Consider the following 72,089-nt stretch of genomic DNA (forward strand, 5'->3'; position numbering starts at 1 on the left):
ATATTATGAGAAATATTGATGTATTCTGTTTCCTGGCTTATGTTCCTCCAATGCTATGGAGTCTTGCTCAATGTTAACACCAGATGGATCAACTTGTCTTGAACTTGCTTAGGTCTAGATGGTCCTGACACTGCACCTGGCTAATCCTCCCTTCAGATTCAAGAAGGATTCAGGATAAATCTGTTGTTCAGATTTACCACCACTCCTGGCCTGGACATGGTCTAGCAGCAAGAAGAGACTCCTATTTCATTCATCTATAATGAAGGGTCTGACCAGAAGTCCAAATCCACATGCTCCAGTCATTGTAGATATCTGCGTTTTGATCCTACACTACAGAAGTTTTGCTAATAACTATATACACAAATTCCCTACTGGCTGAAGAAACATTTTATATGAGCAACGGAGACCTGTTGCTGATACAGTTAAACCATCTCCCTGAAAAATTCAAGCTATCTAGCCAAAAGGCTCTTTTGCCTTGTATGTGTTGTGTCTGCTTGGCTGTGGGTTCCAGGAGACGTGCCGGCAAATCTTTGTCAGTGAGAATATTGTTTTTCCTACTCCTGAGCTGGTGAGGCTGTGCCAGGAAAACTTGGTATCCAGGACCTGCCTAGCTTGATTCTAGTCCACTTCCACCTCTCTCTGAGCAGACTTTACAATGAATGATGTACAATATCTCACTTTGGGCAACTCACCAAGTTTCCCTCCCCATATCACTGTAGCCACTAGGAAAACCAGTATCTCTCAAATTAGACACCTACTTTAAAGAACAGTGTGCCTCACAGTAACAGACATGATAAATGCTATCAGTAATGATAGATCCATGTGTTAACAGTACTCTCTATCAGCCACCTACTGGCTCATTTCTCCTTTTGATAAAGGCTTTTCTCCTCTGGTTATGTATGAAATGCATACTTCTCGTGTGAAGGTGGAACTCTCTGCAGAAGCAGTGGGAGCAGAAGGCAGAAGTTCTTGAGTCCTGACTGCGGCTATGAAACAGACTCAGTGCTGATCAAACAACTGGCACTCTTCACCTCAGTTTCCTCACTGGTAATATGAATAATGTCTATGTTGTAATCACACTGCAAGGCGTAGTTAATATTTGCACAGTGGTGCTTTGGAGATGCCAAGCATCAGATAATCCCAGGAGATACCAGTATCGTCAGTAAACCAATTGCATCTACACACTGAACAAAAGCAGGCACAGATGCTAGCATAATGTTATATATTTTGGTATAAAATGAAATAAAAATCTTGCCTTCTGTCCTCAGATTTCTTGTCAAACATTCATTGCTTTACATGCTGAAGCAGTTAGTAATACAAAGCATATTTCTATCCTACTTTATTTTACATAAAAAAGTGAGGAACCGTGATTGAATCTTAATACAAAAAAAAAGGGCTTAAGTTACATTCTCCTGGGATCATCTGTAGCAAAGCATAATAAGTTTCTCAATATCTGACCTAATTATATCTGTCCTTCTAAGTTTTGTTTCCCATAAGAGCTAAATGTCTATGGTTAAAAATAAAACTGAAACTCCTCCAAGTTCCAGCAGAACTTTTTCAGCCTTTCTCAAATTTAATATCTATTTTTAATTTGTTTTAATTTTTCACCCAACTTTAAAAGTTATGATTCTGAGGCTGGCATTCTGCTCTATTATCCAGCTCCTAAAAATGTTTGGGTCAGGTAAACTCAAGAGCTGGAGGAAAAAAAAATATGTGTCTTTATTTCATGTTGGAAGCTATTGAAACGAGTAGCAGAGAGGCATGGGGAAGGAAGGATGCCTTTGTGGTTGAAAAGGAATAGGCTCTGTTAGAAATGTATCTCCTGGGTCATGTCAAGGTCTCTTGACAGACAACACCAGGCAATTCTGCAATGGCTGTTTGTATTGTTTGTCCCTACCTGAGCACCCATCTCTGCCAGCAGTCACTCCTGCAGAGCAATGGTGATGGAAGGTGATACAGGCCCCAGAACCTGCAACCCATTAGTCCTGTTTAGAGCTCCCCATATCTGTGAAAAACTGGCAAATTGTGCTACTGTCGGGATGGCAGAATCACAGAATCATCTAGATTGGAAAAGACCTTGAAGATCATCCAGTCCAACCATTGACCTAACACTGACAGTTCCCAACTACACCATATCCCTCAGCGCTATGTCAGTCCGACTCTTAAACACCTCCAGGGATGGGGACTCCACCACCTCCCTGGGCAGCCCATTCCAACGCCTAACAACCCGTTCTGGAAAGAAATGCTTCCTAATATCCAGTCTAAACCTTCCCTGGTGCAACTTGAGGCCATTCCCTCTTGTCCTATCGCTTGTTACTTGGTTAAAGAGACTCATCCCCAGCTCTCTGCACCCTCCTTTCAGGCAGCTGTAGAGGGCGATGAGGTCTCCCCTCAGCCTCCTCTTCTCCAGACTAAACACACCCAGTTCCCTCAGCCGCTCCCCGTACGACCTGTGCTCCAGACCCTGCACCAGCTCCGTTGCCCTTCTCTGGACACGCTCGAGTCATTCAATGTCCTTTTTGTAGTGAGGGGCCCAAAACTGAACACAGGAATCGAGGTGCGGCCTCACCAGTGCCGAGTACAGGGGTCAGATCCCTTCCCTGTCCCTGCTGGCCACGCTATTGCTGACACAAGCCAGGATGCCATTGGCCTTCTTGGCCACCTGGGCACACTGCTGGCTCCTGTTCAGCCGGCTGTCAGTCAACACCTCCAGGTCCCTCTCTGACTGGCAGCTCTCCAGCCACTCCTCCCCAAGCCTGTAGCGCTGCTGGGGGTTGTTGTGGCCCAAGGGCAGCCCCCGGCATTTGACCTTAGTGAAACTCCTCCAGTTGGCCTCAGCCCATGGCTCCAGCCTGTCCAGGTCTCTCTGCAGAGCCTCCCTGCCCTCGAGCAGATCAACACTCCCACCCAACTTGGTGTCATCTGCAAACTCACTGAGGGTGCACTTGATCCCCTCGTCTAGATCAAAAAATACTTCGTACTTATCTCTTCTTTCTGGCTCTGTTATTAGAGGGTTGCCACAGACCTGCAGCTCAGGTGCCTCACATCTGGATCCACTTCACACAGCAGTCAGAGATCCAAGTGGCCATTGAAAACCTTTGTGGCTCAGCTTTCCACCCATAACCCATGGATAAGAGTGCTGACCTTCCCGACCAGACAATGCAAGGGTGAATTCCTAGTGTTTGCCAAGTGATAGGAAATCAGGTATAAGATGTTTAAGAAATATAAAGTAGTATTAAACCAGTCACACTCCATTCCCAGGGAGGTTGATAATAACATTTATACAGTGCCCTCCATTGTGAAGAGGCCAAGAAGAAAGGGATTCTGTAAACAGAGGTCCAAGCAGGATTTTTGGATAGGAAATTCAGCTCAGCCTTTCTCTGTCGAGGAGCCTTTTTGGCCTTGTGGAAGGAAGACTCTAGAGATGAGATTGACTGTTTGAATATCAAGTCTTGTGCACCTGTAGGAGTTCTGCATCCATCACTGTGGACAGGCCATAAAGCCTCATCCTGGAGCTTTATAAATGGTGCTGCCTGGTCACAAGTGCAGAGCCGGCATGAGCTCCATTTTCACGGTTCAATTCACAGGAGGGGGGCGCAAGCTGAACAACAAATGCAGTTTATGATTGCCCAGCCGTTCTGCTTCAAGGGTCTGGGAGACTTAAATGTCACAGTATACAAATGGGAATTGTTGGGAGAAGTAGAGAAATGCAAGGCTCAAAGTGATTTCAAAGGCATCCAAGTCCAGCACTTTCTCTAGTTCATATTACAGGTTCAAGGCTGGAGCAGATTGTCTAAATTCCCTCAGAAAGATGCAGTAAAGGGCCAGGAGGACAAGGCTGCAGCTCCTCAGCGGGTCCTGCAGTGAAGAGGTCTGGTTTTATTAGATGGGTGGCAGTGCAGTTTGGTGGTTAAGATATTCGCAGAGGATGTGTGCATTCAGATCCCTGCAGGCTGAGAGGGGCTGAGCTCTCCGGTTTCACTGACCTTGCCTTAACCATGAGGTTTTTCTGCTGGTGCAAAACCTGACTGCAAGCTCTGGATCCTAATTTAGCTGAAACATCTGACTTTTCTGTAAGAACTCACGAGAGACACGTTCATACCTTTCCTGTGGACTGCCTTAGGACCACGGGCTACTATGAGTCCCCAGCTTCACATGTAGCCCTCTGGAGAATTCTAGGCAGAGCCAGCCAAAGGCTCCTCAGAAGAACTAGTGGCACTGAACACTGCCATCCTGAGAACAAGGGGCCAGGGCGGGGTTGCTCCTGCCACAGGAAAGGGGAAGGAAGGGCAGCACTGTGACGGAAAACCAGGCTTGTTACCACTGCCTCTACTGCAGAGATAGGAAGGGTGAAGACAGAAGTGCTGTTGCAGGATGGGGACCTCCCTTTAGCCCTAACAGCAACTGCTGCCCTGGCTATCTGTATTCCTCTGGTGGGCACTGCAGCTATGAATCTGCTTTCCCAGGGCTGATGCATCATGTTGCTGTGACAGCCTGACTTTCTTTGCCTGTGCTTCCTGTGCCCAGCACTCACCCTGTGTACATGCCCCTGGGGAGCTGTGGGTCTGCATCTGCAGCATGTCTGCATTCGATGGCAAAACATCGTCTGGTCCCTGCAGAATATCTAATATCTAGTTGGACGAGATGATAATTGTAGGTTCCTTCCAACTGAAGGGATTCTATTCTATTCTATTCTATTCTATTCTATTCTATTCTATTCACAGAGCCATCTTACTCTTCCCAGTGCTGGGGTCTCATACCACGGGCATTTTGCAAGATGTCTGGAGTTAAGGCCTCTCCTCCAGAGAGAGAAACCATCATGGGGTGGCTGGGGTTGGCAGAGAGCAGAGCATCCCACGTTCATCCCCAGAACAACAGAACCAGCAGGCAAAGGAGGAAAGAAGACAAGACAGCAGAGCTGGTCTTTACTTACATGGAATTCCAGACACTTTAGTTGGGGACTGGAACACAGCAGTGGTGCCCTAGCTCACTTGTAACACAAGGGGGGATTTTACATGTAAATTAAATGCAATGTGCTTCTGTTCTCCATTTTCTAGCTATTCTCCCCTGCATAAGGTGTTCAACTTAGTTTTTTTCCTTTTACCCATCTTTTTTTGAAGAGTAATGTAGAAATTAAAGATTCTAGACAGTTCTGAAAGTTTAAATAGCCCAAATATTGGATAAATGGTTCTTTTTTCACTAAGATGTTTTCTAATAAAAATATGGTTTGGGAGCACATGACATTCTTTGATGATATATCACAGCTCTACCACAACCACTTTGGGAAGTAGTAGATGGGAAAACTGCTATTACAGAAAAGCCAGTGTGGATCTATCTTGAAGGAAAAGGTCTACAATTTTACCCACATTAGGCATCGTATTTTTGAGAACAAAATGAGGACTTTTTTTTTTCCCCCAAAAATATTGACATTTCCAAAAGCAAGATATTCATAGGTGATGAGACTGATTTACAGCAAGAGGTACACACAAACATTCACTTGCTCCTAGACTATGAGCAGGAATGTCAGAGACTCATTGCTAAATTGGGCACTTGCACCTGCATGTGTAAGATTCCAAACATAGTAGGTGCTTCTGACTTTTTTCTTATGTCTCATTTTGAAAAATCTGTTCCTTGCTAGATTGAACTCATTACTCTTCAAATATCTTCTTAAATATGAGTTTGCATCTAATATTCATCCTGGAGTTCTCTGCAGGGTCAATTCCAATGTTATGTTTTTGGATGTTATTTGTTTTCATTGTTCCATAACATTTTTCCGTCCTCCCTTTGATTTCTATCTGATCTCCCAGTAAACCTTTATAATCCTGATACGCTGTTTTCATAGTTTCACTAATAATCTCTTAGAAGAGACTGGACTAGCTAGACCATCCCTCAAATAATGTAAAAACATTTCCCTAATGTGGACATTATGTGTGCCAAGAAATTTCTGAATTAGTTTGAGTGTTTCCACACTGCATTCATGTATGTCAGCAGCAGTCACAGAATTAGTCTGTCCTCGCTGGAGACTGCTCATTCCTAGAGAGGCTGTTTTGCACCTCTAGGTCACCACATCTGCCTCTTCCAGCTCCAGTAAAGGGCTCCCCATCTCTCACCAGGAAATATCCACCCCCAGCGATCACCTGCCCAAAGGCCATCATGACAGATTCTTTTCAGCATCCCAAGAATCAATTCAGATAGCCAATGTTGGTTTATTTTTATGGCTAAATACTGCTCAGATGCCTCGTTTTAAAGAATGACCTTTTTTGCTTCTTCTTCTTTTTTGGTGTCTAGAGCAAGTTCTGATCACCCAAGCAAGGCCAAAGCAAAGAGACACAGAATTAAGATCCCCACCCATGGCAATTTTGTATTTCCAGCAGAGCCGCTCTTCAGCTGTTGCAACAGCCTTTACACCATCGCTGCTCCTTTGCACCCCTCTGTAGGGAGATTTCAACCAACCGAGCTCAGCATCCTGCCTCCCTTAAACATGAAGGCTGTGCACAGACTGACGGGCTGGTGCGACATGCAGCCACGGTGCAAAGGCAGACCCGGGGGCCTTGCAGCTCAGTTGTGTGGCTCACTGGGAGGTCAGAGCTTGCCCGCGGTACCCCTTTGCAATCTGCTGACCCCTGCATAGAAGAACAGAGGTCCTCTTGTTTATATCTGCTTGCTAAAGGGAATGAGGGTTTGTTCTTCTATCTCTATTTGTGAGAGTGTTCAAATACCGAAGTTAAATCCAGGCTTATCCTCTCTTTTCTTTACATAAAAGCTCCCACTCAAAGCAGACATGTTCTCAAATCTATTATCCTCTATATTGTTCATAGTGGTTCTAATTTTTCCCACATTGCTTAAAGCTCTATCCTCAGGTGACTGTTCTCTGAGCTTTCACAGCTCAGCTTTACCTTTCAGATAAGATTTATCCATTAAAAAACAATTCCACTGCTTTTTTCAGCTATCATTTTGTCACATATGGATTTATTCAATAAATGCTTTTAATAGCAACATTTCTAGGCTTTGTTTGTCAAGAGCTGCCAGGCTTTTACAAGCCAGGGTTGGCACAGACACCGAATTGACTCTTTGTACCCAGGGGAGAGTTCCCTGCTGGTCATGACAGAGGTCCTGCACACACAACTAAATGAAAAGAAATGAAAAATATGAGTATCTACATAATTCACAGCCAGTAAATGGTGGAGAGCATCAGGCTTCCAGCAACTTCTGGACCTCAGCAAAGCTTCTAACAAAAGCAGGTATATGTGATTTTAATCTGCAGTTCCAAGATCTACCCAAAGACCTAAAAGCCCAGCTTCAACACAAGTACCAGGGCAGGGAACTGTATAAAGGCCATCAGCAAGAGCAAATTCAGCCAGCCCGAGGGCACTGAGAAGTGGCAGCTGACAGGACAGAAGAGAGAGGTCAAGATCAGTATGCCAAAAATCTTTCATTCCTGGGTCAGCCTGAAATTAAGCAGCATTGCTGTTTTCTGTCTGCTGCCTGCTGTGGAGTAATGGGTGTCTAGCACCGGCATCTCGGTGTGCGTGGCATCCACCCATGCAGGACTTCACACGTGTCTCCTGAAGAACTATAAAGGGTGGTGGTTGTTGACAAATAGAGTGAGTCTTTTCTTTTGTGCTGTTTCCCCAGTCCCTTCCTTTTTCTGAGGTTTTCAGATGTCTGCTGCCAAATCCTTGGCCCAAATTCTCCTCCTTGAAAGTGATGCAGTACTAAGTTTGTCTAAAGCAAAACTGAAAGACAAAAGAGAATACATCGCCTAATACTCTTTTTTAGGTTTTCCAAGAATTATGAACTCCTTTTGGTGCCTCTTTTGATTTCTTTCAATGAAATATTTAATACATTCAGACATTAGGAGCATTTCATTTTGCTCATCTTCCTCCATTCTTTCCATAGTTACTCACTGTCCCACAAGGATTTATTAATTAAATTCTCTCGGTACAGTGTTATCTCTCTCTGACTAACTATTTTCTGTACTGCAGCTTGTGTACATTGTTGAGAGGATTCAGAGAGAGGAAAGAACCAAATAAAAAGATCCCTCCAGGAATACAGTGTTCGATTATACAAAGAAAACCCGCAGTTTAGATTGCTCATCCTTATTTCCCAGAGGAGGCCTCAAATGTCTCTGTTCTTTGGCTTTTTTAAAAAGAATTTCCGTTTCTGGTAAAATCATTTTACCTGTGAACTGCAGGCCAGGATTTTGGTCACATTAATCTGCTTTTCCATTATCAGCTGTTACATATTTTTCTTCCCCATGCTCTGCCTCCAACAAACAGCTTCAGGGTGTTTTGCAGCATGCACTCCCCACGGCACCAGGACCTTCCACCAGCTCTGGGTTTCCTGGGGGGAGCCTGGCTTCATGCGAACAACACAGTGAGTTCTCTCACAAATGACAAAGTGTCATAAATGCATTATTGTTGATAACAGTGATGATGAGATCCCTGGAGCGGCCAGGAAAGGAATGCGTCTGAGGCTCAAAGCCCCCCTCTCGTCTCCTGAAGTGCTGTAACCTGTTTTATGGACAAAGAACTTCTGCTCCCAGAGTTGTCAGTCAAAGCCGGATTCCTCAGTGCTAAAGTTACTATAAATAACAGAATAACTCTTAAAAACATAAATGGGAAGTACAGTAGTATATATAATTCACCAAGTCTTTCCAGCTGTGAGTTCCCTGCCTCCTTGAAGTCCACAAGTTTGTATGACTCATAGCCATCACACCTATGTTATATGTGCACGTATATACATGTTTTGATATGTTCAGTATTTTGCTCTTGTCTAAAAATAAAGCTGTAAAATGGAAGGGGAAAATCCATTTACTCACTTTATGCTGGGAACCTGATATTTACCTCCAGTTTGCCATCTTCCCAGCTGGCTAGATATTGTATCGTTTATGTTGGATCTCTTCCAAGATTAATGGCTTCATCTGTACAGTTTTAACAGTCTAATCTTGCTAAATCTCTTTGTTTTGAAATTTGATTGTGCCTGATCTTCATTATTTTAATTGTTTAATGTATTATAATTAAGACTCAATTAGATCTAACAGATTCCAATTCAGCCCAACGTATTCACATCCGTTTGCAAGCTGTGGGAAGCACAAGGCAAACCAGGCTGATTTTATACCATTTTTTTTGTCCAGAGACCCGGTACTATTTTTGCCACTGACTTATGTTTGACTGCAGGCAAGTCATCTATCTTTCTGTTTCTCCAAGGGTTTCCAGCTTGCTGTGTTTATAGCCTAGCTGGGTCTCAGGACAGGTTGACATCTTTGCACACAAATGTTACTGAAACAACAATAACACCCCACAGCCCATCCCATACGCAGATGCCTTCTAACCGGGACTGACTCCTGTTTATATGGAGCACAGGAACAAAGACCGCAAACACAGAGGCTTGTAAATATGCATGATGTTTTGGCATAAATCATGGAAACCTCTCTTTCCTCCCCACCCACTTCATATCAAGTTCTGGCAAGATTTTGGTACTTCCCAGAGGCCAGACTCTCTGCCTACATAGAGGGAAACCTTTTACTGCAGTGCACAACACAGCCCCATCGGAGCCATGCCAGTCATCTCCTGAAAACACTGTTGCTGCAGTGTGCACAGGCTTGACGTCCAGATCCCCTGACCTCCTCTCCACTGGAGCATCTTCATTCTGCCTGAATCCAGGTTGCAGGGAATGGTCTCTCTTTGCCAAGGTTAAAAGCCAGTTGCTTCTTCTGAAGATGGAGGTGCGAGAAGAGCAAGCAGGTACCGTGTTTTCCTTTCAAACAGCGAATGAAGTTGCCTACTTTCTCTTCCCCATCACCTTAACCCAGCACTTCAGTGGGAAGAGCATTCACCGAGGACATCGGGTCCCAGATTCAATTTACTCCTCCACCTGAGAGAAGACAAACCCACTTCAGGGCACACTCTTGCTCTCAGGATCCACAAGGAGACCTTTAGCTCCTGCTAAAATGTTTTCATATTTGTAAAAAAAAAATTGATCCTGACAGCAATTGCAGCCTGATGGTCTGCTGGCCAGAGTTCCCAGCCAAGGGGAAGGAGATCTGGTTCTGCTCCGTGCCCTAAGGACTACTTTTGTGTCTTATCTGGTGACTATTGCTGTGTAAAATAAACAAACTCAGATTACCTCTCCGACGAGTATCGGGGTTCCCTAGCACCTTCCTTGCAGCAGTAAGCAGTATGGTGAAAGACTGAAGACACCCTATAGGTAACAAATCAGACCTTGACTTACTTTATCATGAAAAAAAAAAAAGATGGGAAGAAACAAACACGTGCAGAAACCTGTCATTTTCATCTCCACAAGGAAGCCACTTGTTAATGCCCCCCAACCTGATAAAAGACATTCCCTTCGGCATTGCTGGCAGCCAACTGTGCGGGGTTGCTAACTTGACAGTGAGGAACATATGGTCAAAGGAAGACGCAACAGGTGTGACACGAAAACAGCCTATGCACTTGGTCCGGCAAAGATGCCCCCCACTAGGTCACAGAACAAGCCCCCACTGGTAGTGCACGTCTCACAAACACTGGCTTTGCAGTATCAATGGTTTTGTCGGCTCAGCAGCCAGCCTTCTCCCAAAGTGTTTCATTCAGATTAATTAAGACGCTCCTCAAAAAAAAACCCAAAGAAAAAACATATCTTCCTTAGGAAGCTTGGTATAAAAGAAGGAGAGAAAAGGATCTCTAGCAAACATGGAGACAGAATTTAGATTTTAAAGCCCTAGGAGAAAAAAAGAAAAAAAAAAAAAAAGTGCCTCCTTTATTTTTAAATCCCTTTGAACATTTTCAGATCTGTAAAAATATTCAGTTAGAACAACTGTAATCAAAATAAAATACTGTGTATTTTTGTAATCTAGTTTGGGAATTCTTTTCCATTCCCAAAACATAACACAGGATCGTTTTTTGGTAGAGAAACATTTTGCAATTTATTTTTTCTCTGAAGAAAATGCACTTTTAAATTATGTGCAGGATGGATTCATAAATTTGAAGCAGTTTGCAGACTGTTAGAGCTGAAAAAATAATTTGAGAGTTTTCAGCGTTCAGTCCAGGTATTCTCGCATCCAGGCCTTTCCGCTGAGACAGTCCTGACGGCTGGGTACAATTCAGCTGATGACTTGCTCTTTGTTACGCTGTCAGCAGAGCTGCAGAGCATTTCTGACTCAGGTGGGCAGAACACTTCACACCCCAGTAGCCATGACCACAGACTGGGAGGAACCCAGCAGGAGCTATTGTTGCCAAGGGAGAATTTGTCAGAGCAAGAAGCTCGCTGGGGAGTGCTGGAGAAGGGAAGAACAGGCCAAAAACACCAGCAAGGCTGGTCTGTGGGAGGAAGATCATGGCAGGGTGGGATTTTTGGTTGGTGGCAAAGCACCAAGGCATAGAAAAGGAGCACTTTAGTGCTGCGTATATCTAAATGAATGTGTTGAAGAGCCCTCTGAACATCCTTTGAGCTGCTATGCCTTATTTACTTGGAGAGGTGATATGCTGGAGATATAAATTGTTCTGTGAATGTCAGAGCCATGCTAGGGACCGTGTGAGCCAGAGGCGGGACATGCCTAGTAAACTCCCAAACCTTCATAGGAGGGGCATGCTGCACAAGTGCCAGGAGAGGCTTCATTTACAGCTGAGGCACAGGTATGTCAGCCTAGCTTATTGCCCAAAAACCTGCAAGAAAAGTCTTCCCCAAGTTTGCGTCCAGCTGTTTGAGGGGTAGGTTTGGTATTGCAGATCAAGTGCCCATGTACCAAGAGCTTAAAACTTTCATAAGAAAGAGAACTCCTAACCGTGTTTTCCTCATCACCAGCTACTTGTAGGAGTTGGAGAAAAGAAATAGTTCGGAGAGCTTCTTGGTCAGTGCTGAGTAGCTGTAGTATTACCACACTGACTCATGGATTTAAGCATGTTCTGTGGAGTTCAGGGCATTTTGAGAACTTCCTGCCTGAACATCAACCATAGTTCTAGTTGGACACTTCCAAATCTCCACCTTGTTTTATAATTTGCTTACTAACATCCCCCCACAACATGTGCTTTCCAACAGTTGCAGGATGCAGCACAGATCTTTCTATCCTTTAAGACCATCTATGGATTTCATTTGCAGTAGTGATTTTTACTGCTTCTTTTTCTTCAGCCAAATTCTGAAACTAGATATACTTCATACTTCTTTTATTACCATTCTTCCTTTTTGTTTTCACAGCAGGTGGAACATTTTCTATATTCTATTTTCAGGTTTTTTGAGTTTAGTTTTTGTCCCCAAATCTTGTCCCTCCACCTATTCTATCCTTGGGTAAACCATCTTCTCTGAAAATTGGCACTGGAACACATCTTAATCCATGGCCTAGCAAGTCTTCTGTGCACTGTTGTCTCCATACAACTTTTACATTTGCAGGCATGAGCTGTAACCAGCTCTGGTGACAGTTTTTCTGTTAAAGAAGAAGAAAAAAAATGACATTGTAAAATCTGGAGCTGATCAACAAATCTGTTGGTGAAGCGCAGAGGAACTCACAGCATTCTGAAGTTAGTCGCTGCTATTATTGCTGCTCGCATGCTGCTTACCATACCATAGAGATCATTTGGTTACAGCCTAGTTGCACTCTTAATTAGCCGAGCCAGAAGCCTGCCAAGTTTGAAAAAAAAGAAGTTTAACTGACAAGTGAGACATTAACTATTGGAGAGATAATAACATCCTTAAACTTGTTAGTTTCCTTCAGCAGCTTCACTTTCTTCTCATCAAACCCCCATTTTCAAGTTCTGTAATAAGAAAAAGAGAATCCAGAAGTTGGGGGGGGGGGGGGAAAGTACCTGCGCTGTGAGACCTTAGGCCTGGAGGTTTTGCTTCAAAAATCTTTCCTGGAGGCTTAGGTTTCAAAGTCTGCTCTAGATAAATGGTGAGAAAGATTGGCTTGGTAACTCTGGCCCTGGCTTGCAAGTGACAGGGTGGGATCTCAACCCCTTCTTCAGCTAAGGCTTTCTGTATGGCCACAGGCAAATCACGTGGACATTGCCTGAGAGCTTTGTCCCTACAAAGTCTTATCCCACATGACTGGGTGTAGGTGTCTATTTGCTGTTGACCTTTAAACAACTGTAAAACTGTAACTTGGCCACACTGCAAGCACTCCCACTAATTTTATACTTCCTGGGGCTTATCTATTATGCAAAATCAGACAGGTTTCACAAGCTGGGAAGTTGTGCAGAAGAGCAGCTTTTATCACAGCCCGGTACTATGCATGTGTCTATTCTTTGTTTTGACATCCGTTCTATTGTATTCTGTTTAGATAATTGACTAGAGAAGAACTACAAAAACTTTCCATGCTAGATAAGGTATCCATCTTGAGGAAGAACCTGACAGAAAAGACAAAAAGGATACAAGACATTTTTCTCTGTTTCTCAGGCTAAGCCAATTTGTAAAATAAACAACTCTCACACAATTTTTTAGAGTAATACACACCCTGTGGGACAGTTGTAAGCCTGCACACCTTAGAGGAATATTCTAAAATTATCCATTGGGTTGGATATAATATTTGAAATGTATGTCTAGATTAAAAAATAATAATTTGCTTAATTCTAGTTAGCTTCTTTTAAACTAGATTCATGAGTCTCACCACATAACAGCAGGGAGCTGGCAGGGGGGCGCAATAAGAATACACAAATGTTTGATGAGTATAAATATCAAAGCAGGAGATACTCCAGTCAGGACGGAAAAGGGTCAGTACCAATTAGTTTTGTTAAAGCTATTGACATGAGCACATCCTAACAGCCTGGTTGAATTCTTTGGATGAAGAAACAGCCATTAACTGGCTCCCACCAGGGTATATCTGAGACCTCATTACTAAATCAGACAGAATTCTTTAGGCTGGTTAAGTTACAGGAACTGATGCTGAGCCAGAAGAGCAAGGGGAATACAAAGATAGTAACAGGCTCCAGAGATTCTTGGGAGGAAAAAAGGTGTTCAGGGTGGGAAGGAGGAAGAAGAGGCAGGGCAAGAGAATCAAGCTGCTCTGCAAAAAATAAAACAAACAAGGTGGGGTCTGATTGATTGTTCTCATGGAGTTGTGTTCTTTGTCTCCTAAAGTCTTCTCTCCTGTAACAACCTCAGGTTCTCTTCCAAAATCCACTCTCCATATAGGGCACATGCTATGCTCAATCAAAAATCTCTGAGCGTACTCAGGCAGGCTGGCAGCTCTCAACCGCTATATAAAGTCTGGCTTCCACCTGCCTTTTCCACAGCGCAGGCATTTAATTACGTGCTTTGTCCTCTGTACAGCTGCAGTTTTTCACAGACCTTATTTATCTTGAGATTTCAGCTCATCTTTCAAATTTGGTTGAAACTGGGTTCCAAAGTTTTTAAGGGGAATTGCTGAATGTACAGAGAGATAAACAACACAATCTCATAAACCTCATTTCATAGGCAACCAGGCTAAAAAATGCCAGTTTTTAATTTCTGATCCTGTTCATGCCAAATGTTGTCTAACATTTCAGCAGCAATCTGTGGCCCTGAGAGCCTCTTTCAATATCCTATCAAGAATATAAAGTAAATTGTGATAAATGTAGTCAGTATAAAATAAAATTAGTTGAAATTGGTTGCTGGGATGCAAAACTGAACTTGACAGGCAGTTGTGAGGAAACTTGCAAGAAATTGCTTATGTATTTCTTTGGAGCTTAGCAGCCTGGAGCTGTCAAGATGGTTTTGCACATGCTCAGCAACAAAAACAAGGGAACTGAGCGATTCTACCAGTGGAAAACATAAGTTCCTACTGTATTAAGCAAACCTTCAAGATTAGAAATGCTATTAATGCCTGTAACTTGACTAAAGTTACTTGAATATGTATTTGGGGGCCGAAGTTGCCCTTGTAAATCTACATCTTGAATTTCTTTAGTAGCCTGTTGTGATCATTTTACCAAGGACTTGTGAAAATCTAAATAAAATATATTAGTAAGTTCTCCTTCATCCATACCTCTATTGAACCATTCAGATACCAGTAAGAGATTAATGAGATTTTTCTACTCTAGAAATTGTCGTTTCTTAGAACACCTCATAAAATGACCTTTGAGGTGCTGTGTAATTCCATTTTTAACTCCAAATTATCATCTACACAATTCACTGTACTAATAATTCCTTGGATTACCTTATAAAAATGCATTCAATACATTACTCATTGATCCTTCTAATGACAAATGTTTGTAGTGAGAGATTACATGTATCCTATAGCAGCTATGCTGTTTTGGTTTTGAGGTCCAGAAATCCTCAGGGCATATCCTATGAGACTGGAAACTTGCACCTTAGCATTTTTTCTCATGCCTTCAACTCTAACAGTATGGTATATTTCTAAATAATGTAAAGAAAATAAATAATTTATCATTTAAAAAATAAGCAACAAACTCAGGATAAACGTATACAAGACGAGAAGCTCTGAAACTAAGTGCAAAACTGATTTGAAACATGACATTATGGAGCCTTTTTCCTGACAATCAGCATTAAAATAACATTAGCTAGTAAGTGCAAATAAATAAAAAATAAGTCCAAAAATAAATCAAAGTAGGTATAATAGAATGATGTTAGTCTCAAGTTTGCTTCAAGACATCCTGTCTCTTCTGGTAACACTTTTTAAGTATTATTTTGCTCACTCAAGAGCAGTTACACATAACGGAAATTAATACAAGCTAAAAAGAGTTCCAAGTTCCCAAATCCCAACGGCTATTGTTTGCAAAAAGAAAAGAACTGTTTTCATCTATAAACCAACAGAATTACTCTGGATTCAGTAATTCAGGGTGTAATTCAGTCCTGTGTGGAGGCTCAGGATAAGACAGATGCAGAGGTAATTTATCATCACCATATTAAATTTGCTCGAAGTCATACTTTCAGCCCTGGAGGACCCACGTTCAGTCAGTGCTCCCAGTGGAGCAGGTGCCCAACTGCCTTCACCCATCCCAGGGCAAAGCACCCCCATTCTGGCACCTTCCATCTTGCTTCCTGTAGGGATAAATGGAGAAGAAAACATATGCGATACGCTCTTTTAGTATATCTTTGGAAGACACACAAATACCTCAGCATTGGGCAATCAGTTAGGAATGAGAATATAATAAAATCATCATATATAAACCATATATATTCCACTTCCAGGCCTCTGTCTACCCAACTGTTTTCAAACACTCATGTTAAATTTCCTTTTTGCTGCTGATGTTGGGCATATTTAATTTGATTTTTTCACAGTTCTGATGACTGCAGCAGCATCCCTAAAACACTCCTTAGCTGCATCTCAAAATAGTCTGATTAATCAACCTTATTCAAGAGTGATGAACTTTGTTCTTCTGTGCAGCTTTTGATTTTGCATCTAATATTGTAAAATCAACTCAGGTACAGAAACAAACTTCCCTGAGAAAGTGGATACACCCAAAGCAATGCCAAGGTGCCTGTTTTCAAAATGAACTCCCAGCAATTCAAGAATTTTTACAGTCAATATGTCACTAATGCACTTGAATGCTACAATGAAAGGAACCAAATTAGATCCATATATGGACCTATACATACATGACAGCCTCACCACCCAGAACTCTCAAACCCTCCTTCCAGCTAACTGGTTTCTGAAACTTATTGCAGCCCCTCAAGTGTGGCCAGGTCCTGATGTTCTCCCCCATCTCATAAACTAAATGTCAGAAATTTAATTCTTTAGACTAAATTCAGCTGTCAGTGACCCCTGTGCAAACTTAAAGTCCTTCATACATTTCAGGAGCTTTTTCTAAACAAGGAAGAACAGCATCTAGTTTCCTTTCTCAGAAAGGTCAGTAGGAAGTAAAGAGCAGTGCTGATTTATTTCCATCATTTGGTGACAAGTTCTGTGAAAGAAGTTACCATTTTACATTACTTTTTTTCAGAATCTGGTATTGTGATAACCTACGGTTCATTACTTCTATGCGATTTATTTGGTGGGTATCCTGACATTTTTCCTGGATAATTGCCACTTCGGTGACAAGATCCTTGCAAACATTTAAAATTATTTTGGTGAAAATGACCTTTGCATTTTACTGACAGTTGAATCTGAGGAATCATCCCTGAGGACACTTCCAACCATGCACTAACTGTCTATTTTATATACTTAAACCAGTCCATACACAAAATCATTTGAGGATTTTAATCCAAGGTACAGGATTACTTATGCAGGACTCATTGGTACTTTGATTCCTCAGTGAAATGTGTAATTTTTTATAAAACAGACCATGGAAAGACAGGTGAGGAGGTTAGAGAAGGTTCTGAGGACAAGGCAGAGAGAAAGGCCATGTGAGATCCAGCAGCCCTAAATACTTTCCACCCACTGATGGAAAGTATCAGCCTTATCCACAATATATATGTTTTATCACTGGCACCTGACAGAGAGTCAGAGTCTGAGTCACTTTAGACCACTGGGCTAAAAAAAAAAGGAATAAAAAGAAAAGTCAAGTCTAAAATGCGTCCATCCTTCACTAAGGTCACTCAGTTGGGTCAATCTACAAGAGTGTCCTGAGGAGGAACGGTGTCACTTGATCCAAAACCACAATCAGACTACAAAGGAGAAGAATGAAAGATCTAATTTCCTTGTGCAAATCTTGAAGTTTGGCTTGTAAATCACAGGTTGTGACCAAGAAAAGAAATAAAGATAGCTAGGACATATTCATAAAAATGTTAATAATGTTTTATTCCAGAAAGGTGGTAATACTCCAGTGATCTCGCTCTTGCTAAGTGGGGGGCAAGAAGCTCAAAGCCCTGCAGCAGCACACAAAGGCTGCATAAGAATACACCTGTATACAGTATAATCATGTAGCCCAAAAATCAGCACAGAAAGGTAGGTAACAAAGTCACAAGTCAGGATTTTGAGCAAACAGCTTTTGGAAAAGTAGCTCCTGACAGCAGGAGAGCACAGGACAGAGCTGCCAACTCTTCTTTTTTTGGCCCTGCAGGCCACAGATTTGCAGAATCATCTCCTGGTCTCCAGAGGAATGCCCTTTGCTAGGCTGCCGTTTCTCATTTTCCTGTTCCCAGGAAAACAAACAAACAAACAAACAAACAAACAACCCAGCAGAAAACCAGTCAATCAGAACATCTCCATTTTCTAGCAGCAGTCTGGTTAGCACCAAGACTAACCACTGCTGCACCTTCCAGTCCTGACAGCATTCAACGTCTTTTAAGAGCTATTCCTATGGACTTCCTGGACTGCCTTCCCTGGCCTGTGTGAGGGTAACCCCCAAAAAAAACTGCCATCCCCTGCTAGTGTGTGGATAATCCTGCCTTGCTACCCATCCACTTTTAATTAAACATGGTTAAGCACAGGGAAGAATAACTAAGGATTTATGGGAGAAAGGATTGGAGGGAAGAACAACGAACTAAATGCTGTGTGAGAGGGAGACTAAAAGATACGTGGGGTCATTTTCTCCCCCTCCATTTCTTCCTCTCATATAAGAAAGTAAAGTAAGAATGACTGTAAATAAATACACATGTATGTACTTTTGAATGCAAATGTGTCTAACTCTACAAATAAGTTTTTGCTCCTAGCTGCCGACAAGTACTCCTGACAGTCTGAGATAGTGAAAGTGCAAGTCATCGAACAAAAAGCTGTGTGGAGAGCAGCAGAGAAAATGCATTTGAAGAAAAGGGAAACTGCTTAAAGCCTATCTTTTTAAGAGACAAAGTTCCCTGGTCAAAATTGCAATAAGCAGGACAAAATAAAACATTTCACACTGAGAGAAAAGTGCAGGAAATATAAGAATAGAAGACAGCAGGAGAGTATCTGCTCAAGAGACAGCATACGCAAAGGTGAATAATGTCTAATTCCTTGGATCTGTTTCAAATGGCAGCGTTCATGAAATCCAGAGGAGTGGAACTGGTATTTGGCAAAAATAGCCCACTTAAAGGGGAACGAGTGCAGCATCTATTGACATATGGGGCTGTTAGCAAACAAAAACTATGGTTAGTGTCAATTAGGGTTGTTGCAGGAGACGTTCCATTCACTCCAAAACCAGAAATAATGGAAAGGACTGAATGGAAAGGTTGATGTTTTCCTTCCACAAATCTATTAACACTGCCTACAGTGTTGCAGCCTCCTTCACAAGGGGTTCCCCTGTATTTCCCAGAGATATCAAAAAGCAATACATACCTGTGCTTCATCTAATGTATGCTCCAGTCTGGATTCTTTACGCACTTTTAAGGATTATTATTTTTCCTGTGTCAGTTAATTTTTCATCATGTTACCACAAAATATTCAAGTACTTCTGAAAACGTATAGTCTACATTTGGGTGGCTGCCATTTCAATGAGACTTTTCTGCAAAATAAAGGTTTAAAGCTTATGTTAAAAATGAACTCTGTAACATAACTTGAAGCAAGTTGCAGCAAATGCTGTGCCATCATACCATCTGTGTTCAAGCACAGCTCTCAAGCTCTCCTCCTATTGCTTCCCAAAGTGGAAAATAATGGTAAAAAATAAAAACAGATAAGATGAAGAAGCATTGTGTATTTGAATATATTATGAACCTGAGCCTTACGATACTTGTTTCAAAAATGAACTCCTCTGTATCTGTATGCCCCAACAAAGCATCACTAGGGAAGTAAAAAGGAATGTTATATTCTTCTTTGCATTTAAATTAAGCAATGGTGATGTTCTCACCTGACACAGCTAGTAAATTCTGGTGAGCTTTGCTCTACTCGATATTGCCCACTTTGCTTTTTTTTAGCTCTCTTCACAAGTGTTCCAACAATATTCCACAGGAACGTGAGAGAAATTCATTAAACCTTGGAGTAAATGGAAGGCACTAGAACTGGTAAGAAAAAAAAAAAAAAAAAACAACCCAAAATACCCACCAACACCCAAACCACTGTTAATTTAATGTCTAAGATAACAGAAGTTGCTGGACAAAACTTACATAGAGAAAAATGTATGTTATGACAAACCCCAAAATACATCTTAGGTCATGAGAAAGGGTAGTAAGGGATCCATAAACAAACCCTACAGGTAAAATGCCACCACAGAAAACCTAACTGTTCTTTATAGGATACAATTTTAAGGGTAAATGAAAAAAGCCCTATTCTGAAAAAGTCAGCTGTGTCATGTGGAGCTTAAAACAGCACCTTTCTGATATTGAGTCAGAACACAGGATTGTTGTTTTGAAGATTTAGAAATAAAACCCCCATTCTGGTCACTTTACCTCACTCTCAGGTCTACAGGCACTTCATCACTGCAGGGAGGAAGGAATACAAGGAACATGCCAAGAAGCTACCCCAGAAGTGCCTGGAAAAGACAGAGGCACGCAGGCAAGGCTAGGAGGCATGAGGCAGAAGGCAGTGCCATCACCTGCTGATGATGTTTTCCTCGGTACCATCCCAGTCAGTCACTTGTCAAGAACACAAATACATTCATAACTTCCTCTTGCTTTCTGAGAAGCAAGCACCCCACTCTTCCTATGCTATTCCCACATACTGCCCTACCAACAGATTTTCATGACCCTAACTACATAAATACGTGTCTGTCCTGCACTGCGGCTATTTCTGTGTAAGTTGTTTCGAATGGTTAGTCAAGCGAGTGTTGGTGGCCTGAGCAGGAGTTGCTCAGAAACCTGCGGCCGCTTGATTTACAGTTAGAGTTCCACAGCTGGGATACAGTAACTGACCACCTGACCAGAGCCTGAGGTTTTATCTGAGACCTTGCATTGAAAAGGAGTAGGGCAGGAGGGGTCACCAGGGTCTCCCACAGGACAAGAGCATGCCCCTGGGAGGGAATGCCCCTCTCCCACTGGAGATGCTCCTGTTCCATGGCTTTGCCAGATATGAGTCTGCAAGGGAAAATCTCCCAACCCCCTCTATCCTACCTGACCCTTTTCAATAAACGTATTGAGGTGCTTTCTCCATCTTGTTATTCTCCATCTTATTTCTAATTCTGCGAGATAGTGCTGATCCCGGAGCCCAGAAGGCGGCATACAGGTCAGGGCACTGTGTACTTGTCAGAGGAATTCAAGCTGGGGCACGCTGTTCAAAAAGGGGACAAATGAATGCAGGCTTTGCACACCTCTGGGAAACACTCTTTTTTTCACAAAAAGCGTTTCTAACAAAGGCAATGTTTATTATTTTAATACTCTTCCCACTCCTGTCAGCACGCTCTCGGCACCGTTGGCGCGGTGCTGGCCGAAATGCCCGTTCGCCTCTCCAAGGGCCGCTCCGCACCTGCGCTGCCCGGCCGCGCGGCCACCCCGCCGGTCTCAGGCAGGGTCTCCCAGGGCCCAGCCGCCGCTGCCGCCGGGGCTCCGTCGGCTCCTGGGTCCTCCCGCGCCGCACCCCGCCCCGCTCCTGCCCGGGGTCGGGTTCCGCCGCGCGGGCCGAGGCCTCGCAGGGCGCGCGCCGGCCCCACCCGCCCGCCCGGCCTCCGCCGCGGGCGCCCCGCGGTGCGGCCCTGCCATGGGAACGGGGCGGGACGCTCAGCCAGCCCGGCGGGGGCCCGACACGGCCGGTTAATTGGCCAAACTCGGCCCTCGCGGAAAACCCGAAGGCGGGAGAGGTCGCCGGCGGTGCATAGGGGGGCGGGGGTGACGCCCCGACACAACCCCCGGCCGCACTAAGTGCGCCGCCCCCGCCGCGTTTCCACACGGCACCCCGTCCCGCAGGCGCGGGGACCGCTCCGCCACCGCCGAGCGCCTCAGCCGACCGGCGGCGGAAGCAGCGGAGGGTGATGGGGACTCCCCGCCGGGCGGCGGCCGGAGCGGGCCGGGCCGCGCCAGGCGGCTGGCGGCGTGTCAGAGGCCAGGGCCGAGGGGGCGGGACGCCGCCTCGCCTCTCCCCGGCCCGGCCCTGCCCTGCGGCAGCCCTGCGGCGCGGACCGCCCCCCGCCCCGGTTGGGCTCCGCAGTTCGGGGAAGGCGGGGGGGGCAGAGGCGCGCGCCCGCCGGCGGGGCCGGCGGCTCGGGGCGTGTCCCGCGGCCCGCGCGCCGCCGGCGCCCGCGGCCGTTGGCGAGGCCTCCGCCCTGTGGCGCGCCGGGGGAGGCGCGGTCTCGTGCTCGCGCCTTCGCCGTTGCCATGGCGCCGCTTGACGTCACGGGCGGTGCGCTGCCCGTGCGCTGCGGCGCGGTGATTGGCGGAGACGCCGTGTGTGGCGCTGGGAGAGAGGCTGCAGCGCAGCGAGCCGCGAGACAGGCACAGTCCGCGCCGGCCGCCCGCCCCGAGACACCCGCCGCCGCGCTCCCGCCGCCGCGCACAGGTAACGGGGCCCGCCGCGCCGCCCCGCCTCCGGCCGCCGCGCCGGGCGGCCGCCCCGGGACCCTGCCCCCCGCCCCCAGGGGGGTGGGGGGGCCGAGCGAGGCGGCCGGCGGGGCAGCGCCGAGCCCTCCCTACCCCCCACCTCCTCCGGCCTCGCCGGCGGGAGCAGCCTGCCCGTGGGGGCCGCTGCGGGGGGCGGCGGGGGCCGCGCAGGTGAGGCCGCGGCTGCCCCTCCCCGCCGGCGAGGAGGGAGGGGGGAGGGGAAGAGCCGCCGGGGGCGGCGGGGCGGGGGAGGGGGCGGCAGGTGAGGGCCCCGCCCGTGGCTCGGCGGCCGGGCGGGGACGACCCGGGGGCCGTGGGCGCGTGGGGCGGGCGGGGGGGGCGCCTGCCTCCGCCGGGCGAGGGGCGGGGGGCCGGGGCGCGGGCGGCCGCTGCTGGGTGTGGTCTCCCGCCGGGAGCGCTGCCCGGGCGCGGAAGAGCCGCAGCGGCCGCCCCTCGGTCGGGCTCGCTTCTCTCCCCTCCGCCCAGCCCCCCCCCCCCCCCCCCCCGCCTCCACCCATCCTTCCCCCCCGCCCCCCTCCGCCCCGGCCGGGGGGTCCGGGCGGCAGCGGCGGCTCCCCCGGGACAGGAGGGGGCTCCTCCGCCGCCGCTCCCTGTCTTCCCCCCCCTCCCCTCCGGGACTGGGCCCGCGGGCTTCCCCTCATCCGGCCGCTGCCGGGGCGGGTACGCGGCATCGTCCCCCGCCGCCGCCCCCGGCGCTGGGCGGAGGTGAGCGGCAGTAACGCGCGCTGAAGTGGGCTGGGCTCCGGCGCCGATCCGCCATGACAAAGGCGGCCGGCGAGGCGCTCGGTGTCCCCGCGGCGGGCGGATGCTGCGGCCGCAGCGCGGGGAGGGGCGGCGGGAGGGGCGGCCCGGAGCGCGCCTCCTCGCCCCGGGGGGCCGCGGCGCCCGCTCCATTTTCCGCTGTCACCTCGCGGGCAGCGCCCAGCCCTCGCCGCGCCTGCGGGCGGTCGCCCTCGGCCGCCGGGAACGGCGGGCGGCCTGGCCTGGCCGCCCGGGGAGGAGGGTGCCGCAGCAGCCCGCGGCCCGCCGGACAGGCCCTGCAGCTGGCGTTTTAACCACGCTCGTCCTGATCGCGCCGGGTGATACATGACCGTAGCCAAAACCGTGCTTTAAAATGGCTCCTTAACCCCGCTGTTCACCGGGCGGTCCCGTTCCCAACGCACGTTTGCAAACGCTGCAGAACAGCTGCTGAGTTTGTTCTCCGGTGCTGGGGGTAGGAGCTACTAAAACTTTCCCTTTCAGATGCCTGGAATGTTAAAACGTGCTTAATTTATCCCGAAATGGAAGATAGTGCTGCTATTTTTTGTGGTAGCTTCATGCAAAATGACAAAAAGGTTAATGGTTAAAGATTAAGATGCTGGACTGTCGTGTATGGAACATACAGAAATATATAACGCATGCATGACCAAAATTGAAATAATCTAGTCAAACTTTAGAGGGTTCTGTATCCCAAAGCACATTGCCAAGGCCTCAGAATGATCAGGTCGGGGTACGTAAAAGCATGTGGGGTGAGTGAGGAGTAATCTTTCCTGCTTTACAAAAAAACCCAACCAACCAAACCCAATACTGCTGTTAAGCAGAGCTTGATTTTATTTTTTTAAAGTGTTGATAAGATGTGCGTTATGAAGCATGTCAGCCAGGTCATGCTATCTCAAACACTGATGTTGAAATTTTTGCTATTTAAAAAATATTAGTTCCTTTTGTCTCTGAAAGCATGGCCTCTCAGGCTGAGCAGCAGTACCTTGGCTCAGAACGTCTGCTGTATTCCATTTTGGGAAAGGAAGTTAACATTGTTGAAGGGTGTACACCTTGAAATTTAGATATTTGGTGCATTCATTCCCGGTGTGGGATTTGATCTGCAGATCACTATGCTAAGTCTTTCTGCATGTAACTGTAAGATTCTGTTAAGGCAGAGAGTTGCCTGGTACTGTTTGTCTAGCCTTTATTCAGTCTCCTGTGAAAAACTTCTATTGGATGTTTTCTTTGTCAATTTTTTTATCTTGATAATTGGATACAGTTGATGCTGCAGCTTGAACATGGTCTTAGGAGAGAGTGATGGCAAAGAACTAGGATCATTTATGTGCGTAAGACAGTGATTTGCTTTGGATGCTTTTATTTGCATTTATTAAAATAATAACATTCAAGTTAACAGTTTTTCAGGAGGAAGCAATGACTTAAACTCCTCAATCCATGTATCCATGTGTTTGAGCATTGAGTGCTTGTATGCCTTGTGTTCTGGATTTCAGCTGTACCTCTTACAGTTCCAAACTACTTAGAGAATGGTTGTTCTGCATATGAAAGTAAAACACATTTGTCCTTGATCAATGTCTGAATAATGCCTCACTATTTTTCCTCTTTAGAAATATCAGCATGGATAAAAATGAGCTGGTGCAGAAGGCCAAACTGGCTGAGCAGGCTGAAAGATATGATGACATGGCAAGTTGTATGAAGTCTGTGACTGAGCAAGGAGCCGAGTTGTCCAATGAAGAGAGGAATCTTCTCTCTGTTGCCTATAAAAATGTTGTAGGAGCCCGTAGGTCATCTTGGAGAGTCGTCTCAAGTATTGAACAAAAGACGGAAGGCGCTGAGAAAAAGCAGCAGATGGCTCGAGAATACAGAGAGAAAATTGAGACTGAGCTAAGAGACATCTGCAATGATGTGCTGGTGAGAAATAATGAAACTGTTGATCCATTTTTACTTAGAGTTGCAGGGTAAATGGTGCTGGGCCCTCTGGGACTACTTATAGTCTGTCAGTAGAGCTGTGGTCTCCTATGCTATTTCTGAAGGACAGGGTTTTAAAAATGACTTTTCTTTCTCTCTAATGTATTGATTATTTATATACAAATCATCATAGTTATGAATGCTAATGAATTTGGATATGTGTTGAAACATTATGGTATGTAAAGTAATAGTTGTGAAAAATCAACGTATCTTTGAAACTGGATACAAGTTTGGGTCTTCCCTTCCACCCTTCTCTGTCAGATCACTTTGTATCCTAGATCACTTTGATTTCTGCAACTTCAGTGTGCTGCTCTAGTTGTAAGAGGTAGTTCTTACTCTACGGAAATTGTGCCCCTCCCTGGGTAAGATGATGTAATGTTAGTTATGACTCAGCCATGCAGAAAATTGTCTGCAGGAAGAGGCAATAGAAATGCTGTGATACCCTCTTAAACTTAAAATTTTTAGTAGCAAACTAAAAGAGTGTTCAAGTTAGGCATTTTCTGTGGCTTGTAGTTATGTTAAAATGTGCATGTACCCAGCAAATAACCCTATATTTTTGGTGGGAGACTGGTTTACAAAATCCGAGCCACTTTCAAATGCTTATTCCAGATTGTCAGGTTTTTTTCAACTGCAGATGCCTGTGGTGCTTCAGCGAGCACGCGATTAACGAATGTCCAGTCCTGTGACCGCTTGTGAGGCAGATGTTACTGTCAGCAGTAGAATTGTCCCCTGTACTGTGGACCCTGCTGGTGTGTCATCCCATATGTGACAGGGATCACGTACCTGGAGGTGACAGAATGACATGTGACATGAGGGAAGTGTTAAATAGCTGAGTATGTGCTTGAAGATCTGATGTCAAACGAAAATTAAGATCAATGTATAGCATAAATTGTGCTTGCTGTGTAAGATAACTAAATGACATGGGTGGTGATGGCTTCTAGAAGACTGGTTCTCCAAGGGTGCGTAAGAGTCGGCACGGATAACTCTAAGTCTTGGCTTCCAGTTTAGGCTGGCTTCCATGGTTATTGTAACACACCCAGTTTCGTATGTTTTATCTTGTCTAAGGATAACTCTTAACCTTCCACTATGAAAACAGAAATGCCAAGCTTACACATAGGAAAAAACTGATTTACCAGTTCTTGTTGTGTTTAAGTGGTGGCTCCTGTATTTAAACCAGGGAAATAAGGATCCAAATCTGGTGATCTAATTTCTTATTGTTTCTTTTTTAAACTAATTATTTTATTAATGGGAAGGTCCTCGGGGGTGAATGCTTTCATTTCAGAGTGATGTGAAATTCTTCTGTAAACTACTTCTGGGAAATCATTTAAGTCACTGGGCTTAGAAACCCCCTTTTAGAAGAACTTAGTGTTTGCAATTACATTTTTTTCTGATAACGGAAACTAGACTGAGGTAAAACTAGCTTTTTATTGTGCATGCTAAATATAAAATCTAAACCAAAACCTCAGCTTTCCAGTGGCTAAAGTATCTGGGAGGAGGGGGAACACGGGTGGGGAATCTTGTTATATCTTCCAAATCTCAAAATGGACTTGAATTTCCCATTGTGTTAATGAAAGATACATACAATATTCAAAGAAGTAACTGTTCTTTGACATGTTACTACTTTCAGGAAGCTAATGTCTGACTAATGTTCAGTGTTGCCAGTCCAGTTTTTCTTAATAGATTAAGGGAAAATTACTGTCCAGAAGAAACAATGCCTTAGGCAGTGATTAGCAGTAATAAAACTCCTTTTTTAGACTTAGGTTTAAAAAGAGTTGAAAACTTTTAAACCCTATCCCTTGATTAAAACAAAAAATGCTCTCAGATGTCATGCACTACCTTTGACATTGCTAATTGCATTGAAGAATTACATTCATATTCAGAAACATATTGTTTTCTTCATTGGAATATCCTGTTGACATACCTTCTTACTCAGAAACATGACTGACTGTTGCTTTATTTGACATCCATTTTGCTTTAACAGAGAAAAAAGAATTGTGGTGACATATTTAATTGTTTTTTGTGAACAGCAGTCTGCACAATAATACTACATCCAAAGGTAGAACTAGGGGCTTTTCTTCAGAAGATCCTGTGTAATTTTTGTACTGCATAATCTAGTCTATAACTGTTCACAGAAGTGAAAAACAAGGCTTACCAAGTCTTGCGTGGTGTAAAGTGTGCCATTAATAAGACCTGAAGTGTTAACAAACTTTCAAAGCTTTCAGTCACGAGCCTTATCAATTACAGTACAAAAGCAGCTTGGAAACTTTTCTATCATTTATTAAGACTGTGAATCTGTTTGAGTTGTTGTGTCTTCAGTTGCCTGCTAGGCTCTTAAGTAATATTTAATACCCTGGGGTGTTATGTCACAGCGAGTGTGGAAGTGACTGGTGTGCTAACTTCAGTGTTGAAGGGTGGAAACCAATTAAGAGAATGTGTGTGTGACTAGCAGTATGTGGCCAAAGCTGGCTCCTCTGCAGCTTCGCACTCTCTTCCCCCCTTTGTTGGAATCAGATTACTGTTGGATTGGAAGAAATAGCTCCTCCAAGTCAGTAGACACAGAGTATACTAAACTGTGCCTGGGTTCTTTTCCCAGCTCTTCCACTAACTTAGAATGAATAAGAGCAATTAATCCTGGACTCTTTTTTTCCTTGTTTCATAACAATTAGCCTCAGTGATTAAAAACTTCAGTGGTTATGTGGGTTAGGTCTGACCATTTATTTTTCTTCTTTACACTGGCCTTGAAGCAGGAAAAGCCAGCATCTGCATTCTTGCCACTTCCTAGATCTTCCCTCACTTGAACCCGCCCTGGAGTACCTCTACAGCTCTACAAACAGCTGAACTCATCCTCTTGTTTGCTGCAGCCTCAGAGTGCTGCTGTACAAAGAAGACACCTAAAATCTCTTGGTACAACACCAGTTCTGTCAGATATCCACTGGAGTATATTCAAGTATAGCATAACCGACTCTTAATTTGGAGTTGGCCTGGTAGTGCTGATAAACTGCAAATAATTGTGACACGTTGTGCATAGTACAAGTTCCATGCACTGTAACATTAAAGACTGAATTTCCAAATTCTTAAAGAATAATACAGTGTGTGTGGGGAAGGAAGTACATTGCCATACTCGAACATCTTAAATGTACTTGAGTATTGTAGAAAATTTCCAGACTCAGAAATTTTGTATTGATACCGGAAATTAAGCTTTTTGTTAAGTATTTTTCCTCGTGTTAGCTAAGTGTGTGCTTCACATTCTGTTTCACTTTCTGTAGTAGAAGGGAGGGTCTCTCTAAAATACCAGTATAATGATCTTTTATTTGTCATTTCCATAATAAAAATTGTTATTAATATAGCAGGTGTGGATTTCCTTCAAAATGCTTTTTGCAGTTGATGGGAAACAGAGCTGTAACTGAAGTGGTTCAAATTAAATCTGTAGTATGATGAATTTTTCAGCTAATGAGGATTATTCTGAAGTACAGAGAAGAATGTATGGAGAGATCTGAATAGCTAACATCTGATACTGCTTACATGTTGGAAGTTCTCAGGAGCTCTGAACCACTAGTAGCTTTCAGGCAGTCTCTGATACGAGCTAAATGTAAACTGATCGTTTAAAACACAACTGACTATCTCCACTTTGGTATGAGTGTAATTCTAGACAGTTCCACTCTCTTCCCTAGGCTGACACGTCCATCAGTAGTTCCCTGCATGCCCTCCAGTGAGGAGGTTCCCATGTTCTTCCCCCATGTCCAGTCTTCTGGGTGTTGTCTCCTCCTCCCCCAAGCTCCCCCACAGTCATACCTTAAGTAGATCTCTTTGCTTGCAGTGCCCAAGTGCTCTGTTTCACTGTTTCTTTTTCGTTTTGATTGTTCCCCTGAAGGTCTAGAGAGCTTCCTGAAGCCTTGGCAGCCCTTGGGCATTCTGGAGTTACTGTTACACGTAGGTGCTACACATTGCTTTTTCCCTGCTCCCCCCCTGCCAGAAAAGCTGCAGGTTAATGGCCCTGTTCAGGACTATCTCAGTAAGATGAATTGTTTGCTTTCTTTCCCACATTATTTCTTCCTAACTTCATGCTCGGAAGTATAAAATGGTACTACTTGTGTGTTCATACTATTTAGACTTCTTTGCACTTGTTATGGATGCTTCACTTTTTAGAAGTGGTAATTGTTGTGAGAAGAGAAAGTGCAGTTAAATCTCGACTAAGTGACTTTAGGTTTGTGATTCTGTCATGTGTATGTTGTTTTGCAGGGAGAGTAGAAGGTTTAGTAATCTGTCATGGGGCTGCAGTTCACTGGGGGGAAGGGAGTGTAATTCTGTTCAGAATGCATCTAAATGGCTTTTTAAAGAACATACCACAGAATTAATGCCTATTGCCGTCATTCTCAAATTACCATGTGGCTATTTTCTAGTTGCCTGCAAACATCTTAATAGGTTACTATGTTCCATAAAACCTGTTTATGCACTAATTCTTGATGACAGGATTAGGAAATTTAGTCCTCTCTCTAGGAAGCCATATGCTTTTTGATATGCACTTTTCTTTTTTTTCTTTTTTTTTTTTTTTTAGAACAAGTTAACCGTTGTATGCTCAATGTGTCTTCCTGATGGTCAAAGAGCACAGCTAACCTATAGAGTGGTGCTAGCAAGCAGGTGATTGCTTATGAGCTTGGATGGCTGATAATATCGTGTGACCTATGCTATGAAGATACTTGATACTAACAAAATTCAGTGCTCTCACTGAAAATTGCTTACCTTTAGTTCTGTGATTCCTTCAGGCTTCCCAGATTTTTTTATTTTTGACAGCACTTTGTTTCTGTTTGAGATCTGTGTCCTTTATTTGATGCTGTTGGAAAAGAAGGGGAGGTGTTTGTAGAAGCTTCTATTTGCAGCATGTCAATTGCAAAAGGGGGGTAGTTAATTTACAGAAATCTAGGTGTTAGGTTCCTTAAATCTTTGTTTTGAAAAACTTAGTCATTATTTTAAGCTGTTTTGATTGAATAGGTTGGAAGGGAGGTCACTTAGTTCAATTCTACTCAGAACAGATCCAGTTAGATCACACTGTTCAAGGCCTTGCCAGTTAAATTTTTAATACCTTCAAGGATGGAGATTCCACAACCTCTCCGGACAGCCTGTCATAATATTTGGTCATACTTATGGTTAAAAGAAAACAAAACAAAATCCTTGCATGTAATCAGAACTTCTCATATTCCAACTTGTCTGCTGCCTCTGGTCATTTCACTGTAGACCTCCAGGAAGAGTCTGGCTCCATCTTCTCTTGGCAGCTGTACTCGGCAGTAAGATCTGCTGGTCTTCTCTTCTTCAGGCTGAAGAAACCCAGCTCTCTCAGCCTTGCCTTGTACATCATGTGCTCCAGCACCATAATCATGCTGGTGGCCTACACTGGACTCACTTCAGTATATCCATGTCTCATACTGTGGAGACCAAACCTGGACATAGAACTCAAAATGTCATCTCGAGTGGTTAAAATTTGTATTAAAAGATGGTAATTGGTAATGTGCTAGTGGTATATGTGGAAATCTGCAAGTACCTCTGGTTCACTAATGCTTCTCTGGATGAACTTTTATATATTGCAGAGCAAAATGTAGTCAGGGTTTGCTAACTTCCCAGGATGGTTATAATTTAAGGTTTTGATTAACTCTCCAAGTCTAGCTTTTTCAGTTAGGGTTTGGCTAGTATAATTGCTCACATTTATTGAAGGTAGGAGGCTGAGGCAATTTGCATCAACCTCATGATTTCACTTTGTTAATCTTATAATCACTTCACTGGTTGTAGCTACACCCCTTCAGGGTTTTTTTTTTATATTGGGTTTTTACTTTGTTTTTTAATTTTTTTTTTCCCTGCAGTGAAAGCACTGCCTATACTAGAGCAATTGCCTTTAATTTTTGTAAGCAAATTATCTTTATTTTTTTTAATAAAACTGTTGAATCGTGGAGAATTAAAACATCGTGGATCAGCTCAAATATGAGAACTTGTGTTGGTTTTTATTTATTCTACATTGTTTGTATAATTGTTTATAAAGACATGAAACTTATGCTCATGTTTGAGAGGATTTTAGATTCCAGCATATATAAGTAATTTACTGGTGGTTGGGCTGCATAAGCTTGTACTTACACAGCAACAGGTGCATCCATAATGTTGATAATGTGTATTTAATGCACCCATTTATCATAAAGTCAGCTAAGGTGCTCTGCATAAATGCAAAAATAATATTTAAATATGCAGTTACCTCTGATACTTAGATTAGCTATGCATGCACATGTGTGTGTATATAAATGTATACACATATTTATATCCTCTTATATTTATTGGAAATAGAACAAATCTTTGCTATAACCAATAGTCTGCTCTATTAATTTCACTTGGTGTTGATGTCTAGTAACTGGCTTTGTTTTTTTAAAAAAGTATGTAGTGCTTATACTGTTAAAAAGCATCCAGGTAATTTTGCTTTTTGACAGCAACCTTCAGTGTGCATGTACTTTTATCCACCTACTGCTGATAGGCAGTTCTAAGCAGCAAAATAAAGTTGATCAGTTTAGTCACCTGTGACAGATACTCTCCTCTTCCTTCCGTGCTGTTGAAGCAAGAACTTCACTATGTGTACTTCTAATTTTGTGAGGCTGCTAAGTGTGTTTGTTTCACTGATTGGTTACTTAGAAGTCTAAGAGTAGAAACACTGCATTGTTAAGGTACCAGCTTTTACTGTACCTGTGAAAAACGTAAGTGGTAGAAATATAAAATTTAGAATATGATCAGAATTAGTGCATTATCTCAGTTCATCTGTATAAACAGATGCCACACTATCTCTGATTCTATCTGGAAACTTCTGTCTGGTTACCATGTAATTGACAGAACTATGTGTTTCTGAAACAGGTTCTCAAACGCTTTACATGTTCTTTGCTGTAGGCAGACACAGCAGCTCCTGGCTCTGAACCTGAAGTGGTTGTCCATTCAGGCAGTAGACAACTACCATTTTGAAATAGACTGAGAAAGCTTGTGCTGTCGAAGTTGACTGAAGAGCGTTAACATTGTTGATTATTTCTTAAACTTGTTTTTTACTGAATTTCAGCTCTTGTGTAGTTGCTTATTTTTCTTGAAATCTGACAGAAGGTTGACAATGCCTCTTCTAATGAGAAGCAATAATAACTCATGCTGCAGCTGAGATGAACAGCAAATTCTTCATTTTTAAAATTAGATTTAATGCAAGTCATGAGGTAGGAAAGCAGTTGTGGGTTGGTGGGATGGTTTTCTGGATGTTGTGACAATGCAGGTAACAAAATATTTAAGAATGGGAATCTGATCTCTAACTGATCGCATTCTAGTGTAGAGTAGGCTTACATCACTAAAATGGTATTTTTGCTAATAAAATGCTTTTATTAACATTGTATGCTATAATGAACTAATAGATACATTGTCTACGTCAGGAGGTTTCAGATCTCAGAGTGCAAGCTGCTAAGATAAATGGTCCATACTTCTGTTTCTTATCAAGGATAAAAAGTGTTACATCATGTTTATGGGGTTTTTTAGTAGCATATCTTCAGAGACCAAACTGCAGAGCCTTAAGACAGCTAGAACGTGTTCTGATTTGGAGTACAGCCACAACAGCTATCGCTTAGACCTACTTGTCTAGCAGAAATTCTCATCCAACTCAATTGATTTCAATTTTGTATTATCTCAAGTTTCTCAAAGATGTTTTTCTTCTTCAAAGAATAATGATCAATGCTTTTGGCACCTTTCTTTTTTTTGCAAGTCCCCAATATTCAAGAAATAAATTAATGAGATGATGCAAACAAAAACCTAAGCCAGGTAAAAATTGTGTATTGGCCATGACCCTCAGCAGAGACTTGTTTTGCATATTAATGTCTATCACAATACCTCAACAAATTAAATATTTTAACCCTAATTATTTTTCTATTAAGTGTCTTGTTGGCTTCTGCCTTTGGTATGAGTTTTCTCAGAGTTGGTTACTAAACTGGAGGGGCATTTTGCCTGTGCTTCAGGATCTGGTTCCTCAACTGTCATGTGTTTGTTAAGCATACGTTGGTAAAAACGTGTAATGATCGGCATGAAGGACTTAAGTCTTTTGAATAATCTCAAAGAATATATCCTGATATTAAGTATATTTGCTTCCCTTGCCATAAATATGAATTGGAAAGCAAAGCTACTGAGGGGCATGATAGCCTAAGATGGGAAGGGTATATCTGCAAGAAGAGCTACATCTGTGGCTGTAGAAGTGTGAACTGAGATGCTGTTCCTCAGTTCCCATCCTTTTTATGTAGGCCAGTGGTGTGCCCATCTGTACATGCCATACCTTCCCTCTAAGCACCCTGTAGGCGTTTTAGTGCATGCACCTACTTCTTACTGACTTAGTTCTATCCTCCAGCATACATGTCATCATGAAGATGACTTTTCAGGGTGTCCTACTTCTTCCATGTTTTCCTCCACCTGCCCATACGTGATACTGCTTTTGTTCTCTTTTCTAAAGAAACACTTTTAGACTAGTTTAGTAGTATTTTTTTATTTAAACTATTTTTTTTTTTGCCACTCCTCATTACACAGGATTCCCCTTTCTCCATTAGTCCTTTAGTTCTTTTTTCAGTTACCTTCTTCTTACTCAGGCCTCATTTCCTCCATTTTTTTCCCTTTCTAGGTCTTCACCAGATTGACTACAGCAAAAGTGCTAATCAAGTATACCATTTTCCTGCTTTATCAATCCCAGGTGTCCCTATACACGTCATATCTCCCACTGTTGCATGAACTCTGCAATCTAATTCCTCCCTGCCCCCTGAAGGTCTTTTGTCTCAGATTCTGCATTCCCCTCCCTGCTGAGGCTCATCCTTCTCACCTCATCTCTTCCAGCCAGCTTTTTCTTCTCACCTTTTCCAAACTTCTGCTGCTGTCTATGTGGGCAGCCAATTTGATGGAAAGAGAGAATAACTAGTACTGAGAACAGGCAGCAAGCTTGCTTCTTTTTTCAGCAGATGTTTTACCAGAGAGATCTCCAGTGCCACAGCAGCCACTAGTATTCAACAGCTTTTATTGTGTTCCTGTTCTAGTGAGCAAATGAGTAGATAAAAATCTGTAGCTAACTTTAAACAAAAGGCTTTGTTTTTGCCTGGTGTAGAATGCTGACACCAGAACAGTCCTTTTGGGTTTTATCCCAGGAGGGTTGGAGGTCACCGATGAGGCAGCAGTTGCAGAGCCCTGATTCTGGGCACTGGGTAGTAATGTAATTAGAAGAAGCATAATGAGCCTGTCTCAAAAGCAGCCTGGGTTTGAGAAGGGATTGTCTAAAAATATTCCCCTTAAAAATACAAATATTTGTCATTTTCCTCCAACAATTCAGATAGCCATGTAAATAAAATTTCTGCTGGCCACAGATGTTTTGGTTAAACCTTTTGTAGTGTGTGTGCAATCTGCACAGTGCAACTAATTGCTCATGGTGTTTTTATTGCCTGAGTAGCTTTCCTAACTTTGCTTCTGAGGCAGAAAACACGTGTATGGAAAATCACTTGCTAGTTTTTTATGGGAATGATAGGTGTCTTGAACTTGTCCTACATAGGTGGCCAACTTTAATAACTTTGTCATCAAAATAGTAGTCTCTAAAAGAACAGCTTAACAAAAGTGTGCTACAGTTACTGTGCTGGCTGGTTAGTGAGTTCCACTTGAAACCAAGTACAAGTAGCTCTTCCCACAGCGTGTAGCTGGAAACACTTATTTTGAATGTCTCCCTAGGTACACCTGATACTTTGTATGTGTAATTCTGTCAAATACTCATGTTCAGCTAAGCAGATAGTCAGAAATCAGCAAGTCGACATTGTAACAGTAGTCTGGGTGGGTTTGTGTCTCCTGCTGCAATGTAAGGGGTTGTTGCCTTAGAGGCATTGGGACACAAGAGGAGCTTGATGTGCTCAGGGTTGCTGTTGGTATGTTGATGCATCTGGAAAGCTGAATCTTAAGATTCAGTAGACTGTGTTACAACAAGCAATTAAATGGCAGTGCTTCAGCTGGATGTCCCTTCTCTTCATATCCATCAGATCTTCTTTTTCTTTCCTTCCTCCCCTGCTCGCCTACTTCCTTTGTGGAGAACAAAGTAAATCTCTAACTGGATGGTGTGAAAGTGCAGTGGGGGCTTTTGATTCCTGTTTGGAAATGGTACTGAAACTCTTCAAATAATCTGAAGTTATTTGGTGGTCTTCTAAAAGAAATACAGACTTGAGCACCAGTGCTTCTGTAAGCTAAACTTTTAGGGGTTTTTTTAAATGAAATCAAGAAGTAGATATAAGACAAAAGTAACACTTTGTCATGTGCAGCTGGTCAGGTATCTACAGATTCTTCTCAATAGTGTGTAGTGGGTATTAAGGTTATGCTGATGTAAGGGGAGTTTGGACAAAGTGTGGAATGTGGACGGGAAGCCTGTTGAAAGTTACTATATTCAGAGAAACCACATCTAGCTCAGGAAGTCCCTTTGCATTGATGGAGATTAACAGAAGCATGAAATGTTCTTATTTTCTTTATGTAGTTTTCTAATGGCATCCTCTTTGTGGCAGTGTTGCAGGTAGATGAGTAGACAGAAGTGTCCTGTCAGCCAATACAATCCCTCCTGTGTTCTTGTTTTGTCTTGAAGATAGTGGCATGCTTCTTACATCATGAAAATATTAGGCTATAGTCAGTTAGTATGAAATAGGTTTCAGGCTGAGCTCAAAAAAAAAGGAAGCAGCTGTTTCTTTCATGTCTTCCATGAATTTATAAAACAAAGAGTTCTTCCATGTTGTCTTCATCCCTATGCAAGACAACATATACCACAGGTGGGTGACAAGTGAATTAAAGATTGGCTAATATTCCCGGGTAATTTATCTTCAAAACTAGAAATAATGTCATAGTTGTATCAGGTGGCTTTTGATACTGCTTGAAAACAAAAGGCCTGCCTTGTAAGCTCTTGAGCAAAACTGGTAAGTGTTTAAATTACCTGAAGTTTACCAGTGTATTTTATTGTAATTTTGCCATTCTGTAGCTTGGTTCGTTTGTATGAGCATTTTTGGTACTTAAAAACAAAGCTTCTTGTTCTCAGTGCTGTAAGTATATATTACCTGCTCATTTACAACTCTATCTTTCTAGAACCTGGTGATTTTATTCTTACACTCCTGTTTGTCAGGAAGGAAGTATTTTAAGTAGAGCTGTGGATGCAATACTCAAGTGCATTAATAATTATCTAAAGCTCCCAGGCAATACATTTGCTGAGACTGAGCCTTTAATAAAGGGAAATACGCACAGGAGTATAAGACACGAGGTAAAACTGAGGCATTGATTTTAATGCTCTTATGATGAATTTGGGAATAGTCTTCTGGCCCACACAAGTCATTTGCCAAAGATGTAAGCAAATACTTCTAAAAGAGTGCTAGTTTAAGGCTTTGAGTGTCAGGAAAGGACTATACAAGTCTTTATGGGTTGCCTTCCTGTCTTCAACTGAAGTTCTTACCACAGCTTGACAAACTGAAGCATGTCTACTTGCAGTAAGAAGCAGGCAGGCTTTTTGTAGAGGGTTGGGTGTTGGGGTTTTTTTTGTTACAGGGAATTACTACTTGTTGTGCTTCCTTCACACTCCTAACGGAGCCTGGTAACTCATACCTTTCAGACTTCATCTTGCACAACCACAGGAAGGAGTCCATAGGGCTTTCATCAAAATGGGTTGAAAACACGTTGTGCTTGATGTTGCCAGAGCAGGACACGGTCAACAGACAGCAAAAGAATGTGTGTAAGAATGAAGTGAATCTCTTTCTAGTCTGGTGTTTAAAATAAGCCAAGATTGAAGTTCACCAGTAGAATAATACAGTTGTGTGCATGCAGCCTCTGTTATGTATCTTTGGAGACAAAGACTTTTGTCTAGTGTGTACTTGCTCAGGATGGGGGAACGTACCAAATTTATGAGATTTCTTATCTGTGGTATGTGTGAGCATAGCTGACGTCTCCTGAGTTCAAATGTGCTGTCTGTTCCAGTCCAGAGGACCAGAAAGCTGTTAATTGTTAATTGTAGTTGTGAAGTGTTGAAGCCTGATCTTTTAACAGCCGGCTTATTAGTAAGAGTTGATATTCAAATTTAGTACATGCATTATTTTATTTTTTTTAAGTAATAATTTTCCATGATCTTTCTGGAAAGACTGTGTATGACTTTGCTATGAAAAGTATTAGAAGCACTTGTACAAGCTGTTACAGGTTTTGGCTGAAATGTGCTCTAAGATGCTGCTGCATCTGCCTAATTGACTACAGTGCTATGGTTGGTTTCACAGCAGTTAGATTCTTGCTGTCAAATTAAAAGTTCTGACAGTTACGTCTGAGTAGTTGTGGGGTTCATGGGGCAGAGAGTGGTGTTTTGGTTTTGTTTAAGAAGCTGTTTCTTCCAGGCACTGTAATTAACTGCCCGTGGAGTTGTAGTTAGTGCATATTAGCATACATAAAAAATGGATGGGAATTTTGCACAACAGCAGGAATGTGATGAATGAGCATGAGGGCTTAGCTACATACCATGTAGCTATAATATACCTGTGCTGTATGGACTTCAGTTGTCAGGGTGTTGTATGCGTTTCAGTAATGCTGATCACCTAACTAACTTGATAATTACCCATCAGCTTGTTGGTCCAGTCCTGGACTGGCTGTTAGCACTTCAGTAGCCTGTAGGTTGGTCAGCTCCTGTACTGATAAACATTGTCATGTCAGCTGATAAAGGAGAGGGAAGATAGGCATATATGGGTGGTACTATTGAAACAGTTCTTGTTCCTGTTTCGGACAAGTGGAACCCATCAACAGGACTTAAGTATCAAGATATTCCTCCTTGTGGAAAAAATTGTATCCTCCAGAGAAGCCTTGTAGTTAGAGCTATGGGGAAAAAAAAATAGTATTCCCCATAAGCAGATGTGTTAGCAGGTAACAAAGTGTGAGATGGGTTATGCCATTTGTTATGCCTAACACTTTATGTTCTCTTCTGTAATTGAACTCTAAAAGGTCGGTAGTTTTAGTGGTCTCATCTGTATGACTTTCTGTAGCCACACCACCTCCATGCAGATTGGGTCTTTCACAGCCACTCTAGGATTGATCAGTGTACTCTGAATCTTCAGCCTGACTTTAAAGGAGTGTTTTGTCTTTACTTATAACAGTAAAAGAGAATATATCCTGAAATAAAGACTGGTACAAACAGGAGGAACTGAATATCTAGTACTAGCTAAATAATAGGGAAGAGATCTCCTTTCAGTAATTTCACATGATAGTTTTTAAATGTTAATCCACTTTCAGGTTTTGTTGTTATGGTTTATGAAGCATTTGGCATAAATAAAATTCTCACAAAGATATGTGGCCTCCCAGTCCTACGTGTTCTTTGTACAGAATAGAGTCTTTCATCCAGATATGGGCAAGCTACCAGTGCAGTCTTGGAGTCAGAGTCTCTTTGCATAGGCTATATTCTATGAATATCTGTTCAAAGGGATATTCTTAATTCTTTAGTCTTCTAAATTCAACATGGGTTTAAAATTTTCTCAGTACAAGGTTATGCACTGTCCAAGCTGCTATTGCCCTGCTAGTATCTATTTGATTACGAAGACTTTCTCAATTGATAGTCTTTTCTCTGTCTGCTGGTGCAATTTACCCACTCAGTTAGATGTTTGCAAAGAACTTTACCTCATTTGTGACCTAAGTGAAGTTTAGGTTTCGTTACTGGTATGGGAGTGAGCAGAGCTGTATTTAGTCAAACAACCTTCTGTACAGATGATGAATAATTTGTATTTCTAGAATCACTGAAAACATCTTGATCTGACCAGTTAATGAAGGGTACAAGGAGGGCAAGTCCGCATGGTGCCAGAAGGGTTGGTGCAGACTGATACACCTGACTTAATTGCAGTCCTACAGAGCAAAACTAATAACGAGCCTTATTCTCAGTAGCTGGTAACCTTCAGTTGTCACTGAAGTTGGAGTTTCTTGGCACTCATGAAAAATGTCATAGCTGCGAATCCTGAAGCTCTCTAATGGTGAGAACAGAGTGTGTAAGTCATTACAGAGAGCTGAAGCGTGTGAAACCATGTACCTTATGGCCTTCTGCTTTGCGCCAGCCACACTGGGGCAGAGGCGGCTCTGAACCCTTCTTCTCACATAGTGGTATGCCCTCCAGGAGAGCACCGTTGCTGTGAGGCAGCTGGGTAGCCCCTTCGACTGACTCCATAGAAATACTGCTGCCACCAACTTGCTCGTGCAGTGTTCCCAATGTTGCCAAAAGATTGTCTCTGCTGTCATTCGGATGGGAGCAAGGACGCACAGCATTTTTCGATGTCTGCCTGCATGGTTATAAAATGAAGCTATATACCAGCCCCCACAATACTGAAAATACTGAAGACTAAAACTGATTGAATAAATACCTTCCATTATGTTGAAGCCAATAAAGTCCAGTAACAGGTTTTTATCTCATTGGAGCATAGGCATAGTGGAACCTTGTCTGGCTTTGATTTCTGTCAGCCAGACTTCTTCATTACCTTATCTGCTGAGATAGAAATAGAGCTGCCGTATTAGGTTACTTCATTTTGATGGGTTTCATGCAAGTTTGAGTCTACCAGACTAAATACTAATCATTTATATAAGTGAAGTAGCACTACTTCGATTTAAAAAACAAAACAAAAAACCCCAACAACAAACAACACCAAAGGACCAACCCAACTTGTTTACTCTTCTTGTTCTTTCTGTGAATTACGGTTTTCTGTAGTTTTATGTCAGTTGGCCTGTTAAGCAGAGCAGGTACCACGGGTGCCTGTGTCACAGTACTGTGGTTACAGCCTACCATATTCAAGGTATGGCTCTCCCAGGAGTACATCATGTAAGCTATATTCTCTGCAGGGTGCTATCTAGAGGACAGTGCTGTAAAGCAGCCATCATTCCATAGGTTGGAACTGAATTAGATTGTCCATTTCTGTGGAGTCATTGGAAATAAAACAGTGAGGAAAAACTGAATTGTCAGTCACCTAACTTACAGGGGAAAAAAACACCTAAAAATTCTGACTAAAATCTCTTAAAAATTGTTTGCTACCATAGCCTTAGCAAAGTATATGTAACAGCTTCGAATTTAATTTTGAGTATTCAAGAGCACTTCTGTACTTTTTCTGGCTTTTCTTTCAAAGTCTGACTTCAAACATTAAGTATCAAGAAGTTTGACAAGCTTGTATCTTGATTTGACTAAATGTGTTGGAGCTAGGTTTTTTCCTTTTTTTCTTTTCATCATAATAGAACTCTTGCTAAATTACATGACTGCCTCAGATGGGAACTTGCTATATTAATTTAATATGTAGTTAGAATAATCTAGAAAAACCTTGTCTTAACTGGCAGCCCACAGGGAGGATTCTGTGGAGTGACTTCAAGACGGCTACCTTTGCTTTGGAAGATAGAGGAAACACTTGTTAGGACAGCACATAAAGTCAAGTAGAGGATCCTTTTCAGTGCTGTATTGCTGACAGTGACATTGTCAGCTGTCTGGAAATGCAAGAATCCTGGTTCACCTTGGAGTTTCTCACTTTGCGATGCCAGTACAGTGTTCCAGTTAATGGGAACTAGGTTAATGAGGCTTATTTATTGCCTGTTTATGTAAGATATTTGGGTCTCTGATTTGACAGCTGATACTTCAAACCTTTTATTATCTTCTGTGGATGCAGACTTTCTTGTGTTGTGTGTATCTTCTGCCCATACCCTTTGGATTACCTTATTTTTGTCAGGCAACTGTATAATGTCTTATAGAAACCCTTCCTTTGGTCATGCAAGACTCCTCTGCTAAATTAACACAGCCGCCTTCTCCCCATTGAGTCACAGCATGCAGCATTCCTTTTTGCACCTAGAATTGTGATCCAGAACACGTTTTAGCTGAATATGCTATGTAGGATGTGAAAAAAAATCGGCTGAAAGTAAAGCTGTCTTGACTTTGAAATAGATTGTAATATAATTGAATTGTTGGTTCAGCATGCTGTAAAAGTATGTATGTTCAAAACACTATGTTCTTTGTTTCTTTTTTAGTCTCTGTTGGAAAAGTTCTTGATCCCTAATGCTTCGCAAGCAGAAAGTAAAGTTTTCTATTTGAAAATGAAAGGAGACTACTACCGTTACTTGGCTGAGGTGGCTGCTGGAGATGACAAGAAAGGTATTGTATGTCAGCTTGTGGCTAAATATTGTCAAATTCAATTGCTTTCGGTGGGGTGGTGACATGACTAATTTTAGAATAATTTTGATTTGGATGTGAATTTCCTTCAGTAATAGGCTTCCTGTTTTCTGAAGAAAAATCATAGGTTGTTGGCTTTCAAATGAGTTATAAAAGTTTCCATGTTCCTCTGCCATTTGAAGCAGGGAACAGATATTTGCTCACGAAGTCTTGAAATCAGCTCCAATTTAGGCTTACATGTATCTGGTTTATCACTGCAGTAGAGGTTTATACATCTTCTGCCTCGGTGGCTGAATATTGGGTTTTTACCTCTTTGTAGGGGAACAGAGTCTTGTAGCTTTTTGCAGTATTGCTATTTCTCCTGCATGTCTACAGAATACAAAGTGTGCATAGGTTCAGTGAGCAAAGAGACCAGAAACCATCTGGAGAAAAAAAGGGTTAATAAAACATCTTACTAATCTTTACTAATTTCTTTCATAACCATGATAGTATAATGTTCAAATGTTTTTTATTTCCTCAAGTTTCTTGTATCTTCATGTAAGCAGCTTGACATAGTTGCAGGTAAGTTGCCTTCACCTAAATTTAGTTAGAAAAGTTAATATAGGGCACTTATCTATTAGGTGGCTTAACTGCAGTAGTTGAAGAGACACCCTAACAACATGCTGACTCCATGAAGAGTCACCTTCAGTTCGGAACAATACATTATGTTTAGATACAGCTCATTGCAAACAGTGCTAAGCTGTTTCCTGGAGCCAGTTTAGGACTGGTGGCAGCATGCCCTGAAGAGCAGCACACTTCAGCACAAAGCTCAGTCTGGTAACTTCTGCAGGCCCTGAGCTGTTTTCTTGCAGACTCAGCTTAGTCCGCACTCAGCCTGCAGAAATACGGGGTGCTTGGGAGTGTGCCCACAATCTGAATGCATGGACTTGGGACCTCTGGGGGTTAGTGGCAAGCTGTGCAGCTGACACTCGGTAGCACTCTGCCCTTTTGTAGGACTTGCTAGGGTCCTTACCGTGCTGTTGAACACATAGTGCCCCCGTGGCCTTGTGCTGCTCTTAAACTAATAATCTCTCCTGGTATGATACACAAGGATGTCTGTGTGACTTCACAGGAACTAGATTGAGTTTGGTATAGAAGTGAAACAGACTTGAAATAATTTCAAGGGCATAGCTTTAGCTTTGTGGCATATGTGTTATATCCACATTACGTAGGTAGGGTAGCCCAGTTTCCCATGTATGCTATGCTAGATAATAGGGAGTTGCATAAAGATACTGACTTAGTATAATGGGGCTTGATTTGATTTCTGATGCTTACTGCGTGCAACTGACCCAGTCTGGGTGACTGCAGAATTGCATGTGTAACCAGTACTTTAGATTTGGTACTGTACAGAGTGTAATTATATTTTCCTTTTAGTAATTTCTATTCACGTGCATAGAAGGTACAATTTTTTTAGTCTGAAGGGTTTTTTTCTGTTGAGAATTAAGTTACAGGTTCTAAAATTAGACTGAAAATCTTTGTTTAAAGTGATTTTGAAGTTCATTTTTTATTTAACCCAGTCTCCTGGCTGAACAGTTTTTAGTGGATTTCAAGGTGAAGAAAATTTTTTGAAAGCCTATCTAGCTCCTAGTTGCTATGACTCCTAAACATAAGATTTTTTTTTTTTTTTAATTATTTACACACACTCCCCCAGGTGCTTCATCTCGCAGGCTTTTCCTTGTGCTGTCTGTGACCTTGAAGAAGAGCAGTTGATAATTATTGTTTAGGAAATAATGGCTGTTTAGTTGGATAGTATTTTCAGCCTTTTGCAGCAAATACAGCAATGGTATAAAGCTCCCAACTCTAGGAATTGGATTTTTATCTTCATAAACCAGACTGTTTATTGTATCAACTGGGGTTTTCTTATGGCAGTCTAGTGGACAGGAATGTCAAGCAGGTACCTCCATCCAACTATTTTAGCTTTGAACTTTGGAACTGTACAACACTTTCTAAAGAATTCAAGGTTAAAAATCTTGCAACTTTATTGTCCAGGATGATAGATTTAAAAATCAACAGAATACATTAGATTTTTCACTAAGTTCCTCATATCACTGCTCAAATGTTTTCTCAAATAAGGAGAAGAAACATGGGGGGTTTTGGAAGGTTATTTATGTTAAAGAAAAATGATTAAAGAAATGCTCGGCTTCATTCCTTGAAGTTACTTGTTTTTTATGCTGCTTGTTTTGTCTTTCATAAACAGTGCCATTTTCTAAGCCTTTTCCATTGTGAGAAGAGTAAAACACTTCTCACCGTTTCTAAATTTAATTTACAGTAAACCCGGTTCTTCTTAACTGTAATGTTCCAACTTCTGGTCACTTCCAAGGTATTATGGCACTTGTCTGATTTTTCTGAAGCACTCCGTTATTAGTGATGAGTGTAGAGAGGACAAAGTGTTGAATAATTGTGCGGTGAGTGTCCTCCCTCTTCCATGTTGGAGAGGGCAATATGATGTAGTTATTGTGAATACATAAAGGTGAACAAATAGAGATTGCATAGACATCCTGAATATTGGTATTCACTTATTCTCAGACTGAGTACTTTTGACTTAAATACTGATCTGGTTTTGAGTCCTTAGCCTGAAATTCCTTTCTTTATTTTTGAATACATGTGACTGGTGCTCTTGCAGAGATCACACTGGATGCATTTTTAATCCAGAAATGTTAGGATTGGAGTCCTTTTGCATCTGAATTGAATGACTTCCTGCCCACCTTTTTCTCAGATGCTGTTAACAGCCTTGGAGGGTGCAGGAACAATGGTCCCTTTGTGCTCAGCGTCTAGCGGGTCTCTTGCATTCTGCAATCATCAAGGGCATAGTCCAGCTTGTGGGCTGTGTTGGGCCATGATCTCTGACTTGTGCAGACATAGTCTGCTCTAAGTTCAAGTGAGTTCAGTGAGAATGGAAACTGTTTCTTCTTCAGTCTTAGTATACACATTATAGTTGTTTTTTTCTGCGAAGTTTATAACTTGTACTATTGAGCCAATTAAGTGAATAGCAAAAGATTGATTTCTAAAAAAAGAGCCCGATTGTTAATTTTTCTCCCTGAATTCAAAGTTTATAGGACTAGAACTTTTAGGTAAAAATGCTTTTGATATCTGTATTGGAAATGGGTCTGTGTTGGAAGCTTTTAAAAATACGTATTTAATACGAGTTGAGGTATGCCACGCTATCGTTGCCAAGCAATTTGAGTGGAAATTCATAGATGACTGTTACAGAAAGGGTTCAGCATGGTAGGCAAAGGTCACTGGTGTTTCCTGGAACTAAAATGTGGATCTGTAATGCTTGCAGTGTTTAAAGACATTGAAATTGTACTATTAAACCTGTGTGTAGCTAAAACTTCAATTTTGTACCTTTTCATTTAGGTAGTGGGGTTTATGTTCCTTAAATGGTACAAAACTGCAAACGTTTGTAAATACAAGTAGTCACAGGGTGGCAGGAGGAGATTCAAACCTTTGATCAATGACAACTTTCTTTTTTTAAAATAATTTTGAAAAGTAATTTATTAAAATGTTAACATAGTGACTTGTTAGATAAAGTGCTCATTCGCAGTCATTCACTCTTAACACACTTCGTTCATGCAAGCATGAACACAGTTCTGATTGTATGGCAGAATACAGTGTGTGAATTACTTACTTGTTGTGGTTTTTGTGTGTGTTTGTTTTTTCCCCAAAGGGATAGTGGAGCAATCACAACAAGCATATCAAGAAGCTTTTGAAATCAGTAAAAAGGAGATGCAGCCAACACATCCTATCAGATTAGGCCTGGCTCTGAACTTCTCTGTGTTCTATTACGAGATTCTCAATTCCCCGGAGAAAGCCTGTTCCCTCGCAAAAACGGTAAGTCTATGGGGGGAATGGCATTTAAATAATTTGCATAACCTTTTGTCCCATGGCCAATGGAGTTGTTTGTTTTTATAACACTAGGCTTTTGATGAAGCAATTGCTGAACTTGATACATTAAGTGAAGAGTCATACAAAGACAGCACGCTAATAATGCAGTTACTGAGAGACAACTTGACAGTGAGTATCACTGAAGTTTGCATATTGTTGATAACGAGATTGTTTTTTGTGGCACTCAGAGTTGTCCTGTTCATTCTTGACTGTGGAGCTGTGTCTGTCACTTACAGATGAGTCTACAGTACATCATGTTTCGGAGCTAGTCTTTTTTTGTCTGCATGCTAATTAACATAGCTTTCTGACAGATAAGTTGACCAAATTTTTCTGTTTTTTTTATTCAAGGAATTTAGCACGTCTAAGTGACATAGTCTGGACTGTGACTAGCAAAGCTATTACCTTTTGTTAAACAGCATTTGAGAATAGTCATATTTGCCTCTTCAAAACTTACATCAAATTTCATACAGCTTATTCTGTGTGATTGTGTGTGCAAGGAATAGGTCCGACATGAAAACTGCAAACAAAGCTAGCAAGTCATTTAAGGACCTGTTGTTTGGGGTTTTACGTTTAGTTTTAATTTTGGTAAAGCTGAAGTTATGTCAGTGCTAGCCAGGCTATTTCCACGGCAGTCATAAAACAACTGTCTTAATCATTTTTTTCCTTGGACTCATAACTGTCTGTGGTATAAGTTATGGATTGATAGTGTTGCTCCGTCAGAGTAATCAAAATCTTCATCTTGGGGTGGGGGAGGGGGGAAAGTTGGTGTTTAACCTACTTTGAACTTCAGAACTGGCAAAGATAAACATCTAAAGCCAGTGAAACAAAATATAAGCAAATATGCAGTAGCGTCATTAATGGTGTAGTTCACTCCCCACTTATTGGTGGGAAGAGCTGCAAACACTGAAAAAATAAGAAGCACCTCTTATAACCAGATGTAGCCCCTTGTTCACATTCTGTGTGTCTGATATCATAGAATGGTTTGGGTTGGAAGGGACCTTAAACATCATCTGGTTCCAGCCCCCTGCCATGGGCAGGGACACCTTCCACTAGCCCAGGTTGCTCAAAGCCCCGTCCAGCCTGGCCTGGAACACTGCCAGGGAGGGGGCAGCCACAGCTGCTCTGGGCAACCTGTGCCAGTGTCTCGCCACCCTCACAGGAAAGATTTTTTTCTTCATAATATCTAATCTAAATTCAGTCTCTTTCAGTGTAAAACCGTGACCCTCATCCTGTCGCTATACTGCCTGATAAAGAGTCCCTCCCCATCTTTCCTTTAAGTACTGGAAGAATATCAGAGACCTTTACAAAACAGCTGGACTTTTAACATAAGTAGAAGTAAAGTTGTACAGTTGCGTAAAATTGCAATTGCCATATTTTCTGCTTTTGTTTCCAACACTATTTCCCTGTTTCTTGGAACCATTTCTACTAGAATGGCAACTTAACACTACTGAAAAAACTACTTGAGATTGTTCCAGCTGTTGCTTACAAAACAAATGGAAGAGATTTCTCAACCCCTGTAATGGAGACAGATACAGGGTTGGCATTGCTCTCCATGTCTGTGTGTACTGTCCCCTTGAGTGAGATTGCTCAAGAGCTGTCCTCTGAATGAGTGGTATTGAAATAGAGAATAGAAGCTGACTTTAATTGCTAGCTTCCCAGTAAAAATAATGTAAAGCTTGTCATGGCAGTTGCAAAGCAAATTGTTTCATACAAGAGCAAAAGTTGGACTGAGCTACCATAGTGTGTGAATTACAGCGGTAGGCCTGATAATTGATGTGAGGTTTCCATTAAAAGCTGTAGACAGATGCAGGATACCATATTATTGATTACATGTCTTGCCTTAAATGGTTACCATAATCCTGTATGAGTGCACCGATTCCATGTTTTTTCCACAGCTTCTTGAGGTAGAAAATAACTGTTGATGTATGTGTGACTGACAAAGATTGCAATGAATTTCATAAATGTAAGAAAAGTCTGGTTTGCTAGTTATGCAAGTCTGTTACAATCTGTGTGGTAGGGTTTTGACAGTGATTCAGCATGTTGATCAGTTATGTGCAGGAGTGGCTTCCTCAGTTGTTGATTCTTTTTTACATTGAGTCTTGTAGGGATGAAGAAGATTCTGTTCATTCTCAGCAGGGACTGAAGGTAGAGAAGTGTTCAGAGGGTTGTTTAACATACCAAGTCAAAATCTGTTTTACTGGGATTGCTAGATAATGCCTTCTTTGCTCTGTTATGAAATTGTTTTGTTTTCTTTAATTAAAAAAAAGAAAAGCATCCCTTCCCCCTAAGGGTTTTTTCCCAAGCAGATTCATTAAACTGTGGTCTCAATTGGTAATCCTCCTTTCATAGCAGTCAGCCCTTTTTATTTAATGAATAAAGATATGTATATGTACATATCTCTAGATATACTAGAGGTGAAGATTTAGGATAGAAGCCTCTGATAAAATTCTGATAAAACTGTTCTTACTGTTTCTTATAAGAATAGCACTGAAATTGAGACTAACGTAGTATTATAATAATGTAATATAGAATGTAGTGCAGGGTCTAGAAACAGACTAGTATGCTGTTGTCTCTGGTAAAATAACTTGTTGCTTAATGCCTTCAGCAAGGAACATGAAGTATAGATATCGTATATTATGTTCAGACCAAGAACAAGGCTGCTGGTCTTGCGCAGGTTTCTCTATTGTCTTGTACTCCTGGAAAAGGTAAAATGTTTTTGATGATGGATTTTTTTTTTTTTAAAGCATCTTGTGAGACTTTAGTGGTGTAACACTATAGGCAGAGAGAGAATTAGTTGTTCTTGAGTTTTACCACCTTATGCTATAGAGCGTGAAGGATTCGGTTAATGCTGCTGTAACTCCATAAAGCAAGAGATTACAAATCATACTGGGCTGGTAATAGTTTGGAAGCAGCAAGCGTGGCAAAATATTGGTTCACAAAATAATTTCTTTGCCCTGGGAGTTGCTCTGGAACTAATTCTTAGTTTCCTTATTTGGTACTTAATCTTGATAGATGGCTCCTTAGTATAATTTTATGGAGCTGAAAATAAGATTTTATGCATACTGCATGCTTAGCCTGATTTTCTTCCCTCCTTGGTCTGCCCTCCAAGTTTGGAAGCTCTATATTCCAAAAGTTGCTGAAGGAAGGTGCAACTGACTAAATAGAACCAAGGCATAGATACTTTGGTGAGTGTTTTGGGTTTTAAAAAAAGAAAAAAAAAAAACACAACCAAAACCCCCCAAAACAAACCCAAAAATACTGCAGATGCCTGTTCTGAAGAAAAGGTAGCATTCACTATAGTGTTGGATGTGGAGAGAGACTTTTACTGAAGCTCTTCCTTCAGAAAGATGCATAAAGCTCACTTGAGGAGAAGGTACAAATCCACAGAAACCAAGTATTGTTAGTTCCAGAGTCTCGTGTATCTGTTTTATAGGTCTGATTCTTGCCTGCTTGTAATCGTATTTTAGTGAGCCTTGTGGATATGAGACTTTGGTTTTGACTGTTCATGAACTTGCTCACTAAATGCAGTGTAGGGTTGGGTCACGTAGGACTAGATTTCCATTTTATAATAGCCAATAAATATGTTAATGTGTGCTGCTTTTTTTTTTTCCCATGGTGCTTAGTAGGACCTCTTACAAAATTATTATTTAAGTAGTAAGCTTTCTTCCTGATAATTCCTTATTAATTATTAGTCATAAATGGTAATATCTTACATATTTTACTCTCTTTTCCAAACAGTTGTGGACATCGGATACCCAAGGAGATGAAGCTGAAGCAGGAGAAGGAGGGGAGAATTAACCAGCCTTCCAACTTCCGTCTGCCTCATTCTGAAATTTACACAGTAGACCATTTGTCATCCATGCTGTCCCACAAATAGTTTTTGTTTACGATTTGACAGGTTTATGTTACTTCTATTTGGATTTCTATATTTCCCATGTGGTTTTGTTTAATATTAGGGGAATAGAGCCAGTTAACATTTGGGGAATTTATCTGTTTTCATCTGAGGTGGCCAATATAGGGTTGTGAAATTTTTATACAAGTTTTAAATGTTTGGCATAGTACTTTTGGTACATTGTGGCTTCCCACAAGGCCAGTGTTAAAACAGCTTTCTATGTCAAGCAAAAATGACTGCTTGCATATTGGTCTGTCATGATGGAAAAAAGGGATGATCAGTTGCAGCCACAGGTGTAGTTAGCATGAATATTCAAGCTGGAGCACACATGGCTGTGAATAAACTGATGTCCCATAGATATTGCATGTCAAGTCAACATGTGAAATCTGTGGAATATACCAATCAAGTGTACATCTTTGATTGCAGCTGAAGTGTTCCTTAAGACAGTTTGATAACCCAGTCAACTTTCTCTAGAGAAGGACAGAGAAACGGTTCACATTCCATTATTTGTAAAGTTACCTGCTGTTGCTTTCATTATTTTTGCTACACATTTTATTTGTATTTAAATGGTTTAAGCAACCTAAGAACAAATGTACAAGTAAAGATGCAGTAAAAAATGAATTGCTTGATATCCATAATGACACTGTATATCGAGCACAGCAGTAAAACAAAAACCCATGTATTTAACTTTTTTAGGTTTTTTGCTTTTGTGATTTTTTTTTTTTTTTTTGATACTTGCCTAACATGCATGTGCTGTAAAAATAGTTAACAGGGAAATAACTTGAGATGATGGCTAGCTTTGTTTAATGTCTTATGAAATTTTCATGAACAATCCAAGCATAACTGTTCAGAACATGTGTATTAAGTTGATGTAAGTGGAATAAAAGTTTTATGAATGGACTTTTCAACTACCTTTGTAGATTTCATGTCATCTGTCTACCTACACCTTTTAGAGTAATGGCAGTATTATACACAAATCCAATATGGAAGTATTTTTATTATGGAAAATCTTAATACCCATCTATGCATTTAGTTAATTTCAAAGAAGTCAAGATTGAATGCTTCATATCTGATTTTAAGATTGCTCTAATTCATTAGTTTACAACTTTTAGATGCCTACAGCTTTCTGACTGTCCAGCTGAAACTCTGGAGATACCTGAAGAAACATGTGGTCCCCAGACTTGGCAAAAGGCATATGATGTTTTGAAAGAGCTGACCTTTGGGATAGGTCTAGTTGCATGGAAACCCATAGCTTGCTGCTGTTGAGTCTTCAAAGGAGAAGTGAGCAGGAGCCTCTAGAGCGTTCAGAGGGTTCAGACACTACAGCTCCATTTGTGGAGAGGCTCCCCAGAGCCTCCTTATTTCCTTGTCCCCAGTGAGGTCTGCACTGCTGGTATTCAGAGTAACTATGACTTCTGTAGATACTTAAATACTTCTTTGAAACTGAAATAATTACAGGGAAATTGAGACTAATTTTCAAACAGTATCACATCTCTGTCAAGAACGGAGACTCCTGGAAAACATAAGGGAAGCTTGAGTTGAGGCCTTTTTCTTGGTTGAGCTACACCTGTAAACACAGTGTAAGTATTTTCTAGAAAAAAACGAAAATACATACAATCATTGCATTCGGAATGTGATGCCCCATTTCTAGAAGCTGCTGAGCCCTTTGTCCCAGAATTTAAGGATTGAGATCAGTATAAAAGGTGAGTAGGATAATCTTAAACCTTTAAAATAGTTAGGGACACTAGTCACCAATCCTAGAATTGCAAGTTAATATTACCTGTTATAATAGGTAATAAAAATTAGAAGCTGATTAAGAATGGGAAGAAGGGAAGAATATGGAGAGCAAGGGTTAAGGAGGCTTTCTAAGGGAGAACTTAGTTTATCCCTCAGTTACCACTGAAAAAAGTAAGGAGGAGTTAAATACATGAAAGCATTTGTCAAAAGGAAAAAGCAGTAGTCAAATACATTTACAAAACAAAGGGCTACATTCCAGTGTGGAAGAGATGCAAGTTGGCAGACCTTGACCAAAAAATTCCTTTGGGGATATTGGATCCACTCTTGGAAAGGAGAGATCATAGCTCACTCTATAGCAAATGTGAGTTCTGTCTCAGAATGACTGTAATGAGGATGTTGTTCGCTTCCCCTTACTGAAACAATTTGACTTTCAACTTGCATAGTAAACTGCTTTACTCTAAACACTTAAATTTAAGCTATATAAATTGTGACCTCAAAATGTTGTGTGGTTTGGGGTTTTTTAACCTTTATCCAACTGTTTAAGAAAGTAATTTGTTTAATAGGATTCTGTAAAGTTAAAGGAATTACTGAAAATTCAAAAGCACATAATCAAGTGAGAACTGGTAGAATACATCAAAAGAAATATTTTACTTTTGTGCCTTTAAACACAAACTATGAAGGTATCTTTACATAGGTGGTCACTGGATTTTTTTTTTTGGTGTATTTTGTTTTTTACAGAAAGCTGCCTCTTATTTCAATACCTAAGCTGACCTTTGAATACCACAGGTTCACCCCTGAGCCTTCATTTCCTCCATTCCTCCACTAGAGTGATCTACAGTATCTGACCATGAGAAAAATTTCTTGTATTGAGTGATCGCCCTCTTATTACAAGCATGTATTTTTAGTCTTTGTTGTGACATTTGAAGACCCTCCTAAAACATGGCAGTGTTACTTCACACCCAGTGCATATCCTGTTCATCCCGCTTTGCTGAGCAGAAAAGGCTCAGGGCCCTTGAATTCTTGGAGCCCGTAGCGCAGCGTTGGCCGCGCGCACGCTTGCGGCGCAGGATGCTGTCTCTGCGGGAACTGCACAGCGCTCGCTCGCAAGCCATGGGCCAGGCAGAACAAAGACAGCGGGGGTGTTTACACTGACCCGCCTTGCCAGGCAGCCTGACCTCCACCTGCAGCCTTCTGCTACACGAATGACAACATGGGCATGCAGAAACTTTGAAGTTGTGAGTTCAAGAGGCTTCAGGAGCAGTCTCTGACAGCCCCATTAGCACTTACCTTTTACTCCCCTTTTGCTTCAGGCTCTTTCGGAAGGTAGGTAGCTGAATTAGCTACACCTTCTGTCTGTGTGCAGCTGGTGGTGACTGGGTATGCTTCCTTGTTTCCAGTAACTTGCATCTCAGCAAGATCCTGGCAGGCTGATATTTCCAGATTCTGAATGGAGGAGGGAAGGAAGGACAACCCTGTGGATAAGAAAATGTATTGGAAGTCAAGATTTAGCCTCTAGTCTCAACTCTCTCTTGGGATATTTTTGTGGTAAGTAGCTTTATTCTCTTCCAAGATGCAGTTAAAAGTTGTTGGAAGGTAGGGAATCCCAGCCTTTCTGAAAATGGTAACTGAAGTACCCTTTCAAAGAGGGGAAGTTGCTTGATGCTGATGTGGCATTAAAGTGCCTCAAAACTCATGTAAGGAACCTATTGAAAGTAAAAACTATTCTGTAACCTTTGAGAAACTGTTCTGTAACCTCTAAGCTGTATTCAAAGGCCTTGCATTATTCTCGTGGATATAAATGAAAATAATTTTTTGCCTATCCCACCCTTAGAAAAATCAGTATTACCTGTTAGCTATAGTAGTAGGAGCTGCTAGTTGTGATGACCAAGACTCAAGCATGCTTTTCCACTCTTGACATTATGAATTATACAGTAAAAGTTGCTTGATTCGTTTATTCTTCTGTTTGAATGTAACAAAATCATTTGACTTAAGGATTCTTCTTTTTTTCTATCCACTTGTTGCCTAGTCTGAAATAAAAAAAATTTAAACCTGCCAAGTGCTAATTGCCATAACAATTACCCTTTTTAAAAAAAAAATAAATCAGAAACATTCATGAAAAGAGACAACTCCAATATGAATCCAGAAAATGAAGCTCAATTCTGTGTTTTTTACATTGTGCCTTGCTGTCCCCAAGCTCTGCTTTTGACAGATGAGTGACAGGATAGTGCTCCAAAGAATTTCTATCCTGTGTAATTCAGTTTCTAGAAGAAAAGCTGAGGCTGCTCTCCGGGTTTGGTCTCAGGGTAACAGACCCACCTTGTGTTGTGTGGTTTTACTGCAGTCAGCACTTTGCATTATCATCAGTTGTTTGAGTGGTCGGTCAAGTTATCTTCTGCTCTCTCCTCAGCAAGGTGGACATGGAGCTTCAGCAGATGCAAAGCACAGCAGTCTAAATGGGTGCTTGAAGCAGAATGAACTCTTTTAGAGGTGCAGATTTGCTTTGCAGCTGAGAGGGGACATTAGGGCTATTAGTCATCCTGTTAGCACTGCCTGGTGCCAGGGGACTCTTGGATCATGGGGTGAGGCTGTAGCTGTGCATCCCTTATTTTCACCATTTAGACGAGGGATGCATCTGCTGGTTTTACAGTGGGCTAACAGTTTTTAGTAGTGAAATATGTACGAGGTAGAGCCAAGTCGATCATGCTACGTACCAAACTGCTTTATTTGAACGAGAGATAAAATGGCAATTTCAGATTCTGTTCCTAGGCAAAATACAGCAACAATTATGGCTTGGAAATAGGAGTTTCTAAGGACTTTGGAGGTTCACTGTGCAAGCCGTGCAGTTTTGCTTGGCCTCTCAAGAACCCACATTTTTGGAACATTGGAGGTTCCTGCAGTGAGCATGGCAGTTTTAGACATGTTTGGAGAATTTTTTGCTAGAGCTGTTCTACAGAATTTTTTTTTTTTTTAAGGAATTTTTTTCTGACACAACTGCTTAGATGGATGCTTAGCCCTACTGTCAAACCCTCCAGACATTACCAGATTGTAGTGGCTGAAAGTAGCTTTGGAGGAAGCTGAAACATACGGGGACCCCAAACTCAACTACTAGATGCAGATCTGCAATGCTGTAATTCATTTCAGACCCGTTACTTTATGTGACTCCTGACTGAGAGAAAGAGAGCAGAAAGAAAATGTTTCAGGGACAACGCTTCAAATACGTCATGCCCTGGAATACATGTCTGGGGCTTGTCTTTAAAAGAGCTTGGAAAACAGTAAAAGAAAATAAGTATTCTTAACCATAGGCTTCCTTACTTTTTTTTTTTTTCCTTTCTTGGGGTGGGTGTTTTTTTATGGGTTTTTTCTTGCTTGAGATGTGCTTTCCTGAAGCAATTTAGGAAATAATTTCTGTTGGCCAATCATTTTTTGCCTGAGAAGAAACATTGGTTTTGGTGGGAGATATTACTCCATTACTGTTTCTGTTTGCTCCATGTTCTTTCTTTCTCCTTTCTTTTAATCCCAGTCCATTGTATAAACTGTGCTGTAGCACTTTAAAGTTGGAGCATTTCATCAGGAATCTACATATTTGTGGCAAGTACAGTGATACCTGCATATTGAAAGCATTCATTTACAGTGCTATTATTGCTGTAGATTAGAGTGCCAGCTACATAAAATCTAAATATCCTACACCTGAGCTGCCATCACAGCAGACCGTCCCAGGCACACTGGCAAGCATGCGTGGACCGCAGGTGACTCGTAGAGCAGACATCACAGCTTGTCAACATGTGTGAATTTGCAAAGCCAAGTCCCAAGCTGCTGAATTTTTTAAGTTCCTTAAAGAGGAAAGAATTGTTTAAGTATAAATTGTTATGGTAAAATACCCTTATTCATAGATGAATGTCAAATTTAATTCCATCAGGTTATTTCTTTACATCTAAATTTGATCATTTTATTTCTTTACATTACAAAAGTAATACTCAGAAACATTCTCATCTGGATTGATGCTTTATGCTGCTGTATTGCCACACACCAAGCAGAGAGGAAGACTGATCCCCAACCTTGTGCCGCAGAGCCTGGTGCTTGTACGTTGCACTGAGCATTTTTTAAGAGGCTCATTATAGTTTAACCTTCTGGGACAGGGTAGTTAAGCTGTTTTGCTGTTAATGCTAAGCCATTTAGCATCAGCATGTCTAATTCCCACTCCTACTGCCAAAAGGAACTGGAGAACCCTTCTAGGTCAGTGAGGTTGTCTCTGAATTGCCAGCAAGTGGCATTTCATGAATGAGAATTTTTCTGACCAAATATAAGGATGTACCATTGCCTCAGTTGCTTAATGCACCCTGAGATGACCAGAGGTGATGGGCTGTAGGCTTTGTAGAGAAAGGACTAAACTTTGACAAAACATCTGTGTGCGTGCTTTTGAGACTTGACAGTGTTTCTGCACTCGGTTTCACAGTTCTGCTCAGAGTAGAGAAAGGTTGACTCCTCAATGCTTGTAGCTGAGATTTCACCCAAGCTAGATGATGTAAGGCACTTCAGTGTGAATCCAGACCATTCACCTCCTACTTTCTCATCCTGCCATGTGTCCATGATCAATGGCCATGTAGGGGTGACAGGCTCTTTCACTAGAGCCAAAAATGACTCAGTTACTGAAGCAAAGTTCTTACCTTTTAATAGCAGGAAAACAGAAATGTAAGTCTATTACCTAAAGCAGCAAACGTCAGCAACGAGTGATTTCTTAGAAGATGAAGCAGGTTGATTGTCAGTCTGCATTTCTAGCATAGCTTGAACTTTAGTCCTGACCTGCCAAGGCATAGGGATGGGTTTTACTTCCTGCTGCCTGTACAAGCAAATTTTGTGTACTGTCCATCTTCTCCCAGTCTATTTTGTCAGGCTTGAAATTCATTGTGTGCTAAACTCCTGACAAAACAGAAGGTTTGCACAGCTGGGGCTGTAGAAATAGCTTACTTTTAAATGTTAGGGAAGATAAGTCTGTGGCATTATCTGTTCTGAAATAATTATTTTACAAAGAATGCAAATGGATACTTTGGTGAGGTGAGCAAAGAGAATTCTAGTAACCAGACTACACCAAAAGGAAGTAAGAAGACGTGCTGAGATAGATAGGGAAGTGAGGCAGCAAGAATCTAACCTCAAAGCACATAAGAGATTACAAGACCCAACTTCCAAGCCAGACCTCTGAGCATTTCGGTGAAAACAATTAGAGTAGCACTTTCAGTGGGACTCTGCCATTTTATAGGACTGAGAGGTGTTTTGCAAACTATTCGCACACAGACTTGATAAATGAGGCTTTTTAGATGGAACATGACCTAGAAAAATGGTCTGGACTTTTGCAAAATGGGGTCAGGTTCCTTAAATGTGGCCTTCAGAGAGAAGCAGAGTTAGACTTGTATCTTTTTTTTCTTTTTTCCATGCCTTTTTCTAAATTAAGAGTTTATATGTTAAGCATATGTCAGGCCTATGTTACTTACAAGACTGGGATGAGATTTTGATTAAAGTTTGGGTTTGGTCATACTGCTATCCCCAGTAGAAATTCAGATCACAATTAGGTCATAGGGGAATCTGTAAAATGACATAATCAGAGTGAAGATACCAAATGCTGCACAGATAAGGGTTTTAAAGGAAGTGCCTAATTGGGTAATTCTTCCCTGCTTTTGAATCTGTCATATATAAAAGGCCCAGCATTTTGAATATGCTTGCAAAGTAAAATCAGAATCAGACTTGACGTTCCCAGTTGCAGCGTGTACAACCCAAGGACAATCTCCAGCCATCATGTGGGATCTACCTGCCTGCCACCCACCAACTGCATCCGGCTGCAGAGCAGAAGAAATTCGCTGCCTTCCACAGCTCCTGCTGTCAGGAGCAACTGCCAGGGTAGACAAGCTGGCTAAGGAAGACCTGGGGCTTCCCAGGGTTGTTAAGCAGATTGGGAGAGAAGTGTGGAATTAGACAAGCAGAAAGTGAAAGGACTGATGGATTTTCAAGGAGAGGAAGGAAATAGCTCTGATGGTTGGGATGCAATGGAGAGTCTTTCTGTAGAGGGATAAACAGTAATAACAGGGGAAAAAAATCTCCAGAGAAGTCCCTTTTTAAATATTTCGGTAGTACCTCATGTTCTAAACCCATGGAAATGTAAAGGATGGATCCAAGATACCTTCCAGTCAAAATGGGCTTAATTAGGGATACCACCTGAAAGTCAAGTGAAAGGCTAAAGCTGATGCCAGTGTGGTGGCAGAAAATATATGTGTGGAGGGGAAGGGCAGCTTTCAACGATCACAGTCATGAAGTTTGTGATGAGTTTGCAGCCTCACCAGGTTTTGCCTCATACTTCTAAAGAGCCACAGTGATTCATGAGTCACCTTCTCCTTTATCCTACTAATACCTTGGGATTGATAACAAAGGGAAGTGAAAAAGAAGTTGCTATTCTGGTTTCAACCAAGAACTTTACTCAGACTAAAAAAAATCTGGATTTTCTGTCTCTGAATTTCAAGATTTTTCTTTTTTTTCCTTTTCCCTGTCAAATGGATGAAACAAGGTATCCCATTACTGAATTGTCTGTTCACTTTCTTCTGGTAATACTGCATATATGGTATTTTGTTGCAAAATTAAAAGGAATCTTCTTCCCTAAAGAAGCTCAAGAGCTCGGTTCCTCTGTCCTATGCTGCACCCGGCTTTCAAGCTGTGCTGTTTTCCTGTCTCTGTGAGCGTCTTGACTGGGCAACGTGTGTGTTTAGCAACTGTTGCTGAACATAGGAGTGCACTAAGGGCCGAATCCCCATCTGTGATGTGCTTCTCTGAAACACTGAACAAACTAATTTCAGAAACAAAGCCATGAAGATCTCCTCCCTTCAGGCTGATACAATGGACGCCTGAGTCATTTCTGCAGATGAGTCAGTTAACGCATTATGGTCATTAAAGCTTTGGAACATGAAAATCCCATCCAAGGCTGATGGAATGAATGACAAGTCAGCCAGTTCTGAGCCATCAGGAGATCATATGTTTATGGCCATCATCATCACTGATGCAATATCCCAAAACGGTTCCCTGGAAATTCAGTTCGTTTGAACCTGGGAGGATGATGTGACCAACCTTCTTCACCCATCTGTCAGCTCCTTTTCCACTTGAGAAGGCATGGAGAGTGATAAACCCCCAAGGAGCTGGATGGATTCCCTGCAGGCCTCCAGTGCAGGCTGGCGATGACAAGGTTCATCCATCAAAGGCCAACCAAACAGGCCAGCTCTTTCTCTGCTGCAATCACACCATCTGTCATTGGTGCTTTCTAGGTTTTGTGGTATGATAATAGGAAATTACATTTTCTTGGAAGGATAATGAGGAAACCTAAACTCTTCTCTGTCCCTAAAAGCTGTCCCTAAAGTTCACAGCTGAGACATTGGCAGAAAAATTCAAGGGGGCTGCCTGCCTCGCTCCTGCTCCTACTCCTTGGCTAAAGAATGGACTTCAGTCTGCAGGGCTGCCAGGTTTGACTTTAATTTGTGCAAGAGATCTTTTAAGGAAAATGTTTGATTAAAACATTTACCATTCAAACAAGAAACTTCAATAAAATCACAGATATTTTTGAGGAAATGTAGGCTGAATTTGGAGCAGACTTCATGCCACATACTGAGCAAAAGCTACATCTCACTCTCCCTAACAAGGTTCCTGGGACAAATTAAAGAATCAATTAAGTATCTTTCATGAGGAAATAAAATGTCCAAGAGGGATGAGCCAGATGACCTTTTCTTGATTCAAGAAATGTCTGTTACACTCTGGTGATACATTTTTCTTTTAGTTATTAGCCATACAGCATGGACTGTAGTATATTTTGTGCTACTAGATCCTCTTTAATTATGTCTTCTTTCATGTGGCATGTGCTAAGGTTTCCAGTTGTATCACAGACTTAAACTCCTTATGCTAAGACCATATGCAACTGAAGATAAAACTCAATTAAAAAAACCCAAAACAGATCGAGAAGCTGTCAGATACTCTAATGCAATTTCAATGGCATATTACACCAAGAAGTAAAATCCACCTTTTGAAAAATGAAAATGTTGCTTAAGTTGTTGGTAGAAGAACAAGTATTCCTGTAGTTACTTAAGAGCTACTGCTGAAAGTATCTGACACCCCTCTTTAGCTGCATCTCTGATGGAGAGCCCAAGGATGCTGTGTAGAGGTTTGGCTGTTCTGTAGCAGAGAAGGGAGCACAGACAGAAGGGTTTGATGCTCAGAGTTGCCAGAAGATGCAAAATTATCTGGGAGAAGAGGGAAATCTCTCAGGAGATTTTCATGCTGTCAATAATGGCAGCAAATGCTGTGCTGGGCTCTACAGAGGCATACAAAACACACGTCCTGGGGGGTCTTATGCTCTCAGCTGTTCAGTGCGTCTGCAGAATTCCTCCAGAGGCTGGACACAACACTGGAGTTCACATCTCTGTCCGTGACTGCCTGGCAGCTCCATCTGCTATATAACCTCAGTGGAGAATTGTCCAGAGACCAAAGTACTAGAGCCTTGGCCCCTGCAAGTTAAGTGCTGTTGGCAATCCACACTAAAGCTTCATTTTCCTTAGCAAATAATGGAGCTCTGTTAGTAGAGTAGCAACATGTGTGTTTTCTGTTTAGTGATACCTGTAATCTTTTTGCCTAGCTCACGGGACAGCATCTTTATCTGACTCATGACAGCAAAGCATCTGGTGTGCCAGGTAACGTAGCAGGAGAAAGAGGTCAGGCTCCCCAAATTCAACACCACATCCACCCTAATGGAGCATTTTTGAGCGCAAAGACCCCTGCACAGTATTGCTCAGCATCAAGCCATAAAAGAGGACACGGTGATGAACTGTAAAGCATCTAACCTTTGGACTTGGTACTGTAGAGTGGAAGTGCCCCCTCCACCTGCCTCCAGAAGCAGGCTTCAACATGCAGGGTGGTAGTAATTCCCATGGCCCCCTCTAAAGCCAACAGAAAAGAAAGAGACCCTTTACATGGGTGACTAATCCTCTCTGTAACAGACAGAGGGTAAACTGGGTCTCCTGGAGATGCCCCTCTCTCCTTTAATGGGCAAGTGAGCCACCGTTTTTGATGACTGAAGTCAGAGGAGCTGCTCTTCCGTGTCCTGACTTGTGCCTGCTGTTTCAAGTGTGCAGCCTTGTCCACTGCCCTTTCCCCCCACGTCAATGCCAGGCTGCATATATTTAAAAGTCCACATCCCCAAGTGCAGGCAGCTCTGGCAGCACTCCTGAGCTGATGTGCGTGAACAGCTCCCAGAAGGGGCACCCTCTGCATGGCTGGAGACAATGATTTGAGGAGTAGGGAGATCCCTAACCCTGTTTTTTTTGTAACTAGTTCCCTCACTGCCAAGCAACAGGGAAAGCAGCAGGCAGTTCCTGAAAAACCCTCCAGGTTTCTCTCGTTTGTGTGCTTATGTGGCTGGGGCAGGGCAGCTGCCACCCCTCAGGGGGTTGGTGCCTCTTCATGGGCCATGCCTGCAGGTACCTCAAGAAGCTATTTCTTGCCAAAACCATAATATCTGAATAAACAGAGGAGATGTGCAGATTCAACCTGTCATACACACGAAGGAAAATGACAAGCAAAGTTGCCAAGAGTAAGTATTCAAGCAGGAAAAGCATTCAGGAAACCTGCAAATGGGACCTGGGCATGTTCTTATCATTAATTCAAAGCTCTCTGCAGCATGTTGATGCTATCTGCACGGAGTGGCCCACATCAGGACACTGACCCCATCTCCACTGAAAGCAAAGGAAAGGAGCCGTAGTCCCCACGTGCAGCCGCCTGTCAGAGCAGGTCTCTCGTGTCAGAGGCTAGTCCTTGCTGCTGTGCTGTGCCCCATACCCCACGGGGAATTGGCTGTTTCTGAAATCAGTAGGTGTCTGGCTGTTGCCTTTCAGAGGAACTGAACTGGAAGCTCAACAAGGCAGAAAGCATGTGTTTCAATTAAAAAGCCAAAGCATCATGGCAAAAGTTGTAGCTTACACTGCAGGTAAAGATTTACAGTCCTGCTGCGTTTCTTTCCGAGGAGGACTGGGCTATCCTGCGTGTCTCTTCGTATGGTTTCGCAGTCAGAAAACTGATGCAGCTGAAAACTAATCTTCATTTTCTACTGGATGGGGTCCCTGATGGCAAGGACACAAAGCTGCCAGGGTCAACACCAGGCGAGTGTAGGACCACCCTTTCTAATCACGGCCCCTTTGGAAACTGCAGCCTGCACGTAGAGCTTGAGCCTGCAAACTTGAAAGAGCCGCATGCAGTACTCGGCTCTTCCATCCCGTGGAGCAAAGGTGTGTTTTTTGTGAGCGTCTATGACCTGAACCAGGATGATTCACCCATGAGCCACTCCTGCGTGAAACAGAGGTCATGCAGTGCTGAATTCTACCCTGCACTCTCTCTACTCCAGTGTAAGATATAAATAATTATTGAGACTAAAAATGTTTACAATTTTTTCTATACCTGAAAAAACTAGGTTAGACAGAAAAAAAGCATGCTGCTTTATCTTTTTTTTTTCCCCTAAAGAGAGAGGAAGGTGAGCTTTCTGTTTATAGACAATACATGTAAAGGATTTTCATCAGTGAATTTCTCTCGTCATCGTGTTGCATTGTTACTTGATGGTAAACAATGTGCTAATGAGATCCCTTAACATTTGTCGCAAGATTATGGTTTTAGTAGCTTGCTGCTGTAACCGTGATGAGCTGGAGACAGAAACCAAGCCAGCTTTGCAGAGAGATACCAATACATTGTATCAAACCAAGTTTAGATCATAAATGTTGGGCACAGAATTTCTCCGTGCATTTTCACTTGAGAATCTCTCCATCACACATGGCCAGGATCCAGGGTGAATAAACTGAATTTTACAGTTTCTAGCATTTGCTGTCTCCTACCAGCTCAGTTGGAGGAGAGAGGATGGGAAAGGGAGAGTGGGGACTTAATTTTGTTTCCATTGCCCCACAGTGCTTTTTCTTAAAACACTTCACCCCCCATAGCCCCACTGTAGTGCCCAGACCCCAGCTCCTCTTCTAGAAACAACACGGGACTGTTCCCACTTGCCCCAATCACTTCCCAAAGCTCGTGGCATTGCCAGCAGCTGCTGCAAGTGGGGTATCACTGCTTTTCAAGATGAACCGTGGTAACTGGAGACAAGAAAGGAGTCTCTGGGGGTTCTTAATATTCCAAAATTCCTGAAGTACATGTGCAGTAAGATAAAAAAAGCCTAATTCATTTTGCATTTGAATAAGTCCTGTGGAAGAGAACTTTGATTTCCCAAATCAAAAAGTCTGGCAGCAACTGCTGAACCACTGTAAGTATGGCGAAATTTAGTGGCCCCACTCACCTGAGATCAAAAGACAGTCTGAGAAACTGCCCTTCAAAACACAGTGCTGGAGGGAAAGGTACAATCTAATGTTTTTCATTCTTTATAAAGATGACTATATAGCAGCTTCAACAGTGAAAGTCCTGGTTGCAGCTGCTTGGAAGACGCCATGCCAGGCTGCTGTGGCTTTGGGCATTAAGGAGCACTGTCATAACTGGTACCCATTGGCCACCGGACCCCCTTTGAGACACTGGTGGGGAGGATGCTCTGCATGCTGAGGCCACAGCAGAGGCCCGGGGAGGCTGCCAGGATGTGCCAGTGCCACAGGACATTCCTTCATCGGCCAGAGCAGCGCTTGTCTTCCTGCACCGAGGCTTACTGAACTGGACACACTTGTACTGGAACTAAATCCCAAGTGCCTTTAGGGTGTTAACAATAACTTACGCCACTGAAAAAGAGATCATGAGATCATCTGAAGTTGTCTTTTGTGCAGGCTTAAAACTACACCATTTGGGATGTGATGAATACTGATCACAAAGATTGAGGCGACCACCCAGGAGTTGATACGATTAAGATCATTTATTCCTTTTGTAATTCTAAGAAAGCTTTCAGGTTCATCAAGCAAGTGGCTTCTGTTCCTTTTATCCTGAAATGGGTACACCTACTAGAGCTCGCTGCATGTCACTTTGACAAAACACATTTTCTGAGCCTTATCTACATGAAAAAAATCCAGATTATTATAAACATTTCTATTCACATCAAAAGCATTTTTATTTTGCAAGCATTTCTTTGTTATCTCCTACTTAGACTTTGCTACTAAATCACAGCTACTGAGAGGGAGCTGGCACTGCTGCTCAGCCTTCCCACCTACTGCTGCTGAACTGGTGTGGTTTCCACTCCTGCACAGGGATGTTGGGTCTGCCGCTGGTTGCCTATGGACATGCACATGCTCAAAATAACCCTTGGACCGTCCAAGATCAGAGCTTCAGCCCAGGAAAGTCAGGGAGCGCTTCAGGACCTGGTGTCCCAGCATTGCTCTGCCCAGGCTTGGCCATGCGTGTGTGGGGAGACCGTCCCTCCTGCCCCGCTGCCAGCACCAATGACCGCAGGTGAGAGACAGCTACTAAGGTCTCGCAGGGAACCAAGAGGAAAGGGAGGGCGGGCAGCACCCAGCTCCTGCTGAAACGTGAGCTGGCCTCATGACACACAGCCTCCTGCATCTGCTGGGCATCAACCACCAATGTGCCCAGACAGAGGCTGTAGGAGAGGTGCTGCCAGCACTGGCGAGCGATGCCAGCGTGAACAGGCCTGTGGTGAGAAGACACCTTGGTGCTGAGCCCTGTGCTGCTGGTTCAGGGCCCGACCTGATGCCTGTAGAAATACGGGAGACCAGAAGCTCCTTTTCAAGGAGGGAGCTTGCTCAGGCCCTGGGGAGGATGAGCTAACATGGCTGCCAGGGCCTCGCCGGCAGAGCTGAGCTGCGGTGAAATGGGGCACAGCCACGGCACACAGGTACAGGTACCGCTGCGAGACAGCGGAGTGGCATCTGGCCTGGCAACGGTGATTCCCACAATTAACTGTGAGGTAGCTTTTTTGTAGCTCTTTCTTATTCTGACAGTAGCGTACATGTTCACAGTTTCATCTCTTTGAAGACCCTGCAGTCACACGAGATGTTATATAAATCAGTTACTAATTTCTTCAGTGACTGAAATACCAGACAGCCTTCGGAATGGCTCAGCTAAAGAACCATGGATGAGAAGCACAGGGATGCTCACAACAGCCTTCTGCACTCCTCCACTCTTTCTTTCTTAAATAATTTGTTTAAAACACATTGGTTTCTTGGCTGATGCTACCCAGCAGCGTGCCTACTGCTGTGCACCACAGTGCTCAGCCGTGCCCTGCGGCCTGAGGCCGCTCCCGGTGAGCGTGGGGTGTCAGCGTGGTCGGCGCTCGGAGCTGGCAGACCCAGCCTGGGCCTGAGCGGGGGAACACGGCCGGGCTGGGTGAGCTGGGGATGCGGGATGGGGAGGCCTCGGCAGCCCACAAAAGCTGAGCCAAAGACTCCTGGAGAGCCGTACCTCAATGCCAGGGTGTGTCTGCTTGTGCCTGGAGCCTTGTGCCGGTGGGGTCTGTGCGTGGTCTGGGCAAGAGGATGGGGCAGTTTTGCCAGGGGTCCCATCCAGCCTATGTAGCCCCGTGACAGCCTGCCAAGGGCGTCCGCAGCGTCAGAGATCAGCTAATAACTGAGTAATTGTACAAGGTAATTACAGGGTTACTTTTGCCCTCTAAAATAAAGTGCTACCTCATAATTAAAAATAAACAGAATGGCAATCCTAATTATTAGGCTTTCATTAGGCTGACAGAGACACACACGGCACTGCAAGGATTGTTCTCATGACCTGTTCTCTGTCCCTACCCACACCTCCCCATGATGCTCCTGGGGAAGCCCAGGGCAAACTCTTGTCACTGAAAACAGAGGGCGAGATGTTCATCTCCACATAAACCTCACCAAATGCAGATCTGAGGAACAAGAGGAACCTGCCCTTGAGCATCCCTCAAACTTTGATGCCTGCTGCAATCCAACCTGCAGGCTGCTGCTGACACTCAGTTCTCAGCCACCATAGCAGCTCGTGCATTACAATTTTAACATAAGAATCATAAATTACACTGTGTTTCATCTGTTCACATCCTCATGGAAGATAATCATAGCCTGGTATCTCTTTGTGCTTAAAATACTGCAGTAAATACACTGGGTTGTCCTTCCCAGCTTTCCCCGAGCAGCCTTTCCCCCGGTGTGCTGGGGAAGCTGGTGCGGGGCCATCTCAAGCCGCCTCTGCTGAAGTGCCAGATACAAGCGGCTTCTGCTGCATGTAGGGCTTAGAAGTCTCTCTGAATTCAAGAGTACCCTTAAGTCTTTCTCCCACTAATAATGAAGTGACAAAATACTGTATTAAAAACTCCATCTCTGGAACAACAAAAAAAGGGTGAAAACTGGACTTTCAAAGGCCTCTCAGATCGGGCAGGCAGATTTGCCTATATTCCTTCATGAGCTCTTTAGAGTGTGTACAAGTGCCCTTCACCCACACAGCCAGCGCTTCCCACCAGCAACGCCATCGATTTCAACTGGATAAAACACACCAGAGCTCGCTGTGGAATAAAACCGCATCACCAGCCCTTAAGCTATCCAAAGCAGATCTGATGCCTCTCACTAACACATGGGGCTGGACCTGCAGCGGCAACTCGGATTTCTGGGAGCCAGACAGAGCACCTGTGGTTGGAGGAGGCCCCGTGGTTTTACACTGTCGCCTGGCATCTCTGGGGTCTGTTTGCAATGCTGCATTGAAAACAACTAAACAAACCTGGGGCTGCTGCAGCGCTGCCTTGCCTCTGTGCAGGTCAGATTGCTGAAAACCAGGAAACAAGGACTTGAAGGGACAAAGTGCAAATGTTTGAGAAGCAGGAAGCACTGAGATAAGGGTCATCCCAAAGGCAGCTCTTCGAACCAGCCCCCTGGGGCATGACCATGCCTCACTTACTGTGTTCCACTGCCCAGTCCTGTCCCCGCAGCCCTGCTCCCCATCCCTTCCTCCCCTAGAGCACCCCCTGCCCAGCCTTGATGCTTATTCCCTACTTAAAAGCAGCCGGGAATGGCTTTACCCCATGTGTCTGAGGCTGTGACTGAGGACCACTGTGACCTGAAGCACCCTGCTCCAGCACTCAGAGAGCAGGGTTATGAGCCAGCTTTCCTCTTCCTCCTGGTTAATCAGTGCTAATTGATTGATCAGGGCTCACCCCCCACTCAGAAGAAGAGAGGCAGCATTGCTCTGTCTTGATAGAGCACATGCAATATATTTGCCTTCAGAAAGCCATTAGCATCCTTTCAAAAGCAGCCAGTTATTCTCCCCAGCATAACATGAAATCAGCATTTAAGTGAGATGGAGGACAGCTGCATGTCTACTGATTACTCTGACACCTCTGCCCAGAGCTGGACCAACAGTGACAATGACCAAGTGCTCCTCAGTGCTGTGAAGAACCTTGAAACCCTCTTCCCCAACCTCATACCACACTGAGGCTTCTCGGTGGGTTTAGCACATACCTCTCAGGACAGCTTTTTCCATCATCCTTCCCCTGGGGGCATGAGGGTGTGGTGGTTTGACCTTGGCTAAATGCCAGGTACCCACCAAGTCCCTCTATCACTTCTCCCCCTTCCCCTTGTTTTCTCAACAGGGTAATGAAGGGAAAGAAAATAAGCAACCCTTGTGGGTAAAACAAAAGCAGTTTTAATATAAGCAAAGTGAAGCAAAGGTCTGCATGTGGAAGCAAAAACCCAGATTTATTCTCCCCTTCCCATGAAGAGGCGATGTGGGGCCTTCTCAGGAGCAGGGCTCCAATACCCGTAGTAGTTGCCTCGGAGGACCAAGGGTGCCCCCACCCCCTTCCTCCTTTCTCCCAGCTTTACACTGAGCAGATGTCACATGGTCTGGAATATCCCTTTGGTCGGTTTGGGTCAGCTGTCCCGGCTGTGTCCCCTCCCAAGATCTTGCCCACTCCGTCCCACTGTGGGGGGGGAAATGTCAGAAGGAGCCTTGGTGCTGTGTAAGCACTGCTCAGCAGCAGCCACAACACCAGGGTGCTACCAACGCCCTGCCAGCTCCCAGCATAAACCACAGCACCGTGAGGGCTGCTATGGGGGAAAACCGATTCCAGTTCAGCCAGACCCAGTACAGAGGGACGGGGAGCACAAAAATGTTATGGGGACCTGGTATTCTACCAGGGGCTGGAGGGGCACTGGGGACAACGGCAGGCACCTGGCTGCTCCAGAGAACAGGGCAGGGAGGGAGCCGGAGGCACCCACCCACTGCTGGGGAAGGAAGCCGTGGTTTTTGTCAGCAAGAAGAGGGGAAATCCAGCAAGAGGGCTGCTTCGTCAGTGCCTGAGCCTCCCAGGAGGCCAGGAGGCCATGTCGTCTTGCTGAAAAGGAACTTATATCCTGGGGAAGTTAAAAATTGACTTCAGGTTATTTAGTCACTGGCCACAAGTGGGATTATGGGTGTGAACATGGTGGCCCCCCAGCACCCGCAGCGCAGTGCCCGGGGACAGGTTGCTTTTGCTCCTGCACACCTCATCCCCTCTTGTCCCCAGCAGTGTGGTACAGGGGACGTGCAGCTGGCTGCCCTTGAAAGGCAGCTCCAGCCAGCCAGAAACCCCGTCAGCACAGTCCCCTTGCCTGTCACAGCAGCGGCAATGCCGGCCTCTCCTCTGCTCAGCCTGCGGTGTGCCACTGGCAGCCTGCAGAGAGAGGGGCCATGCCTGGGGGCCATGCCTTGGGGATGAACCACCGCACTGGTGGGAGCAGGCTGAGGCTCTTTAATTCAGTTATTCCCATTCAACTGGGAGCAATTTTGGACATCCCTCCAGGGCACTGCATGGTTTAGAGGTGAGGCTGTCCTCAGGTGCCCTCATTTTGCCCATTGTAACACCATAAAAAGAGCACCCCCTACCCCGTGCCACAAGAAAGGGCATGGCAGGACCCCAGGAGACTTCAGACCCCTGAGCAAAGGGGTAGTGCTGCCAGGAAAATAAAGTGAGTTAAAAAGTGAAGTGGTACCCTCCCTTGCTCCATAAAGTTTGCAGCGAAGAATCATTTTGGGGTCAGCAGAAAGAGATCAGCAGTTCTGGACAACCTTCCCTGTTCTCCTGTTACCTTCTTTTTAAAACCTCTGAAAGGTGCAAAGCAGCAGGGAGGAAACTAGAGAAGCAGTAAAGGCTGTGATCTGAGATCTGTGTGCCGTCTCTTCGATGCTCACAGAACAGTGATTGCAATTAACTCTCTAAAAAGTGGATGTGGTGGTTTGACATAAAATACAGCACCATGAGGGCTGCTATAGGGGAAAACCAATTCCAGCTCAGCCAGATGCAGTACAGTGGAGTAAGAAGAAGAGCTCCAGGAAGGAGCACTCAGCTTTTTCACATAAAATAAGTCATTCTGGATTGCTGTGGTCACCTACATGGTACAAGACATCAGAGGACAAAAAGTTGGGAGAGACAACTTTCTTAAATGCCCCTTTAAGTCCTATACCCCAAATGTGACTTTCCACCCCACATTTTTTCAGGGCCAGGGGGGAGACAAGCTGCCCAGGTCTGCAGGGAGGACTCTGCAGCTTCCAAGAGAAAGGACCTCTTGGGAAGTAGGCTTGTAACTGGCAGCTTGAATCAACCCTGTCAAATAAACATGGGTTAGATTCAGGCTAAAGGAGTAGTTGTACAGGTGAAATAAGAGAGGACTCCAGATTCGCACAGCTTGAACTGCAGGGGAAGCTGAGCCCATCCTCACACGTTCAGTCCTGAGGCATAGTGGAGACCAGCAGCAAATTTTGGATGTGAATCAGATGTTTCCAGAAACATATGTGATTTTTAAGGTCCCAGCTTCTCGTTCAAGCCCACCTGTATTTTACAGTTCTGCTTTTCAAAAGAGAAGACAGTGCTTTGGGGCAGAGCACTGGACTGGACCAGCTCCAGGCTCAGCAACCAACCTTGCATGAACATGAGCATGTTTCCAGTGACCTCATTTTTCAGAAGGGCTGCCCTCTCTCCTTGTCCTCAGTGGATGGTCCTCTTCTGGATAACCATTGGCTCCCTGTTTGTGTCTCTATTCTTAAGATTTTGAAGCCAAAGCACCAGTTAGGATGCACAGCTCCTACATGACCATATTGCTGTGGCAAAGCCCATGAAACTGCAGGGAGTGTTAATTAGCTATAAAGCTCTCAAGCCAGCTTTCTGTAAATGGTGTCATAGGGCTGTAATTCTCCATTCAGCTCTCCAGGCAAGCTCCTGTGAATAGGATCACATTCTTTTCTAGATTGTTACTGGATTTTAGAGAAATGTTTTGATTCTTGTTGCTGTCAGAGAAACTAATACCTAGACAGGTCTACCTGACGGGTGGTATCTGGACTCCAGCCTTGGTCCAGCAAAGTGACAACTATAAAGCATATAAAGCATGTGACGATTCCCACAAAAGTCTGTATAAGGGGCTAGCACCCTCCAGATTGGGCCACCAGCAACCTATGAAGGAGAAGCCATCAAATGACAAATACTGCCTTTGCTGGATATGGTTCTTCAGAGTAATGCAGTGGTGAGTCATGGTCCAAGTGGTCAGTTCCCAGTCCATACACCACTGGTCCACAACACTGGTTTCCACTGCAAACATTTTAAGTTTCTCCAGTATGTGCCTCACCCTTCTAATTTATAGGAATTAGTGAGGTATTTCATGGAAAAAAAAAAAAAAAAAAAAAAAAGGGGCTTCCTATTAAAGCAAGGAAACGATGACAAAGCAAGAGATATTGGTGGTTAAAAAAATACAGCTTGCCTAGCAAAACAGCTATCCTATTATCTCATCAACATGGCACGGACAGAAGAAATTAAAAATAGCAGCAGTGGTAATGCCTGGGAGTTGCATCTTGGCACCACTGCCTCTGGCCACCTCTTTCTGGCTCCTGCTTACAGTGACACACGAGGGCAGGGAGAGCAGCTAGACGGAAAATCCCCGTCAGGTCTCTGACCCCATGCTCCGGCAGGGCAGGCCCTGAGCCGAGTGCTCGTGGGGGACGCAGCAGGCAGATGTACCATGACACTCGATCCTAGTTGAAACAGCAGTGGAGAACAAGGTTCTTTTGTTAGGAAATGCAGATTTTCTTGGTACAACTAGCTGAAAGGCACAAGGGGAAGAGCCTGGAGCTGGAGAAAGTAATTGTTTTTAACTGGTTGTCCTGATACTTGAAATGATGGTGTATAATGCAGCCTTGGCCACCATAATCCCTGTTTGCAGCAAGCAGAAAGGCTTTGTACCATTGCTATGATATAGGACTGAAGAAAGGCAGGAGGAGAGCCAGGAGAGCCTCTGTGGGCTGGCTCTCACACCAAATCTGGGAACGGAGGGTATCAACTATTAATTTCTATTGGGAGGGCTTAATTAAGAGGGTAATCATACTTATGAAGGATAGTGAAGGAGCCTGTCTACCATCCTATTGCTTGCATATTTTTTCAAAGATGTTGGAGACATGGATGTGTATCAACACTTCATTGCATGACCCTCACGATACATGACAGACATGGACCCCCAACCCCGTCTGGTATTCCAGTGTGGTTGCAGTGGGTTCCCACCTTCTTTTGGCTTTCAGACTAGCACACATCACTGGTGGCATGAGCAGCAAATCAGTCCCAACTGATGGTTCAGCTGATGGACAGTAACTTGGGAGCTTTGGTAACCTGAAATGTGTTACCTTGTTCAGCATCAGGTCAAGCTCAGCACATGGGATGGAACTTAGATCTAAGGAAGAAATTTTTTACAATGCAGGTGGTGGAACACTGGAATAAGTTGCCCGGAGAGGTGATCGAGAACCCATTCCTGGAAACATCCAAGGTAAAGTTGGACAGGGCTCTGATCAACCTGATCTCGTTGAAGATGTCCCTGCTCATTGCAGGGGGTTGGATTAGATGAGCTTTAAAGGTCCCTTCCAACACAAATTATTCTATGATTCTATTCTATGATTCTAACTTGCTAACTTGGCTGCTTCAAATTCTGTGTCCCTGGTCTAAGATCAGTATTTAGCCAAGATACTCCTGGCTCCACAGCCAAGTCAAACTTCATCCCCACCCGCTATGTGAAGGTCATCTGCACAAGGCATGAGGACCTCATCCTGTTGATTGAGTGTAAAGTTCTGAGCACATCTCCAGTCCACTACAGCCATGGGCATACGGAGGAGCTGCACGTCCCAACTGGACTGCAACAGTATAACCCCACTTGCAGCAGAGTCTGGACATCACAGTGCTGGCTGGTTGCCTGCCACTCCAGAAAAGAAAGTGCCAAAATATAGGACACAGCTTATGTCCAATAGATGCCCTCACTGACATGTTAGTTGTGATACCTACAGATGTTCAGTATGGAAATCATCCTCGGGTGCAGATGCATGGCACACTCCAGTTCATGACCAGCACAAAGGGGCAGCATGTGCTCCAGCTGCTTGATGGGACATGGGATGTTCTGCATCAAATATAAGACCAAGCTCGGACCTCTCTGCTCTTTGTCTTCAAAGTTGATTTCCTCGGTGACTGAGAAAGAAAGACAGAAAGACAGAAGCTCCACAACGACAATAGGAAACGCTTAAAAACAAGGCTGTGGCTCAAAACCACTGGCCTGGTAGCTATTTGGAGGTGGAGAGCTGGGGCATGGGAAGCTCTGCCAGGTTCTGACTGCTGGTGGTTCAGGTTCTGCAACCACATCCTGGCCACAAACCTCTGTGCCAGCAGAGAGTGGGGCAGTGACCGAGGGGCTCCAAACAGCCCGGGTGGACAGCCAGGGATCTGGCAGGAAGCTGAACGAGAGACAATCCAATAATGAAACTGAAAAAACAAAAAAGGTAACTCAGGGAACAGGAAACTCTTGGGTGGGGCTTTTCTTCTGACCACCTTGCAAAGGGGAAAAGGAGGACAAAAAGCATTTTGCAGACGTCTGAGTTGTGAGCAGTGCAAGGGGAGGGAGAGGGAGGCTGCAGAGAGCCCCACCACCAGGACCAGCACTGGCAGTGAGCTGAGCAGGGGGTTTCACCCACCCGGCAGTTGGCTTCAGCTCTCCCCATGGCTGGCATCAAGTACTTTCTGCAGGTCACTCCCAAGTGCTTGGAGATGGCCCAAGGCTGTGCCCAGCCTGCACTATGTGCCCTGTTACCTTAGTCAGGACTCAGTACCTCCAGGAAATCTCCTTCCACCATGGTTTCTTCCCCCGTGGCGCAGCCGGGGGATAGCAGTGTGGAAGGAGTGCAGGGTGCCTGGCTGCTCTGACTTGTTCTGTTTACAGTAACAGCAAACTCTTTCCTTCAGGGAAGGGAGCTGCACAACTGGTTTGTATTCCTGCCTTCTGCGGCTTCTCACTGTACAACACTGCTTTCTGATAGACCAACCGATACATGTCAGGGCCCCTGTTTGCTCCTTGGTAGTGACAACTAGTGGGTAAAGCCTGGGTATAAAAATACTGCCTTTCATGG

At 43.3% G+C, this 72,089-nt stretch overlaps 1 protein-coding gene across 1 annotated transcript; it reads left to right on the forward strand.

Moving 5' to 3' along the window:
* Window positions 1–22,073: 22,073 nt before the first annotated feature.
* On the forward strand, window positions 22,074–49,894 carry YWHAZ (tyrosine 3-monooxygenase/tryptophan 5-monooxygenase activation protein zeta). Its single transcript, XM_074898631.1, has 6 exons — window positions 22,074–22,204; window positions 24,627–24,930; window positions 41,029–41,152; window positions 44,877–45,040; window positions 45,128–45,223; window positions 48,833–49,894. Exons 2-6 carry the CDS (start codon window positions 24,637–24,639, stop codon window positions 48,890–48,892), a joined length of 738 nt encoding a protein of 245 aa, XP_074754732.1. The 5' UTR covers window positions 22,074–22,204; window positions 24,627–24,636; the 3' UTR covers window positions 48,893–49,894.
* Window positions 49,895–72,089: the final 22,195 nt, after the last annotated feature.

The sequence above is a fragment of the Athene noctua genome, chromosome 2 (genome assembly GCF_965140245.1).
Source record: "Athene noctua chromosome 2, bAthNoc1.hap1.1, whole genome shotgun sequence".
Lineage (NCBI taxonomy): Eukaryota > Metazoa > Chordata > Aves > Strigiformes > Strigidae > Athene > Athene noctua.

Coding starts and splice junctions, on each gene's coding strand:
- YWHAZ (XM_074898631.1), top strand. CDS start 24,637: ATGGATAAAAATGAGCTGGTGCAGAAGGCCAAACTGGCTGAGCAGGCT. Junction 24,931..41,028: donor ACATCTGCAATGATGTGCTG/GTGAGAAATAAT, acceptor TTTCTTTTTTAG/TCTCTGTTGGAAAAGTTCTT. Junction 41,153..44,876: donor TGCTGGAGATGACAAGAAAG/GTATTGTATGTC, acceptor TTTTCCCCAAAG/GGATAGTGGAGCAATCACAA.